The 70,343-nt window shown below is 37.3% G+C and overlaps 7 protein-coding genes and 2 long non-coding RNA genes across 14 annotated transcripts; 5 read left to right on the top strand and 4 right to left on the bottom strand.

Moving 5' to 3' along the window:
* Positions 1 to 3,573: 3,573 nt before the first annotated feature.
* LOC131022892 (uncharacterized) lies at positions 3,574 to 4,729 on the bottom strand. Its single transcript, XR_009101444.1, has 2 exons — positions 4,118 to 4,729; positions 3,574 to 3,766 (listed from the first exon to the last, which is right to left on the bottom strand). It is a non-coding gene; the product is annotated as an uncharacterized LOC131022892 (long non-coding RNA).
* Positions 4,730 to 16,610: 11,881 nt separating this feature from the next.
* Positions 16,611 to 19,825, top strand: LOC131022828 (4-hydroxy-tetrahydrodipicolinate synthase, chloroplastic-like). Its single transcript, XM_057952359.1, has 3 exons — positions 16,611 to 17,012; positions 17,565 to 17,649; positions 18,693 to 19,825. Exons 1-3 carry the CDS (start codon positions 16,967 to 16,969, stop codon positions 19,618 to 19,620), a joined length of 1,059 nt encoding a protein of 352 aa, XP_057808342.1. The 5' UTR covers positions 16,611 to 16,966; the 3' UTR covers positions 19,621 to 19,825.
* A 3,975-nt stretch (positions 19,826 to 23,800) lies between these two features.
* Positions 23,801 to 24,787, top strand: LOC131022836 (cysteine-rich repeat secretory protein 55-like). Its single transcript, XM_057952373.1, has one exon. It carries the CDS (start codon positions 23,878 to 23,880, stop codon positions 24,649 to 24,651), a length of 774 nt encoding a protein of 257 aa, XP_057808356.1. The 5' UTR covers positions 23,801 to 23,877; the 3' UTR covers positions 24,652 to 24,787.
* A 316-nt stretch (positions 24,788 to 25,103) lies between these two features.
* On the top strand, positions 25,104 to 26,176 carry LOC131022843 (cysteine-rich repeat secretory protein 55-like). The gene has a single exon (XM_057952386.1). It carries the CDS (start codon positions 25,296 to 25,298, stop codon positions 26,064 to 26,066), a length of 771 nt encoding a protein of 256 aa, XP_057808369.1. The 5' UTR covers positions 25,104 to 25,295; the 3' UTR covers positions 26,067 to 26,176.
* LOC131007164 (asparagine--tRNA ligase, cytoplasmic 2-like) lies at positions 26,177 to 38,249 on the bottom strand. Its single transcript, XM_057934330.1, has 7 exons — positions 38,106 to 38,249; positions 37,267 to 37,288; positions 28,379 to 28,728; positions 27,629 to 27,871; positions 27,038 to 27,559; positions 26,534 to 26,964; positions 26,177 to 26,451 (listed from the first exon to the last, which is right to left on the bottom strand). Exons 1-7 carry the CDS (start codon positions 38,247 to 38,249, stop codon positions 26,268 to 26,270), a joined length of 1,896 nt encoding a protein of 631 aa, XP_057790313.1. The 3' UTR covers positions 26,177 to 26,267.
* A 2,601-nt stretch (positions 38,250 to 40,850) lies between these two features.
* Positions 40,851 to 41,782, top strand: LOC131022875 (uncharacterized). Of its 2 annotated transcripts, none has more exons than XM_057952427.1 (3): positions 40,851 to 41,119; positions 41,261 to 41,337; positions 41,425 to 41,782. In XM_057952427.1, the coding sequence occupies exons 1-3, from the start codon at positions 40,972 to 40,974 to the stop codon at positions 41,596 to 41,598; spliced, it is 399 nt and encodes a 132-aa protein (XP_057808410.1). In that variant the 5' UTR covers positions 40,851 to 40,971; the 3' UTR covers positions 41,599 to 41,782. The 2 variants fall into 2 exon arrangements, with proteins under 2 accessions (XP_057808410.1, XP_057808406.1); XM_057952423.1 differs by having other exon boundaries at positions 40,882 to 41,119; positions 41,440 to 41,782.
* A 1,843-nt stretch (positions 41,783 to 43,625) lies between these two features.
* On the bottom strand, positions 43,626 to 46,018 carry LOC131022859 (uncharacterized). 2 transcript variants are annotated; one of them, XM_057952415.1, is made up of 6 exons: positions 45,906 to 46,018; positions 45,780 to 45,830; positions 45,624 to 45,675; positions 45,041 to 45,099; positions 44,360 to 44,405; positions 43,626 to 44,061 (listed from the first exon to the last, which is right to left on the bottom strand). In XM_057952415.1, the coding sequence occupies exons 1-6, from the start codon at positions 45,996 to 45,998 to the stop codon at positions 43,973 to 43,975; spliced, it is 390 nt and encodes a 129-aa protein (XP_057808398.1). In that variant the 5' UTR covers positions 45,999 to 46,018; the 3' UTR covers positions 43,626 to 43,972. The 2 variants fall into 2 exon arrangements, with proteins under 2 accessions (XP_057808398.1, XP_057808392.1); XM_057952409.1 differs by lacking the exon at positions 43,626 to 44,061 and having other exon boundaries at positions 44,130 to 44,405.
* Positions 46,019 to 46,330: 312 nt separating this feature from the next.
* Positions 46,331 to 50,559, top strand: LOC131022793 (endoplasmic reticulum oxidoreductin-1-like). 4 transcript variants are annotated; one of them, XM_057952331.1, is made up of 10 exons: positions 46,331 to 46,504; positions 47,125 to 47,256; positions 47,447 to 47,708; positions 47,978 to 48,088; positions 48,732 to 48,850; positions 49,056 to 49,160; positions 49,254 to 49,456; positions 49,732 to 49,855; positions 49,981 to 50,159; positions 50,283 to 50,559. In XM_057952331.1, exons 1-10 carry the CDS (start codon positions 46,331 to 46,333, stop codon positions 50,299 to 50,301), a joined length of 1,428 nt encoding a protein of 475 aa, XP_057808314.1. In that variant the 3' UTR covers positions 50,302 to 50,559. The 4 variants fall into 4 exon arrangements, with proteins under 4 accessions (XP_057808314.1, XP_057808309.1, XP_057808303.1 ...); XM_057952326.1 differs by having other exon boundaries at positions 49,975 to 50,159; XM_057952320.1 differs by having other exon boundaries at positions 49,969 to 50,159.
* A 4,245-nt stretch (positions 50,560 to 54,804) lies between these two features.
* LOC131022886 (uncharacterized) lies at positions 54,805 to 56,493 on the bottom strand. Its single transcript, XR_009101443.1, has 3 exons — positions 55,507 to 56,493; positions 55,081 to 55,209; positions 54,805 to 54,983 (listed from the first exon to the last, which is right to left on the bottom strand). It is a non-coding gene; the product is annotated as an uncharacterized LOC131022886 (long non-coding RNA).
* Positions 56,494 to 70,343: the final 13,850 nt, after the last annotated feature.

The raw sequence follows: 70,343 nt of genomic DNA, 5'->3' as shown, positions 1-70,343 counted from the left end.
GTAGTGTTGCATTGGGGTTACTTGATAGCCTCCTTGATTTTTTTAATTTTGGTTTTTATGCTTTTCATTTAAATTAATTTTACTCAAATTTAAATAACATATTTTTCTAATAATTAAAAACTCCATTAAATTAAAAATCCTAAAAATTACATAAAAATAAAAAACACCTAAAACATTTGAAAAAATACATAATTAAAATCCTAGTCTAGACCACGACGCTTGAGCATGTCGGCGACCATGGACGAGTGCCCTTTGTGCGTCCGACATGTGCGTCGTATCCGTGTTAAGGAGCTGCATATTGAGCTTCCTCTCCTTGATATCGTTCCTCCTGGTGTACTGGACGGTGAATGCCCTCATCTGTTGGTCGGACCTGTCCAACCTCTCCACTATTTCGGGTAGAGGACCCGAGCTCATCTGCGACGCCGACGCCTTTCCCTTCCCCTTCGCTGCTTTCGCCGCCGCCTTGTTGCCAATAGGCCGGGAAGAGGAGATCTCCTCGCCCGACGCCGAGGTGGTAAAGCCGCCCTCTTCTATAGTCTTTGTCCTCTTGGAGGAATGCACGTCTCCGGCGAGGTACATCGACTTAAACTTTGGATTGTTCTGGAGAACTTTCCACGTGTTCCAATAGTTGAATGCGGCCTTTTGTGGGCTTCGAGCCTTGAAGAGGATTTGGGCCTTGTCCCGGAGCATATCGTCAGAATGGTCGGAAGGCCAATTGTTGCGCGTCTCCACCCAAATAGATTCCCAGAGACGTACATCTACGCTCACACGGGCCCAGTGGCCTTGAATTTGCCGAATTTTAAGCTCGGCACCGATGATAGGGTTGACACGGTCGCGGATCCGTCCCCAATACGCCTCCCCCTTTTGATCCGTCCCACGGATGGCGTCGTTCGTCTCCTCCGCCCAAACTTGGACGATGAGATCAGTATGCTCGGGAAGATAAGTATGATAGAGCCTTCCTTCCGCCGCCGGCTTGTCGTGCTTGATTTTGTGGGCGATTTTCTTCCTCCGGCCGCCTTTCTTTGGTTTGGAGGCACTTTCCTCGGCACTTGCTGGGGTCTTCTCCAAGTTGATTCCCCCCATATCGGGGTGATAATCGGCGGAGAGATCCGGGCACCAATTAGGATCATAGTAGTAGGGGTTATGTGGATCCATGGAAATTTTAGACTAAGAAAGAAATTGAAAGAGGAAGAAAATTGTAGAGGCAGAAAGAAAATTGTAGATGAAGAAAATGTGGTAGGGAAAAAGGGAATAGAAGGATTTTTAAAGAGGAGAAGGGGAAAAAAAATTGAACGGTCAAGGGACCGAATTCCAAGAAAATGCAACAGCCCAAAAAAATTCAAAATTCGAAAATTCATTTAAAAAAAAATTAGGCGCGTGCAAAGCACGCGCCAATTCTCTCTCTGCTCGTGTATACTCGAAGGATCGAGCAGGCCTCGAGTAAGGCCCCCCCCCCGTAATGTCCTACTTGAGTGCAACGCTCTACTCGAGTAAGCGTTCGAGTAGGAGCGTTGCGGATGCTCTAATTGAATGTATTGTGAATGAAGTAAGGGTCTCACTTTATTGTGAGTGAAAAATTTACCAAAATAAACTGATACTACTTTTTATGTGGGCGGACAAAATGACAAATTAGATGCATTTTATGAGGACGGATGAAATATACTCCCTCCGTCCATATAAGAACTTCATATCTTTCTTTTTTGGGACGTCTACAAAAAAACTCCCTACTTATTTTTGGACTATACCACACCACTTATAATTACTCTTACTTTCACTTTTTCACAACTCTCAATATTAATTATAACACATTTTCACCACTCTCAATACACTCAACAACTTTTCCCCACTCTTAATACACCTAACAATCTTTTTCTTAAAACGCGTGTCACTCCCTCCTAGTAAATTTTTTCGTGGACGAAGGAAATATAAATATACAAAATTTTAATTATTTTAATTTTAAATATAAGTATCAATTGCCTCAAATTAATATTAAGATGTATTTCCAGCATGACCTAATAGTCCATTATTTGGCCCATTAACCTTTTCTTGCTCGATCGTTCCTTTTGTTTCTATTTTAGTGGGATTGAGCTACTGCCTGCTTTCTCTTCTCAATACCTTCAATCTATAACATTTGTTGGGAATTTGAATCTTATCACTGCAATTGATATAGTATGCAACATAGAAATCTTCGAATGAATATAAAATGGAGAAATGGTCTCACTAAATTGATTTGTTAGGTAATAAATAAATTATTTGTGAGGTGAAATTTTTGTAAATATTGTGTATGAATGAGGTAAAGTATAAGGGTATATGCTCTAAAATAGAAACACCATACTTATTGTGGACGAATGAAAATAACAAAAAGACCACACTTATCGTGGATTAATGGAGTATTTTTTTCCCCCTGTCTGTTGAGATTAAATCCTTTGTTAAGGAAGCTACAAAGGTCAAGAAGGGAAGGAGTTGTGAGCTGTTGTGTCGACTAGTTGACGTCATTCGCGGACAATTGGTGGTGTTGTGTTGTGCATTATCGAGAGAAGTTGCTTTGGGCCGAGATTTACATCTCTATATTGTAGTATTTTTTTTACTCAATTATCACATTCTAGCTCTTTATGTATCTCCCTGTGTTCAATTATTTTGTTGGAGATCCTACTCTTATGGAGAAAAAGATTGTTGTTGCATTTGCGTTGTTGTTGCGTTGCTCGAATTCTATCATAGATGAAAATGAATGACATGATGATCGATATCCAACTATGGTGTCAGAGCCACGATTGACCTTATTGTCGTGTTGGTAAGCCTGGGGCCTGATCTTAGGATCCCACTTTGGTAAAACGACTTAAACCTCTCCCATTTTAAAATTTAGGACATTGTCGATTGGCGCAATATAGGATTGAGTTTAGTTTCTATTTACCAACATGTGCTTCATTTGTTATCTTTGTGGCTAAACTTGAAAATCTGTTTACCTTAAGGATAGCTTCTTTGGTTTATTTCCACTATATTAGGACTTATAGTTGATCTTAAATTAGTGTGTCAATTATGTCGTAGTGATTCAATGTGACTTATCTTACTGGTTGTTTTTCTCTTGTCGTTATGTCTTTTTTAGCGTGTAACACCCTAATCTAATTAAGGAGTTAAATATAAAATTTAAATAAATATTTAATGCGGAAGTCTTTTAAAACTCACTTTTAAAATAAATATTTTCGAAAATAATTTTAAGAAAAAGAAATCTTTAAATAAAATTGGTTTTTAAAGCACTTTTAAAACGATTTATAAGATATCAAAATTTTCAATAATGTATTCAAATATAAAACTTGATTTTTAATTCATAAATTTAAACAACTTTATTTTCAAAGCACGACATGAAGATGTCAGAAAAATAATTAACTAATTAATAAAACTTTTACTAAGGAAAAACTCTATAAAATAATATCTTTTTAGCAGCGGAAAATATAACAAAATAAAATCTTTATATAATTAAAAATTATATATGTATCCATGTATATATTTTCGTAAAGATATAAATTCTTAAATAAATATTTGAAATGAATTTAAATATAAATTAAACAAGTCATGACATTAAAATAATATAATAACATTTATTTAGACAAATCACACACAAATCTCAAATAGTATAGAATTTCAGAGTTTACATAACCAAAAGATATCACATGAAATAACATAATATGTTTTAAGAAACATTTATTTTTAAATAGATGCGACGCGCCCATTCGACTCTCCACGCGCCTCCAATATCATTCACCTGAAACTGTTGAATATGGGATGAGCATACAGGGTACACTCAGTGTGGGAACATGCAATAATTGTCCATGTTAATAAAATGGTAACACATATTGTCATAACGTAACATAACTTCCATACGCACTGTGGCAATCCAAGGACTTTAATGTCCCGGACCCTATATGTGGGCCCCTGGCGACAATATAATGGTTGCAACCCTGTAACATGAAATCGCATTGTGGCATACCAAGGACGGTGAAGTCCTGGACCAATTATGCTGGCCCCTAGCGATAAATATTTTTACAACACATACGGTAAACACATAATATTAAAATGGACAAATATTAACCACGTGCATGTACTGAAATAAATCCCACACCTGGAAATTTAACTTGAACTTGAACTTCAACTTGAATGCTAACTTGAGTAATGCAATTAAAATTCATATCCTAGTCGCGCCGCACCTAGTCAGATAAATTCAAATAATAACATATAAGGGCCTATTTGAACTTTAAAATAATTTAGATTATTGGATCATATAAAAATAATTGATCTAATAAATTTAAGTAATAAAATATATTTTCTTATAAAAAGATTTGGGCTCAAAATTTAGTTAAAAACTAAATTTAAATTAATAATTCAAGTCTAAATATATTATTAAAACATCCTTTGAAAAATAATGCAAATGCAAGACCATGAAAATTAAACTATGAGCCCAATTACTAATTAAACTAAGCCCAACTATCTTAAATAAATTGAGCCCATTAGCCAGCCCAAGCCCATTTCCCTTCCATTCACCCTAATTTATATTCACACCACACACATACGCAGCAGCGCAGCTCCCATTTCCTCACTCTCTCTCTGCCGCTCTCTCCTCCCTCTCCTCTTCTCGGCCCTCCTCCTGCCGCCACCACCGGACGGCATCGCCGTCGCCGGAGCCGGCGGCCCTGCCTCATCTCTCTACTTTATTTCCTTCAACCTCTCTCCCTCTTCCCATATCTCTCTTTCCCTCGGTCTCCCCCTTCCGCCGCCACCAGGCGGCACGCCACCGCCTCGTCGGCCGGCGGTTCTGCCTCCTTTCCCTTCCCCCTTCTTCCTATCTCCTTCTCACCCCTCACTTCTCGCCCTCTTCCTCCTCCCCTGCCCTTGTCCTCACCGCACCAGCCGCACCTGCGCCCCTCTTCTCCGGCGACCCCTGCCGCCACCGTCTCCTGCCCGGCGTCGCCTTCACCGTCTATTTCTCTCCTGGCCAACAGCAGCACCACCATCGCCGCCCCTGCGTCGACAGCGGCGCCGCCCAGCCGCCTCCTTCCTCTGTCCGACCAGAACGCCGAGACCTAGCGCCGCTGCCCCTGTCTCCACCTCCGTCGGATCCGGCGGTATTGCTGCTCAGCCGTTTCCCCTCCCTTCTATCTCCTGTCTAAATTCTAAGCTACTATTTCTCTTTCAATCTATTGTATTTTCTTTTCAGCAAAACAATGAATATTGGGGATTTGATTTTTTTAAGAATTGAGGTGTCTATATGCACTTGTGTTTTTGCATATGAAAATGAAATTAAATCATGAAAACTTTGCGGAAAAATAAAGTTTACCAGTTGAAATTGTGCAGTTGAAGAAAACCGGATGGATTATAAAAGTTGAGTTTTTGTTGGATTTGTGAATTTGAGGATGAGTTGATTTGTGAATTTGAGGATGATAAATGAGGTTTAAATAGATTGAATTTACTTGTTTGAACATAAACGTGTGAAAGAAAGAAATCAAAGTTTGATCAAAGTTTTGCTGCTGCATGCTGCTTTTGAAATCAAAGTTTTGCTGTAGTTTTGATCAAATCTGACGGAAAGGTACTACAGTGATATATGGCTGAAGCTGAGTAAATGTGGATATGTAGCTGAAGTCATTTTCGTAAAAATTTATTTACACGTTAATAATATATATATGGGCTTGTAATGTATGATAAATAAATGGGCTTGTTGTTTCACAAAATAAATGAGAATGAAAGAAAAACGTAGTAATTTGCTGTGATGGATTAAAACATGAAATCTCACAGAAACAATAAAATTACCAGCTGAAGTTTTGTGAAGGAAATATCAGAAATGAGAAGTCTGTTAACTTGAATGAAATTTGTGCTCTGGAAAATTTTGATGAAATGAAACCTAGCAAGTTATTTGGGTGAATTTTAAATGTGATAGCAGTGAGTGATACGTGGCTGAATAAAATTAGGTGACTGAAGGTGATTAAATCCGAATATGTGGCTAAGGAAAAACTGAACCACGTAACATCTCATTTTAATTAAAGAAAGACATATGGACTTATAATAATAATTGGGCTTTAAAGATGATAAATGGGCTTTCAAATAATAAAATTTTAACCCAATTATCATAGAAAAAGAATAAAAACTATGGCCCAACATATTTATTAAAAATATTTGATAATATAAATTTGTATCTTTTTATAAATATAATCTATAGTTCAAAGTCATTTATCTAATTAGGGCGGTTAGATATCTGATAAGAATAAAAATAGGAATGGCTGGCTTGGAGACTTCTTTAAACAAATGTAAATAAATAGAGTAGAAATTGTTAATTTGCAGATACGAAAATAAGGTATTCAAATCCTTGAAATCATTAATTAACTATAAATATTGAAACTTGAATAATTGTTTTAAGATCATTGCAAAAGAATTTGGCACATTAATAACAATAAGCCCAACACTAAAAAAATTTATGAAAATATTTTATTCTTAATCCAAAATTAATATAATGTCCATGATAAATATATTTAAGTAAATAAATTTATTTAGGCCCAAATTTATATAAAAATATTTTTGGAATATAAAACTTTATTTCTATAGGTATAACCTAGAATTTAGAGTCATACATCTAGCTAGGGGCGCGACTAGATAATTCTCCACAAACTCGACTCATAAATTTATATTTTTAATATCTCGAAAATATAAAAATTTTCAAATAAAATTTGCAAAGGTAGTAAACGGTTTTGGGCTGTGACATAGCGAATTATGGTTTAGCTCATTTTGATGATAAGACGTGTGTGCTTAGAACATTAGGGGAATGATTTATGGTCCAAATTAAAGGAATTGAATGTTGAAATCTCTTCTCCTTCTAAGATGCTTTTAGTTGAAAGATTTTTCCATTTTAAACTTAACGTGCCTAAGGGAATTAATGAAAATGTGGATAGGTTCACTAAGTTAATACAAAATGTAAAACTGACTAATCATAAACATATTGATGAGTATGTTTCATTACAATAATATTAAATTTGTTATTAAGTATAATTGAGATAATGCGACGCCTGACACTATTGTAAGTGCTTTGAAGAATAAGGAATAGATTTAAAATCTAACAAAGGTGCTCAATAATTGAACAGGGTCATGCATGTTAGGGGCGAAATGAAGACTTGTGATCAGTCTTAATGTAGATACAACTTTAGGAAATGTTAAAATTGTAGTGAAACTGATTACTATATCAAGGATTGACCTTGCCCAAAGAAAAATCAACAAGTTGAGAATGATAATGTGGTTAACAGTTATGAGACCACTGATGATTTGTTTTAAACTAGATTTTTTGTGCTTGGGTTTTAAGATTAGGGTGCATGAGTCTATAAATCTATTTTCTATGTGTTGTTGCTCATTTTGAGGTGGAGCTTCTTCCCTTACTTAATATTGTTAGTGTTGGTTCTTTGAGTTTCACATTTGGCTTCAACTATTGAAGTTTCCGATAACATGTTTAGTAGCTTTGTGTGTCTTATTGACTTTCTTACTTTGTGACTTTTTTGTGATAAATTGTGTGCGCGCATGTTTTCTTTATGTTTTTATATGATTTATGGTTCGTGTTAGCTTTGTGTTAACCCTCTTTGTGATGGTTCTTTGTGTTCAACTAGCTTTGTCCTGATTATCTTCGTGCTTTGTGGGCGTTTTCTCTTGTGTTCGTTTTGCAGAAGATAATTTGGTTAATTTACTCATGGTTCTTTGTGGTCCAATGTTCCCTTGTGTTATCTTGTGATTTTACAAGGGGGCTTAGTGTTGATGATATGTAGGGATGTCAATCGGGCCAACCCACTCGGTTTCGGGTCAACCCATTCGATTTCGGGTTATTTTCAGTTCGGGCTAGTCGGTTTTTTTATTTTTCGGACTAAAATTTTTCGACCCTAACCCTAACCCACTCGGTTTCGGGCTAGCCGGTTCGGGCCGACAAATTTACGATTTTTTATATGTATAATTTTTTTTATATGGATAGTTATATTATTGTAATAAAAATATGTCGTGCTTTTTAAATCAAAATATTTCGCCTTATTTTAGATACAAAAATTAGTGTTATTTTAATGTAAATTTACAAAATATCTAATTTTAACTTTATTTCCGATAAAAATTGTATATAGATATAACATAAATTACTATCTTTCTTTCACTTTTATATCATAAATATTTATTATAAATCATTAGAAAAAATCAAAACATATTATACAAGCATCAAAATGTTATTATCAAATTAAAAAGTAAAGTATTAAAGTTTAGAAATCAATTATTAAGAAAGTGTTCGGTTAATCGGGCCAACCCACTCGATTTTTGGGCCAACCCTATCGGGCTCGGGCTATTTTCGGTTCAGGCCATTCGGGCTAAATTTTTTTCGGGCTAAAAATTTTCAGCCCTAACCCACTTTTTTTATCGGTCTATTCGGGTCGATCCGTCAGTTTCGGGCTTTTTTGACATCCCTAATGATATGTACAACTTTCATCTCTGATGCACAAATTGTTGGGAACTTAATGAAATGTCCTAGCCCTAGTTTTGATGATACCAAAACTCGTAGTTTTTCCTTGTAATAGACTAGAACTTTTCGAACTCAAGTGTTAGAGTTCATGTTTTCTAGTTAGACTGTTGTCCTGAAGACTGAAGACCAGAGGACTGAAAACTGAAGATCTCTCGACTGAAGATAGCATCTGAAATGACCAAGTCAAATACTGATGTATTAAATGGACGAAGATCTCACTGAAGAATCAGTTATGACTGATTAACTAATGTTGGCCACGTGGATTTAGCATACTGATACTCAAGTCAAGTATCAGTTGACATTCTCCCTCGGACTGAACATTCTAAGTTAAAAGGAAGCCACATACACTCCAAGTACAGCCGTATTAAATGCAGAGATATTGAAGATCGTCCTTTCCTGTAGAGCATTCTTTTTTGTGCAAACTTTTCAGAGGCACCATGCTCCTGCACCTAGAGACGCCGTTCCTCGCCAAATTAGAAACCTCGAAGATTGAAGCCTCAGCCAAATTCAAATATTTCTCACAACGGACGAATTCTTGAAGACTATCTTGCCAACGGATCTATTCAAGACTTCGCCTATAAATAGAGCTCGAGGAACATATGCAATCTTTACCGATTCACACACTCAAGCTGAACCTCTGCCAAAATTGCAACTTAGCCATTTCACTGCCTTCAAAGTTTGAATCGAAGAAGAGAATACTCAAAGCCAAAATCAGTTCATTAATTACTTACATTCTCTTATTTCCTTAGGCAAATCCTTGTATTATTCAAAGCTAAGTTCCTGATTACACAGAGCCTGTTCTCTGTAATCTAGTTGATATTTCAAACCCTTTTCAACTGAGCGAAAAAAGAGTTTGAGAGAGAGAGTTCGAGACAGTGGTCTGAACTCAAAAGTTCTTAGCCTCCGCAAGCAAGACAAGTGTACTCTTTGCAACTGCGAGTTAAGAAGGAGACGAGAAGTCCAATCCAGTGTATTGGCACTAAAACTTTGTTTCAGTTGAAGGTTTGTTGTGCACCTGCAAGCACAAGCCCAGAGTGATTGTCAGTGTGTTTAACTGACTGTGGACGTAGGAACTTGTTCCGAACCACGTAAAATTCCTTTGTTGTTTATTGCTTTCAGTTTTATCTTCCTTATCTGTGCATAAACCTTTTATAGAACTGAAACTGATAAATCGCAAAGTAAAACTTTAATTTGACTATGTGTTAATCGCAAAGGCAATTTCTTAAGTTTATTTTCTGCTGCTGGTCTTATTAGTCTAACTGATAAATCTTTAGATAATCAGTAAGATTCATAACACTTCTCTGTTTTTAAAATCTAGACTGAAGCCTTACGTGGATCATCAGTTAAAGCCTTGAGCCTAACTGAAATCAAAATACTGATGCTAGTTTAGTATCAGTCTACAACAGCATTTCAACTGAAAACTTCTTTGACTGTTGACTTCAATCCAACTTCTTCAGTATCAGTAGATATTTCTTCAGTCATAACAAAAGAATTGTGAAAAATAGCCTACTGGTGTATTGCCCCCCCATACACCAGTTCAGTGACCCTCCGGGACCTAACATAAACACCACGGTTGGACCAATGGTGAAGAATGTTGAAAATTTCCCCAATAGCCTCTTGCCCCGTCTATTCACCTTTCTTAGGCAGCCCCTCTCATTTGCTTGGTGGTTCTCTCTATTTGTGCCCTAATAGTGTTGTACTACACTACTGTCTTTTTTCTTTTCTCAATACCTTCCATCTATAACTTCGGTTGGGGTTATAATTTCGCTATTACAATTGGTATTGTGTGCAACATAAAATATTATTGAGAGCGTAAGGACAATTTCGCTAAAGGAGAACAATAGTACAGGCATAAATCTGCCCAAGGAATTCTCATAACAAACATAAGATTACTCTAAGAATAATCTAAATAAGACTACCCACACTTGTGTTGTTCGAATCACACAGATTACACAATCTGTTTGAACTAATAACACATTTGCAAGAAGACAAAGTTGCTAACACAGGCTGACAAAATGAGGAACTTGGAGGAGCTCTTGAATTTGCAGCAAGGGTTCTGGATCTCTAAATGCATAACCACGTAAATGAGGTCTTCTCGGGTATATATAGGCGTTCCACTGATCGTGGACTTCATGGAGCATCAGTTGCAAGAGTTGAGATAACTTCTTTTGGTAGTTATCTCCATGATCTCCATAACCGCCGCTGCCCACTCCTTTGAAAACTGCTTCCCCTCTTTATTGTATAACCTGAAGAACAATATAAAAAGATACACAAATAATAGGAAGATAAAACTGATTAAATAAATCGCAAGGATAAAAAATTCGTATGGTTAAAAAGAATAACGGTTTTCATGTTTGTTAGTTAACCATGAACTAACAAACAACATCATCTGTTGGTAACACTCCTACAGACATGTGTTCACAACATGTTGGTAACACACCAACTAACACGTCTAAAATTGAAAACCTTAACACTACTCTCTTTGGGAGATCCTGCTTTTTGGAGATCTTTTTGTGCAGGAAATTCGTGGAGATCATGCTTTTTGGGATTGTTGTTGTTGCATTGCTTGAGCTCTTTTAGAGAGGGAAATGGCGACGACAATAAGGATCGATACTAACAGATTTCTCATAGATGGAAATGGTGACGACAATGAGGATCAATATCAACAAACTTAAATGGTTGATCTACTAAACAATGTAGTTGGATGTCTGAGCCAATTCAACTAGTGACCTTAACTTTAATTTCCACTTCAATTAGCCACGATGATAACAATTTGCCTGAAACTGACAAATGCCTGAAAAATCAAATGAGTTGAAAGTTTGTATATTTAGAAGTGGAATTTTGCGAAACAAAAAATTAATGAAAGTTCTTCTATTTAGATACCGTTAACCTAACTTTTTACAAGTTTTGTCTATTTATTATAAATTATACTCCCACAGTCCCACTAAAAGTGACATGTATTCAATTTTGGGTCGTTCCACTATAAGTGACATGTTTTCATAAATGAAATAATTTAACCCTTAAAAAGTGTAGGCTCTACCACTTTTAACCAATTTACACCTTCACCTTAATTCTCGTACCAAAAAGTTTTGAGTCGCTTATAGTATGATGGAGGGAGTAGTTTAATTCAAAAGTAAATCAGAAGTAGTTTAATTGTGATTTTTTAATTATAAATTAGAAGTTTTGCCCATATATAAAGATAATGACTTGTATTAAGTTACAACGAACATACTTAAATGAATAAATCCAATCAATTTTAAATTGATTGTCTTTTTCTTTCAAGTCTTATATCCACGCATAAAGGTAATAATAATAATAGTTAATATACTTATCTGGCCCATTTCATATACCAAAAGGAAATTTTATTCATGAAGATAAAACACTAAAAATACTAACTTGTCTTAGTGCTAAAATAACTAAAATGAAAAAAACAAACACAAAAATTCATTCTCCATTTCTCTATCATCAACGCCCATTTTCCTCTCCTCATTTATCTCACCATCACCTCCTCTCCCTTCCCTCACTCTGCACCGGCGGTCCTTCTCCCATTTGCGCCACACACGGCCACCACTACCACTGTGTCGCCCCATTTCCCCATTTCTTTCCCCGCAGCCGCATAGCCGCCCCATCCCCCTAAATCCTAATCTCTCCACCGCACTTCCTCATTCCCCCATTCTGCAAGCGTCGTTGCCAGCGTCAGAGCCACTACAATTCTACGTTGGAGTCATCGCCTTGCCATGCGCGTGGTGGCGGCGAACACCAACAACGTCATTGCCTACCCGATCTCTCTCTCCTCTCCAATTGATCTTTTTCTCTCTCCTTATATGGAATTCTCACTCTCTTTCCGGTTCTTGACTTTTCGATGAGAATCACCGCTGCCGCCAAGTCTTCATTTCCGCTGCCTCCAACTGACTATTACACATTTTTGCAAAAAGTGTGCAATAATTAAAACATATTGTTACATAATTTTGCAAAAATCGTGTAACAATGTATTGTTACACATTTTTTTCGCAAAAAGGTGTAACAGTTTGAAATACATTCTTATACACTTTTCGCGACTATGCAAAATCGTGTAAGTTGAAAAAAGTGTGTGACAATATATTTTACACTGTTATATATTACAAGAGTATTTGGTTAGAAATGTTACTATTTCCATAATTTTATCTGTATGACTAAATTTTACTTTTACTATATTATTTTGGCTAAAATAAAGTGTTGTCTCTAATACTAATGAATATTGTGTGCATAGATAGGCATGTAAAAGAATCGAAGCGAATATAATTGGATTCCATTCATTTTTGTAAAAATAATTGCATAAATTTAATTATATTTGAGGAGGACTAAATTATGCACCAACGCTGTGCTTAACTGTGCTGGAATATTTATCTAAATTATTATTATTATTATTATTATTATTATTATTATTATTATTATTATTATTATTATTATTATTATTATTATTATTATTATTATTAATGCTAATATTACTGTTATCTTGAATATTTGGTGCAGCGGTGACTTTGAGATAGGGCTGACTTTATCAATCGAGAATCATCTTAACAGCTTAACCATGTTCTCGCCTTGGCAACTCAGCTTTAGCTCCCAGCCTCGACAATTCGACTCTACTTTGACTTGGATGGCCTAACATTAATTCTCAACGCTGACAATTCAGCCCAAAGACAAAGATTAATGTAATATGGGCTTAAGCCCAACCACTTGAATTAATGGGTCTAATGGCCTTAGATTTACTTTGATGCTTATAAACAGAAGTTTGATTATAAGATTAAGGGCAGGGCCGACCCTTCTATATGTCAAATGGGGCAAAGGCCTAGGGCCCCCAAAATTGAGGAGCCCCAAATTTTAAAATAAATTCATTAATTATAATACATTTTGTATTAATCATAAAAAAATTACTATATACTCCCTCCGTCCCAAACGAAATGTCTTCTTTTTCTTTTTGGGTTGTCCCAAACGAAATGTCATATTTCCTTTTTTGGCAATACACTCTCTCTCTATACTTAATATTTAAATAATTTTCACTAACCCATTTTATCTACTTTATACACATTTCTTAATCTCCGTGCCGAAAAGAAATAAGACATTTCGATTGGGACGGAGGGAGTAGTAATCTTGAATTGAGTACAATAAAAGAATCTAACTGCATTGTGCTCGTCTCCTATATTTTGCTACCTCATCTCACACTTTACTCTTTTTCATGTTTTGTTCTTTTCTTGTTTCTAAGTGACTATAACTTAAGAAATGTTAAATAAGTTTTTATGCAGTGAAAATAAGGTATTAGAGAAATTTATTCTTGAAGCAACATAATTTTTCAAGTTTCATTTTCTATAGGCCCCTATTTTTCTTTTCGCCTAGGGCCCTCGAAATCTCAGGGCCGGCCCTGATTAAGGGACTCATCTTTTTTTCACTCCTCAATGTAAAATGTAAACTCTTTAATCATAGTGAAAACCCCGAAAAATTCACCTATGGACATAGATCTCACGATCGAACCACGTAAATCTTTGTGTCTTTTATCATTTCGTTTAGGTGTTAATTCTTGATTCACCATCATTAATTATACACAAAATTTGTATAAATCATATAAATGTGTAAGGGCATCATTATTGAAAATAACTATTATATCCATATTTTTATTTAGGGGTTATTGTCGGAAAATACCTATAGTTTGTCAATTTTCTGGTTTATAACATGACTTTATAATTTGACCAGAAAATACATCAATTTTAAATTTAATCGCAATTATAACATGACCTTATTTAGATTATTGTTTATCACATGTATTAATATTTATTGTAATTTCATATTAAATTGTTATATATAAAATATTGTTAATTGATTGATTTATTTTTATAAAACACACACACACACACACACACACACATATATATATATATATATATATATATATATATTTCTACATTTTCAACACACAAATGCATATATATAAATTTGATTTTAATATTCTATTAATATATACATATATAATAAGTATTTATCTATTTAAATTATGAAATTATAAAATATTAGAACCAATAAATAATTTAGGTACATATATAATAGGAACTATGTCAAAAAGTAAATAATATTATATATTATTTATAAATAGATGTATATTCATATATATATATATATATATATATATTGTGAGAATAAAAGAAAATTAAAAATATTTAATGTTAAATTTTGATATTATTATACTAAATTAATTATAAGGTCATGTTATAATTACAAATAAACTGAAAATTGGTGTGTTTTCTGGTCAAACTATAAGATCATGTTATAATTGCGATTAAATTGAAAATTGATGTACTTTCTGGTCAAATTATAAGGTCATGTTATAAATAAAAAAATTGGCAAAATATGAATATGTTTCGGCAATAACCCCTTTTATTTATATATTATAATTTTTTATTATTATATACTTTTAGTTGGATTATAATGTTCCGCGGTTAAGGGCGATTTTCCTAACCGATAACTGAACCGGTTATTGGATCGGTGACCGGTTAACCGGTCAAACCGATTAATCCACGATTTCTCAATTTGTCCGAATTTAACCGATTAATTCGATTAACCGGATTAACTGAATTAACCGGTTTGTATTTTAAAAAATTCAAATGTGTAGACAGTGTTCAATAGGATTTGAACTCTTGACATTTGAAAGAAAAAATAAGGTCTTATCCACTGCACCAATTCATAATTTGTGATAATTTATAACAAAATTATTTTTATAGATACTTGAAATATTAATGCATTATTTAAATTAAAATATTAAAATATAAATTAATTAATTTAATATAAAATAAACCGGTTAATCGGTTAAACCAATTAACCGGTTATTGATGAACACACTAACCGATAACCGAACCGATAAAAACCGATTTTTACTGATTCGGTTACGGTTAAAACCGTTTAACCGGAACCGTTTTACCGCCCCTAGTTCCGTCTAATTACTTTATAATTATACAAGTACTACAAGTTTGTGATAACCTAACTCCAAAAGATTGTCAAACGAAAGGAAACAAATATATTTATGGCTTACAATTACTTAATGAAACTAGATATTTTGATCAATCAACACATAAACAACCGTTCTTTTGTATTGACCAAGCAAAAATCGTCGGATCATGTGATGTTAAGAAAAGTCAAAGTTGTGACTCAAAAAAAAAAGAAAAAGAAAAGTCAAAGTTCACGGGGCAAAATAATTTCTGTATTTAATATTTGAGTAATTGCATCTAATGACACATATTGAAATTGAAAAAAAGACTGGTATAACTTTCAGTACTATAACTTTTATAATTTAGAGGATTAATTATAGTTTATATCATGAACTTTTAATTTGATTTATTTTTTAAGTAATTTAAATTTTGAGAAATAATTTTAATTAATAATCATAATTACACTAAAATTATATTAATAATCTATTTTTTTATTGTAATTACAATTAAAATTAGGGAAAATTGCACATAAATACATAAATTTTGCCAAAAATTCATATTTGACGCGAAGTTAGGAGTTTACATTTTAATTCACCAACTTTTGTTGTTGTCCAAATTTGACACGACTTAATTCTTAAAAATTCAAAAAACAATCACTTTTTGTAAATAATTATACAAAGACCCACTTATGTTATAATTTAGGACATTTAAACCAAAACAAGATATTTCCTTATGATGTTTTCTTTTGAACCATTTTAGGCGCGGATCAAAGATTAAAAGAAAACATCATAACGAAATATATGTTTTGGTTTAAATGTCCCAAATAATAACATAAGTGGGTCTTTGTATAATTATTTACAAAAAGAGGTTGTTTTTTGAATTTTTAAGAATTAAGTCGTGTCAAATTTGGACAACAACGAAAGTTGGTGTATTAAAATGTAAAATCCTAATTTCGCGTCAAATATAGATTTTTGGCAAAGTTTGTGTATTTTCACGCAATTATCCCTTAAAATTATGATTAATTGTCACGAAATTAGAGTCTGATGTGGTAGCATATCGTCACCGAATGTGTAATCGAAATTACGCTAAAATGTTAATACAACAACAATGTTAACTTTCACACGCAATTCCGATTTCACCTATGGTTCCGGTAATAATGGGTTGAATGAGTACTCAATTGATGGAACGAACGAGTACTACGATTTGAGCTGGACGTGTTTTGACACCTGTCATTAGACAAAAAACCTAATTGATAGCACGTCCGCCGCCATGGCCAATTTATTCAGGTTTTTTTAACTCTACCTCTTCCCCGTATCGTCGCCGCCGCCCCACTCTAGCCGCCGGTGTCGACCTCCGTCCCCAGGAGCTGTCATATTCTAATGCGTCTGAGCTCCCGTCGTCGGAGCGTTAATCGTTGCCGGAGAATTACGTAGTTTTGCTTAGCCATACTCTCTTCTCTGTCTTCTCTGTTGGTTCGTCGAATTTTCGTGAAATGGCGTTGGTGATCGGATGTTGCTCTCTCAAGTCTACTCATCGAGGTAAATTGCGATTGATTTTTGTAGATCTGAGACTGGAATTTTGGCGGTTTTAGAGTTTTCTTCCTGGAAGTAGTCGGAATCCGCTCTACACGGAAGGACCGTAAATTTAGCGCTACTTTGATTATTCTCTTATATTTTTCTGAAGAAAAAATTGTGCAAGTATCATGCAAGTTCTGCGTGATTTCACAATGAAAAAAGTATACTGAACCTAATTAAGGTAGCAGTTTCTCGATTTTTTGGTTCTTATTTCGAGAAATTGAGTCTGTATTGCTGCTTTGTGCATATATCCCTTGGAAATGGTTACTTTCATGGTTAAAAGTAGGTGATCTGCTTTGAGTGCTTCATGCGCGTTCACACACACAACTAGCTGTATTTTTCCTGGTGGTAGTTGATGTAGTTTATAGATTTAGGCACAATTTGTATGCATCGGTTTGAAGAAAGATTAATAATGTTTCTCGTTCACCTCCAAACTCCTCTCTCTCTCTCTCTCTCTCTTAGATTTTTTATTTTTATTTTTTTTAACTACTGATGCCAATTTCTACTGCTATGCAGGTGTGCTTCCAAAATGGAGATCACCTAGAGCAGCTGTGATTCCCAACTTTCACCTCCCAATGCGTAGTAACGAAGTTAAAAATAGGTAATTGTGCGGTCAATTTGATCACATCAAGTGAGTTTCCACTATTCGTTTCCTGCTCTCCAGTTCTTTCAGTAAAAGAGTATCGTGTTAATTTAATCAAATGTTTGATAGATGATTATATTTTAGTGGTAGTAAGTGTAAGCTTTGCATTTTAAGTTGAGCTAGAAATCATTTAAATTGCTGTGGTGATGATGACAGTATAATAGTGTTTATGTGTCCATGTGCATGTGAGGGAAAGTCTAGCTGATTTCGACTTGTCTCCAACCATTTGTTGTCTGCGTTTCCTAGCCTGTTTTGCCTAATATATTTTCTGTCAATTTGTCATCAATGTTTTCTAGAAATATCTATCAAAAAGAGTTTGGGTTTATTATGGCTAATAGTTGAGTGTTGAATCATTAGTATGTACAAAAGCTTATGTCGGTTGGGTTTTTCATACCTTTGTTTTGTCCCTGTGCTTTTTGATAGTAGGAAGTTCCGATTAATTATGGCTAGTAGTTAGTTGAGTGTTAAAATCATTAGTATGTACACAAGCTTATGTCGGTTGGGTTTTCCATACCCTTGCTATGTCCATGTGCTTTCTGATGGTAGGAAGTTTGATTAATTATAGCTAATTGTTGAGTGTTGAATCGTTAGTACGTACAAAAGCTTATGCCGGTTGGGTTTTTCATACCCTTGTTACGTCCTTGGGCTTTTTGATAGTAGGAAGTTCGATTTACTACGATGAGATTAAACACACCAAATATCAGTAAAATTAATTGGGAAGTAGTATATAGGTGCAATGTATTATGTGTTCTCATCGGCGAAGCAATTTGTCTTGTATTTAATACAAGAAAGTGGTATTAGATAAGAAGTCATAGTAATTAAACTGATCTTTTATGTGGAACATGACGTGCATTTGAAATGATAGTCAGAATTTCATCATAGATATATCTCTAGAAAGCTCAAATTTGCAATAGAGTGATGGAAGGAATATATGTAAAGGAAAAATATTTATTTCATATCCAAAGGAACCAGCATGTGTAATGTGAAACTCCTGTTTGCAGGACTAATGTTGATGACATAAAATCGCTGAGACTGATTACAGCCATCAAGACACCGTATCTCCCGGATGGTAGATTCGACTTGGAGGCCTATGATGCCTTAGTGAACATGCAAATCGAAGATGGTGTCGAGGGAGTGATTGTTGGTGGCACCACTGGTGAAGGCCAGTTGATGAGCTGGGACGAGCATATTATGCTCATTGGCCACACGGTGAACTGTTTTGGTAGTTCTGTTAAAGTCATTGGCAACACGGGGAGTAACTCAACCCGAGAAGCTATCCATGCCACTGAACAAGGCTTTGCTGTTGGTATGCATGCAGCGCTCCACATTAATCCTTACTATGGTAAAACCTCCTTGGAGGGTTTGGTCTCTCACTTTGACAGCGTGCTTCCCATGGGCCCTACGATCATCTACAACGTTCCATCACGGACTGGCCAAGATATCCCACCACGCGTGATTCACACCGTAGCTCAGAGCACCAACTTGGCAGGCATCAAGGAGTGCGTTGGAAATGACAGGGTGGAGCAGTATACAAGCAATGGTATAGTCGTGTGGAGTGGGAACGACGATGAATGCCACGACTCAAGGTGGGAATACAATGCTACTGGAGTAATTTCAGTTACAAGTAATTTGATCCCAAGTCTAATGAGAGAGCTCATGTTTGGAGGAAAGAATCCAGCTCTGAACGCAAAACTTATGCCTCTAATCCAGTGGCTTTTCCGCGAGCCCAACCCGATTGGTGTGAACACAGCCCTAGCTCAGCTCGGGGTCGTGAGACCAGTTTTCCGGTTGCCATACGTGCCCCTTCCTCTGGCCAAGAGGGTCGAGTTTGTGAACATAGTCAAGGAACTCGGAAGGGAGAATTTTATAGGAGAGAAAGATGTCCGGGTCTTGGATGACGACGACTTTGTTTTGATCGGTCGGTATTAGGTGAACCAGGGTTTCGTTTCGACTCGTTTCTTTTGATATGCCTTGCTTTAACTAAACAATAATTGAAAATTTTGAGTTCTGCTCTCCTTGTGGTGTGGCAAGGTAAACTCCCGAAGCTGCTGGTAAGTGGAGATGCTTGGTGCTTGTAAAGTAAGCAGTTTTGTTGAATCTCGTATCAGATTTTCTGTTACACTTTCCTGTTTAACTATGATCGTAAACATTTCTGTTTTCATAAAAGTAATTATACTGTAAATGCACTTAATTTAAAAATTAACTGTGATTCCTTAGAATTCCAATCTAGGACAACAAATAATGAGATATGGAAGAAAACTTTACCGTGAAGCTTGGCTGGAAATCAGCATGAGAGATGGGTGATTTTATACAAGAAAAATGGATGACAACTTAAGATGTAATTAATCAATGGATAGCATTAGCTTTGCTAAGTCAAAGAATTAGCCTCTCTCGTGGGCTTCGCTTAAATAATCAATCAAGAAAATTACATTTTACATTGCAGTGTTTATTTCTAGAAAATGTATATTAATGGACTCGGAGCATATTCTGAGCTCATCATTCACTTATATAACAATAAATTAGTTGTAATAGTTTTATGTTTTACTAAATGGATGCAGAACCTGAATTATCATAATTAAGCCTTAAATATGTAATTAAAAGTTGGGTCATGACAAAATACTTTTTGAACTTCATCTGCCAAGCAAACGATTAATGCCAGCGACTGCGGGCAAGATGGAGCTTCAAAAATTCCATCGTAAGATCGATATTCTTAGCCATTTCAACTTATTTTATTCCAACATATGCTTATAAACATGAAGTTATAATTTAAGTCATATTTCATGCTAAATATTTATTACTCATAGTACGAAAATCCTAATGTGACCATAAGAATGTGACATTGAAACCTAAAATCATGTGCGACCTATTTTACACAAAATAAATAATATTCATGATCAACAGATATGTTTACATGAAATCAAAACCGTTAAACAACAAAACAATCATGAAAGCCGACAATAAAATGGCCATCGTGAGGTTAAGGACACCATCATGTCCACCATCGTGACCTTAGATCACGTTTTTCATATTTCATTTTTCGACTACTAAACGCATTATGCATACCTTTATATGAAGTGAGAAACAAGAAGGCGCCTCCATTGAAGTTTTCTTATTCCCTTTTGGTCGATGGTTTGAATAATTTTATGAGGATTTTGATTTTCTTTTTCGTATTTGTTTTTGTTTCTTTTGTAGAAAATATAAAGGTGATAATATGTTATGTTAAAGGCCACCACAACTCTTGCACAATTACTACCATCAACAAAACTTTTTACACACGTGTGCGTGTGTTGGTCAAGCGGTAAGGGGTTAATGCCTAAGGCCAAAGGTGGGTTCGAGTCCCCTGTGGCGCGGCTTTTAAATTTTTTATTTAATACAGTTAATTAATAATAAAAAAAAACTTTTTACACACAAACTTTATTAAAGTGCCTTCTTTAAATACCTATTCCCATCAGAAAATCTTCACACGAAATTTGTAAATTCAATTAATAGTGTTTCAGAGACACCACCCACCCTTCACGCGCCCACGATCTTAGCCTGCCGTCGTTCTCACTTCTCACGATGGTACCCACGATCGTGGGTAAGGTAGTGTTGTAAAATTTAACTTGCACTATCAAATAAATCATATGATCTGCCTTATATACCTTGTTGATGGTGCATGAGATTTTCAAGGTTGGTATGAAACTCCATCTGTGCCTGAACAGATTTCGAGGAAAAAATCTGATAGACACTTGTATACATCCTTCATGATATTAATGACATACTCCCTCCGTCCACCAAAGATATGTCACTTTTCTTTTGGCACGAGTTTTAATAAAATGTGAGTGAAATTGATAGTGGAGTAAGGGTCCCACTTTAAATGTGAGTGGAATGGTGTGAACCCTACTACTAAAAATGGATGTGACATATTTTTTGTGGACGGACGAAAAAGAAAATTGTGGCATATCTTTGGTGGACGGAGGGAGTACAATTTTTTTTAACCAAAAATGGCTCTTGCTCGAACACAATTTGATTCCTAGCAAACCAATGGTGATTTGTAGTGGTGGCTAAGGCAAGAATTTTTGCCTTTTATTTCACTCGGTAGGGTAGTCATTTCATGCCTAAGCTTTAGTCATTCTCTAATGAAGCTTCAAACTTTTTTTGTACATGCACATTTGAAGAAGAGATGTTCATGAGTTTCATTTTCTCGATTGCATATAGTTTTAAGATATTGAAGTGATCAATTCAGTCCAGCGTTTTTAATCGCCTCTGTAATGCCATCCATAAGGTGATAGAGAATTTTGGGGAAATGAAGCTTCTCTAGATTGCCTTATGTCAAAACAATGCTCTCCCTTTGCACGTAGAAATTCATACGCTTCTGCTTAGGTTCTTGTAAGCTCATTCGTTAAGCCTTGCCTTTGTTTTTTCCACAGTTCCTTCACTCTTTGTTATGATAGTATCTTGGATATCCAAAATAATTTTGATGAGTTGTGAGTCGCCTTTATGTTTAACAATACTCTAAATATCACGCAGTTTTAAATATTCCTCGTGAATCCAAAGGATCCATAAAAAACATGTTTTGGAGTGGATATTTCAAAGAGTTTTAGCTAAGAAGGCCTTATTCCATGTTAGCCTTGTTTCAAATACTTTAGTTTGGCAATGGATGGTGATGGAGTTAATTTATTTAACTCTATTTTCGATTTGTTTGAATGTTTTGTCTTCTTTATTAATTACTCTCTCCATCCCATTAGTAATGTCGCAGTTACTATTCCCCTTGTCCCATTATAAGTGGCTCAAAATTTAAGGAGAAGGTGTAAATTTATTAAAAGTGATAGGGCCCACACTTTTTTAAGGGTTAAACTTTTCTATTTATGGAAACAGGTCACTTATAGTAGAACAACTCAAAATGGAATAAATGCCACTTTTAGTGGGACGGAGGGAGTATATTAGAACGTCCCACTAGTAATGTCTCATATTTTTTTTAGTAAAAAATTAACTATTTAAAATATTATTAATGGTGGATCCAACCCACTTTAGACACCAGCTCACTTAAAATAATTCTTAAATATTTTTCACCAACTCACTTTATACACTAATTACATTTTTTTCTTAATTTTCATGCTCAAAAGTAATGGGAATTACTAATGGAACGGATGGAGTATTATTTGTTGGAGAATAAATTGTTAATCTTGCATATTATGGACTGAAGTAGGTAGAGAAGAATGAACAATTGAGACTTAGTCAAATGGTACATTTTAGGAGAAGTGATGTAAGAGCTTGACCACCAAATTTACGTTGACACCAAACACTAATCATAATTCACGTTCTCAGCAACGTAACGTTACTATCCAAACTTCAAGACCTCTATACATAGATGATGAAGTCACTGCATTCGGTACCAATCACCTAGAGCAAAATACAAGTGCTGAAAAGTAGATTTGTTAAGATGTGCTTGTTCCAACATCCAAACGCATATTTAGTCTATCTTACCTTAAGTTGGAGACTCATGAGTCTTATATATAAATCAGTAGTTTGTGTTGTTGAGAGGACTTGTATCTGTCTTTTATAGCTTTAGTAAGTCTAGCTTGTTGCTAGCACCTTTGATAGGATTAGAAGAGAATTCTATGTCTATCACATCTACTTAGTAAGGGGGATTTTTGTTAAGTAGATAGTGTTTTATTGTAAGAGAGATTCTTACAGTGAATTGACAACTGCAATTAATTAATTTGCACTATAAATTTATCTATTGTATTCACTTTATTTTTTCCATTGTTTTATTGCTTATCATTAGTAATTGTTAAATTCTTTATTTCTATAATTAATTTAATATCCTTTATTTTGAGGTAGCAGGAACTTTCAAATGGGTTATGATGACATAAACCAATCAAAACAGTCATGTCCATGTTAACACTCAAGAATCCATTGATACAAAAATCCCACTAAAAAAACTAATGAATTAGGCCACATTTCGTGGCCCATGCACCAATCTTCCAATTGGGCAGATATGAAGTGGAAGCTTTCAACAATTGAGATCTGTTTTATAATATTTTGGATGGCATTGACTTATTCATTCTTTCTAGAATAGTACTTGACTTTTCCACTCTAGAAGAGGGGGGAGAAATGTCAAAAAAATCTCCTCACATATCCATGTATACACATCTACACTACTATAAAAAGGCCAAGCCATGATGAGATTCTTCGACTGCAGCCATGAATCTCGCATCCATTCTGCTCCTCATCACCCTCTCTCTCTACATTCTCACAGCAGAATCTGCAGATCCTGCTGCAAATCTCTGCAACAATGACAGCAAAGCCAATGGCACCATATCAAGAAACATAGACACCTTACTGCCTAAACTAGTCTCCGGCACCATCCAGAATGGCTTCATCGCCACCTCCTACGGCGGAGTCTACGGGCTCGCCCAATGCAGAGGCGACGTCAGCAGCAGCGACTGCTCCTCGTGCATCCAAGATGCTGCAAAGGAGATCAGAACTCTGTGTCCCAACCAAGCAGATGCAAGAATCTGGTATGACTACTGCTTTCTGAGGTACAGCACCCAGAAATTCTTCGGAGGAGTTGATACCTGGGGAGTTTACTTGTACAACACGCAGAATGTGAGTGATCCCGAGGTTTTCAACAAGAAGTTGGCCTCGTTGATGGATGTGATCAGCAAAGAGGCGGTTAGGACATCGAGCAGGGGGCTGGGGCGAGGGAAGACCGATGTTTCTGAGTTCGTTAGGCTTTACGCGTTGGTGCAGTGTACCAGAGACCTCTCTCAGATCAACTGTGCTCAGTGTTTGGCCATTGCTGTCAGCAATTTCGCCACATTTTGTGATAATAAGAGAGGCTGTCGCGTGCTTTACAGCAGCTGCTACGTTAGATACGAGCTCTATCCCTTCTTCTTCCCTCTTGATTCTCATGAATCCTTGAATTCGAGTTCTCATCAGGACAAGTATGAGAGGGTCATGGCTGTCAAGAATTGATGTTGTAATGTGTCTTTGTTGGGGCAGTTTGCACTTCATCTTCTTGAAATTTAGTGATCATATTTTGAGTAATGTTGTATGTAAAATAATCTAGAAATGTACTAGTAATAAATAATTTGAGTGATGTTGTATTTCAGTTTCTGGAAATCTGATTTATGTACATTGTAGACATGTTTGATCCTGTTTGGAGGTTTGACTTTTGATTTATTTACGAGATCAAAATTGAATGAAAATTGGTGTATTTAAACGCTTAATTTTTTTAGATGTGCATGATTTGATTCTGTTTATGGTTTGGTATTGGATGGGGTATGAGGGCATATAAACCAATCAAAACAGTCATATCCATGTCAACAATCAAGGCATGAGGTGAAAACAAAAATTCATTGGTACAAAAATATCCCACTCAAGAAACTAATAAATTGGACCACTTTCGTGGCTCATTCACCAATATTCTTCCAATTAGGCAGAGATAAGTGGGAAACTTCCAATAATTGAAATCTGTTTCTCACATTTTGGATTGCATTGACTTTTGTCATTCTTTCTAGAGCACTTGTTCATTTTCAACAAAATCTCCTCACATGGCCATGCATATCTACACTAGTATAAAAAATCCCAAGCCATGATGAGATTCTTTCATCACAGCCATGGATCTCCTATCCATTCCCCTCCTCATCACCCTCTCTCTCCACATTCTCGCAGCAGAATCTTCCGATCCCGCCGCGAATCTCTGCAACGGCAACAGCAGAGCCAACGCCACAACATCAAGAAGCATAGACACCTTACTGCCCAAGCTAGTCTCCGGCACCATCGAAAGCGGCTTCATCGCCACCTCCTACGGCGGGGTCTACGGCCTAGCCCAATGCAGAGGCGACGTCAGCAGCAGCGACTGCGCCTCCTGCATCCAAGATGCAGCAAAGGAGGTCCGAACACTCTGCCCCAGCCAATCAGATGCAAGAATTTGGTATGACTTCTGCTTTCTGAGGTACACCACCTATAAATTCTTCGGAGAAGTGGATACCTCGGGAATTTTCTTGATCAACACGCAGAATGTGAGTGATCCCAAGGCTTTCAACAAGAAGCTGTCCTCGTTGATGGATGAGATCAGCTCTGAGGCGGTCAGGAGCTCGAGCATGGGGCTGGGGCGGGGGAAGAGAGAGGTGTCCGAATTCATTAAGCTTTACGCGTTGGTGCAGTGCACCAGAGATCTGTCTGAGCTCAACTGTGCTCAGTGTGTGTCCGTTGCTGTCAGCAATTTCCCCACAGTTTGTGGGGATAGGAGAGGCTGCCGCGTGCTCTATGGAAGCTGCTACGTTAGATACGAGCTCTATCCCTTCTTCTTCCCTCTTGATTCACTCGAGTCTTTGGGTTCGAGTTCTGAGGAGAAGTATGAGAGAGTCATGGCTGTCAAGAATTGATGTTGTAATGTTTTTTTTTTTTTTTTTTTCTTTTTGTTTTTTGCTGTTATGAATATCTGGTGTAGTGGAGCTCACCATGGCCTAATAAAACTTGTGACATGTTCTTGAAATTTAGTGACAAATATTTGTATTTCAGTATTGCAATGTTATTTATGTACATTGTATACATGTTTGATCAAATCTAGTCCTAATTTTGAGTGTCTAGTTGTGGAGTTGGCCGAAGCTCCGGGGGAAGGGGGTGGCGTCGTGGACATCATTGAGGCCGGTGGCGTAGAGCACGAAGGGGTCGAACATGAAGCTGAAGCCGGAGCACTTCACTGCACCGTGCCTACGCAGATCAACATACCACTCATACTGCTTCTTCTCTAACCCCAACTCCTTCATCCTGCAACACCAAACACAACCATATTCAATAACTCGACTGAATTCATCAATTTCAATTTTCAAGATTTGCAAATACCCCTCACCTTGCGCTCAACATGTTGAACCTCTCCTCACTCTGGCTTCCCCTGATGAGAGCTCCCACCTTGGGCACGATCACATCAAACGCTGCACACGTCTCTCCATCATCGTTGCAACGGGCATTGAACGGCTTCAGCTCCTTAGGGTGGTTGTACACGATCACGGGCTTCTTGTATACCTCCTCTGCTAAGTGGAACTCGTGCTCCTCGGAGAGAGGCGCGCCCCACTCAATGCTCCCCTCGAATTTCCCCTGCTTCAAAACCTTCACTGCTTCTGTGTATGAGATCTTCTCGAATGGGCCTTCTGCGATGAGCTGGAGGCGGTCCACCACGTGCTTGTCCACGCGCTTCGCCATGAACTTCAGATCCTCCGCGGAGCTCTCCAAGATCCGCCTGCACACGAACTTCAAGAAGTCGACTGCACACTGCATAGAGTCCTGAAATTTGCACAAAACAAAATAGATTCAGGAAATGAAGAAACAGTCAGTATGAATGGGAAAATGCAGAAACCTGTAGCTCGGAGAAGGCCACTTCGATCTCGACCATCCACATCTCGGCCAGCAGCTTCTTCGACTCGGAGGCGCTGGCGTGGAATCTAGGCCCGAAGGAGCAGACGTTCCCCAGAGCGGAGGCGTAGCTCTCGAGATGGAGGCGGCCGGAGGCGGACAGGTAGGTCTTGCAAGGGAAGAAATTCAGTGATTTGTTTCCTCTTTGCTTTGCCTCAACTTGAGAAGCTAGCTCGGCTGTTTTCTTGAGGTCCTGCACGGCTGCGGCTAACGCTTCTTTGTCGCTCTCGTTCCTCTTAAGTTGGTCGATCTTTTTGATCTTCTCCTTGAGGGAGGCGCGTATCGTGTCGAGCTTGATGGCGTCGCGGCTCCTCTCTTGCTCCTCCGCGACCACCAGGCTCTGGCCGAGGCCGTCGCAGTCGGTGGCCGTGATCACGGGCACTTGCACGAGTAGGAATCCATTCTCTTGGAAGAATGTGTGGGCCGCTTGCGTGAGGCCGTTTCTTATCCTCATCACGGATGCAACCTGCAGCCGACGAAAGAGTGATTTGAAGAGAGAGAATGGAAGGAGAGATTTTAGAGAGAGGCGGCGAACCGTGGTTGTTCGTGGACGGAAATGGGCGGAGTCGCGGAGCAACTCCAGAGGCAAACGCTTCTTCGAGAGAGGGTATCTGTCTTGATCCACGCTTCCAATGTGGAGGATATTCTCTGCTTTCACCTCTATTCTATACTTCTCCTTCTCCAGCAGCGACGGCTTCTGAAACAAGCCCTCCACTAAAATGCACGTCCCCGTTGCCATAATATGCGCCGGTTGAGCTAAGCCGGAATCCACAACCACCTAAAATATTCATTCAACTAACTTACTAACACCAATTATGGCCCATCTTTTATTTCCAACTTCAAAATTCAAAATTGATACACTTTCCGTTCCATTACAAATGTCTCATTTTCTATAATAGGATGTCCCACTGCAAATATCTCATTCTTTTTTTAGCAAAATATTCTCTCTCTGTATCTAATATTTAAATAATTTCTATCAACTCATTTTATCTACTAATTACACATTTCACAATTGAGATTTTGACATCTAAGTTGGCTTTTGCATGCAATTTGGTGGCATAAAGTCGTTTCTATTTTGGAAGTGTCACAATTTATGTGTTTGTGGTGCCACATTGGCTTTAATTTGGACGAAAATTATTTCAGTAACGATAAAATTACAACAGTTGTTAAAATAGTTTGTTTTTGTACCAATTTTAAAATTAAAACCAAAGTTTGCGTAATTTTTAACCTCAAATAACTCTTTTATTAATTTATTTTTAAAGAATGATTGAAGTTTTGCAGTAACCTGGAGACTTGAAACGCAGGATCCATCGCTGATCTGCAAGATTGAGATGGAGGGCTGCGGCGGCTTGGGGAGAACCGACTCGATTTTGTCCCGTATCCGCTGCTCGCCGCCGAAAGCCTTTATGATCGACCGGAAAAAGGGGAGCTTTGTTTGGAGGACTTCGACGCAGCTGATGTCTTTGGGGGCTCCGGCGGCGGGAGGCGGCGCCGCCGCCTTGAATTCCCGGGAGGACTTGACCCAGCCCCCGACGACCACCCTCTGTCCGATCAGCCCCACGCCGCCGTCTGGGCGGCTGGAGATTGAGTCCAAGGTGACCCTTTTGGAGTATTTGGAGAGGGGTAGTGGGGATTCTGTTGGAAATATGGTTTTATGCCAAATCTGAAAATTATTATTTAATTAAATATTTATTATTTAATTAAAATAATAATTGGATGTTAATCTACATCTCGAGTAGATCAACGTGATATACTTGAAGTCTCAAAACCGATTTCCGGTGAGTGAGATATTGTATGTCAAAGTTTGGATGTTGAAGAGGGAAAATCAGTTTCAACTTCTGCGTTCAACGATTGCGGCCACCTACCGCAGCCGCCGGAATTGACTGTTTCAACTTCTGCGTTCAACGATTGCGGCCACCTACCGCAGCCGCCAGAGTTGACTGCCGATCCGTTCACACTCGGTTTAACACCTATAAATATGGGTGTGTGGTGAGCTTTAGAATTCACTCTGAAAACTCACAACTCACAACTCACAAAATAGTCTGCATTCTGCATTCCACCTCTAGCTCAGTTTTCGATCCTTATTCAGTTCGCCGGAGCTCGCCGGATTGTGGTGCTACATCCGCCGAGACGAAGTCGTTTTACCTTTGGGGAAGATACGCCAAACCGAAGAGCACTACCGGGGCGATAATCTTCTTGCGGGAAGAGATTCATCTCGACTCGACTTAGTTTATACGTATAATTTATTTATACAGTATATTTCAGTTGTATACAATTATTTGAGTTGTAATTTCTCAAATTATTTTCTTTGTAATATTTTCAATTATTTTGAGTTGTAATATCTCAAAATATTTATTTTGTAATATCTCGATCGTGTACCCGGTTCTAACAATCGCAAGAAGATTATTTCTCTGCCGTTGATACACGTTCGAGAAATGGCTCACACCGACGTCAATATGGACGGCTCCACCACCTCTGCAACCATTGCTTCAACCACGTCGTCAATGTTTTCCTCGATGGGGGCTTCATCGTCAACCATGGCCCCATTGCAAACATCAAGAACTATTGGTCTTGCCGAGAAACCATCAACGTTCTCGGGCAAGAATTTCAAATACTGGCAAGAGAAGATGCTATTCTACCTCACAACCGTGGGGTTTGCCGGATTCTTAATGGAGGATAAACCTCCAACCCCGAGTGAAGGGGAAGGGGAGACAAGCCAAGAAATTCGTGCCGAATATTTGAACTGGTGTCGCGGCGACTACTTGTGCCGTAACACCGTTCTCATGTCTCTGGACGAACGGCTCTACCGTGTTTTCAAGGTTCATGAAACCGCGAAACAATTGTGGGAGGCCCTTGATTTGAAATATCAAGTGGACAAGGTAAATACTACCAAGTATATTGTCGCCAAATGGTTACAAAATGGTCGACTCCCGGCCATTGATGGACCAAGTGGAAGAATTCCAAAATCTTTCACATGAGGTTCAAGCCGAAGGGATGCCCTTGGCGGATGCATTGCTCGTTGCAATCATCATAGAGAAATTACCTCCTAGTTGGAGGAAATTTCAAAACCTTTTGAAGCATGAGCGCTCGGAGATGTCCGTGCCGATATTAATATCCAAGCTTCAAATGGAGGATCACGTGAGAAGTCGTGATCAAAAGGGAAAAGCTCCGATGGAGGCAAAGGCCAATCTCGCCGAGAAAGGCGGTCCCTTCAACAAACGTGGTCGCCCTAACCCTAATAATAAGGGTAAAGGGAAACAAGGCGGTAGTCAACCATCAAAGTTTGATGGTGTATGTTTTAATTGTGACAAACAAGGTCACATGGCTAAAGATTGCCGCAAGCCAAAGCGGAAGAAGGCAAAGAGCAACGTGAACAACGTCGAGAAGGACTTCGACGATTGGAACCACGATGACTTTGCTGCCATGATCTCCGAGGTGAATCATGTGGACAACCCGAACGCTTGGTTCGTGGATACCGGCGCTACCGTCCATATATGCATAAATCGTGAGTTGTTCCACAACTACAAGGAAGTGGAAAACAAAACGATAATGGAGGCTAGCGAGCGGACATCCTAAGTCCTTGGCATGGGAGATGTGATTCTTCAACTCACGTCGGGCGTGGAGATCACATTGAAAGACGTATTACACGTTCCAACTGTCCGAAAGAATTTAATTTCGGGCTTTAGGCTTACGAATAAGGATTTTGAATTGTTTTTCAAATCTGACTATGTTGTAATACGCAAGTGGGGAAAGTTCCTAGGGAAAGGCTATGCCTCCGAAGGACTTTTCAAACTTGGTGTAAGAGCTTGTAAGCCTGCCAAGGCTAAGATCAATAAAGATGCATCAACCTCTTCTGCTTACTTGATTGAGTGTTCTGATTTATGGCATTGTAGACTTGGACATGTTAATCTAAATGCTATAAAGAGATTAGTAAAAATGAATTTACTAAAAGTTGATGAATACAACTCACAAGAAAAATGTGAAGTTTGTGTTGAAGCCAAAATGGCTAAGTTACCGTTTAAATCGGTAAAAAGGAGCACTCAACCTTTGGAACTTATTCACACCGATGTTTGTGATTTAAAGTTCGTGCAAACTAGAGGTGGCAAGAAGTACTTTATCACCTTTATAGACGATTGCACAAAGTATTGTTACCTTTACTTATTGAAAAGTAAAGATGAGGCTATTGAAGCTTTTATAAACTTCAAAAATGAAGCCGAGAATCAACTTGGATGTCGAATTAAGATGGTTCGAAGTGATAGAGGTGGAGAATATGTAGCTCCGTTTGCTGAATTATGCAACGAAAGTGGTATAATCCATCAAACGACGGCTCCTTATTCACCACAATCTAACGGCGTTGCTGAACGCAAGAATCGAACTCTTAAGGAGATGATGAATGCCTTGTTGATTAGTTCAGGATTACCCCAGAACATGTGGGGGGAAGCTGTCTTAACGGCCAACTATATCTTGAACAAGATTCCACTCAAAGGGAAAGAAGTAACTCCCTATGAGCTATGGAAAGGAAGGAAACCTTCGTATAAATACCTCAAAGTGTGGGGGTGTTTAGCCAAGGTAGAAGTGCCTTTACCAAAGCAAGTTACAATAGGACCTAAAACGGTGGATTGTATCTTCATTGGTCATGCACTTAATAGCAGTGCCTATCGTTTTATAGTGCACAGATCGAAGATACCTGATATACATGTTGGGACAACGATAGAATCAAGGAATGCTATATTCTTTGAAAATATCTATCCTAACAAGGATAAAGGTACATCGAACTCTAATGATGGAGTTGATGGTGATGCTACAGGTTCTAAACCTATGGAAGTAGCTAGTAATTCTACTCAAGTAGATGATGCCACGGGTTCTAATCATGTACCACCTAATAGGAAAAGACCAAGGTCTAAACCTATGGATGTAGAACCGAGACGTGGGGAACGAGTTAGAAAAGCTAATGTCTATGGACCGGATTATGTTGTCTTGATGCTAGATGGCGAACCGGTGACGATTAAAGAAGCTATGTCTGGCTCAGATGCAGCTCTCTGGAAAGAAGCCATCGATATTGAGATTGATTCCATTATGCAGAATCATACTTGGGTGTTAGTGGATCTACCACTTGGAAGTAAAGCTTTAGGATGCAAATGGATCCTAAAGAAGAAGTACAAATCTGATGGTACTATAGATAAGTACAAAGCCCGACTTGTCGTTCAAGGTTTCAGGCAGAAAGAAGGGTACGATTTCTTCGATACCTATTCACCTGTGACCAGACTAACATCTATTCGGATGCTTCTCGCTATTGCTGCCTTGCACAATCTCGAGATTCACCAAATGGATGTGAAAACTGCGTTCTTGTATGGCGAGTTGGAAGATGAAATATATATGAAGCAACCTGAAGGGTTTGTAGTACCTGGGCAAGAGCACAAAGTATGCAAACTTCAAAGGTCTTTATATGGGTTGAAGCAAGCACCGCTTCAATGGCATTTAAAATTTGACAGTGTAATGTTGTCAAATGGATTCAGAATCAATGAGTGCGATAAATGTATCTACATTAAGAATTCTAATAACGGATATGTTATTGTTTGTCTTTATGTAGATGACATGCTCATCATGGGAAGTAATTCCCGAGTGATTCAAGAAACCAAAGGCATGCTAAGTAAAAATTTTAGTATGAAAGATATGGGCTTAGCTGATGTTATCCTTGGAATTAAAATTCTAAGAAGACCTGATGGTATTGCTATAACACAATCTCACTACGTTGAGAAAGTGTTAAAGAAATTCAACGCTTTTGACAAGCCAATAGCTAAGACACCATGGGAACCTAATGTGCATTTGAGTGTACACAAGGGAGAACCTGTTGACGCGATAGAATATGCGAAGATTATTGGGAGCTTGTTGTATCTAACAAATTGCACTCGTCCCGATATAGCATGCTCGGTCAACAAGTTGGGCAGCTTTACAGCTAACCCTAGTAATGAACATTGGAAAGCTCTTGAAAGGGTTTTGAGATATTTGAAATATACTCAAAACTATGCGATTCATTATACTAGGGAACCCTCTGTACTTGAAGGGTACTGTGATGCAAATTGGATATCTGATGCCAAAGACTCGTTTTCAACGAGCGGTTATGTATTCACTGTGGGGGGTGGTGCTGTGTCTTGGAAATCCAAGAAGCAAACATGTATTGCAAGATCGACCATGGAATCAGAATTCATAGCTTTGGATAAAGCTGGTGAAGAAGCCGAGTGGCTTAGAAATTTCCTCGAGGATATTCCATGTTGGTCGAAACCTGTGTCGTCCGTGATAATTCATTGTGATAGTCAAGCTGCTATCGGACGAGCACAAAACCATTTGTATAACGGTAAGTCGAGACATATTCGTCGACGTCATAATACCGTGAGACATATGATCACTAGTGGAGTTATCACAATTGATTATATAAGATCAATTGATAACATAGCGGATCCTTTGACAAAAAGTATCCATCGAGATCAAATGTATAAACTGTTAGGGGGAATGGGTTTGAAGTCCACAAATTAAGGATAATCATAGTGGCAACCCAACCATGATGACTGGAGGATCCCAAGAACTTGGTTCAATGGGACAACTAAGCTATGAAAATCCGTGTGTTGAACACTCGAATTGCCTATTCCTTGTAGAACAGTGAGTGTTCGGAAACCTGCACGTGGTGAGGTTAAGTCTTTGACTTTTAATGACTCTAGAACTCCTCGAAGAGGACAAGTATAGCAGGATACTTGAGTTAAGAGTCACCTATGTAAGTGTGAAGTGGGGCCGCTTCGATTGAAACACTTATGAATCCAAAGAGGTGTTCCAAGGCCTGTAATGGACACAAACGTGAGAACGAATAAGGATTGAAGCAATATTGTGTCAATATTGTTGACTAAGTATACACCGAGGAGGACTAGTTCAAGGAACACAATCCACTAGGCCGCCGGTATACTCGATAATATTGACTATGGCAGGTTCAAAGCCACAAGCTACCTTTCCAAAAGCAATGTTGTTTCTTAAGAAGACTGAGCTAAATGTCTGCATACATACGCATACTGATTTCTCACTCATGTGGGGGATTGTTGGAAATATGGTTTTATGCCAAATCTGAAAATTATTATTTAATTAAATATTTATTATTTAATTAAAATAATAATTGGATGTTAATCTACATCTCGAGTAGATCAACGTGATATACTTGAAGTCTCAAAACCGATTTCCGGTGAGTGAGATATTGTATGTCAAAGTTTGGATGTTGAAGAGGGAAAATCAGTTTCAACTTCTGCGTTCAACGATTGCGGCCACCTACCGCAGCCGCCGGAATTGACTGTTTCAACTTCTGCGTTCAACGATTGCGGCCACCTACCGCAGCCGCCAGAGTTGACTGCCGATCCGTTCACACTCGGTTTAACACCTATAAATATGGGTGTGTGGTGAGCTTTAGAATTCACTCTGAAAACTCACAACTCACAACTCACAAAATAGTCTGCATTCTGCATTCCACCTCTAGCTCAGTTTTCGATCCTTATTCAGTTCGCCGGAGCTCGCCGGATTGTGGTGCTACATCCGCCGAGACGAAGTCGTTTTACCTTTGGGGAAGATACGCCAAACCGAAGAGCACTACCGGGGCGATAATCTTCTTGCGGGAAGAGATTCATCTCGACTCGACTTAGTTTATACGTATAATTTATTTATACAGTATATTTCAGTTGTATACAATTATTTGAGTTGTAATTTCTCAAATTATTTTCTTTGTAATATTTTCAATTATTTTGAGTTGTAATATCTCAAAATATTTATTTTGTAATATCTCGATCGTGTACCCGGTTCTAACAGATTCTACCGGAGCTTGCTCGGAGGCCATTTCGGAGGAGAGGGATTTCGCCGGAAAAAGTTTTGAGATGAACAAGTGTGTGTGTTGTTTGATTTTGGTGGGAATTGTTGGAGAAGAGAGTATATATACATATATGTTGATGGGGATGGAGGAGAAATGATGCGTTGCTTGAGGAAGTGTTGAGAGAGAAGGAGAGTTAGAGAGAGAAAGGAAAGGGATTGTTTGAGAGAGAGGAGGAAGAAGAAGGAAGGAGGGGAGGATTGGTATTCTTCAGACCTTGGATTTCGCGGGAGTTTTAAATTACTGTTTTTTCAGTTTAACGTATTTTCTAAAATATTTTAACTAGCATGCATTCAACACCGAATTAGCCATGACTTGCATATTTTTTTTCAACCTACATTTTGTTCGAAACAAAGTACTATAATTTCTTCTTTTTTTGTTATATCGTTCTTGAAATTTCATTTTTTTTTTCATTGAAGGTGTTTGAAATGGTAAAATTAAAATTGAACGGATTTAATTCAATTAAGCAGGAATATAGTATGAGTATTTTTTTTTAAAAGAGGGAAGACGAGCTTTTATTACTTGATTAAACCATTGTCTATAGTATTCCTAAACCATCTAATTCATTATATTAATACAGAATTAGGTTAAAATAAAAACACTTCTTACACAATAAAATAGGATTCAATATGAGTCATTGGATCTAAAAAATTGAATGGTCAGATTTATTCCCATTTCGAAGTCCTCTAATTCACACCAGAATATTTCAGGGATGGGTGATAATTTCACTCTTCAATATTTAGTTACTCCAAGATTTTGAGGATTACATCATTTAATTTTGTATTACTTTTGAAATCTAAACAAATTTATAAGATTTAATGTTATACCAAAACGTAAAAGAACAAAATATCAAAATTTTTAGAACTTTCACACGCCGTATATGGAGAATTCAGGTATGCGCTGCTATTCATCGTAATTTTTATTCATCATCGTCTATGTTTATGGTAACGTATGATTATAAATTCATATACAATTTTCTGTTACTTTTGTAATGAAGTTGTGCTATATATAATTCACACAAAATTGCTTTCGAGTTCATGTAGAAATTAATTGTTTCACATATGTTAAATTTATATATACTATCCAAAGAATCATGTACTCTTTCCGTCCCATTAAATATGTCTCTATATTTTTGGGCACATGCAATTATTAAAAAGAAGAGTAATTAAAAGATAAAAGTGAAAGAAAGTGGTGGAGCCCAAAACTTTTTATGAGAGATTTTTTTTTTTAGAATGAGTCATTATTAATGGGACTTACAAAAGAGAAAACTGAGCCATTATTAATGAAACGGAAAAAGTATAAAATTATATTGTGACAAATCATATGTACATGTGTTTATATTACATAGAATGTAAGAGCATCCGCATTGGTGTCTACTTGATAGCCTACTTGATAGTTTACTTGATAGGAGGGGATCAGATCGAGTAAGGAGGCCGCATTGGGATTACTTGATAGCCTACTTGAGTTTTTTAGTTTTGATTTTTATGCTTTTCATTTAATTTTAATTGCTCAAATTTAAATAACACAATTTACTTGAAATTAAAATTGTAATAATTTTAAACTAGGAATATATCAAAAAATTTAATAATCATAGTAATTAGTAGTATTAATCAAAATTTGCCACGATGTCACAAATTTAGTATTAATCAAAATTTTAACAGTTACATGCATGCAATAAGACACATGTCACAAAAATGAAAATTATTCACCTAATGAATATGAAACATGTCACAAAAATGAAAATTATGGATGAATCAAATAATTTAAAACCAAAAATTATGGATAAATCAGCGTGGGAGCACGCGCCAAGCAAAACCAAAAATCGTGGCTTACTTGATAGATCGAGTAACACTCGAGTAAGGGAGAGCTGCATATTGAATAACTCAGTATCTACTATTAATGGACTAGAAAGAGTATCAATACCGAGTACTGACATCCTCAACAACATTGGGCTTACTCGAGTAAGCTCATCGAGTAGTCCAATGCGGGTGCTCTAATTTTTGTATATTTTTTGTTTTGTGAAAGGGTCATAAAAACTAATAAGTTTCCCGTAGTTTTTTGTATGTTTCGAGAGCATTGTTTATGTTGTGCAAAAGCTTCTAAACTCTGTTGAAGTATCGTACGAATTCATGTATTTAGGACATACATGTGGATTTCCTGAATAATTTTTATTAATCATCATATTTTGTAGTTGCGCAGTATGGTAGGAATATCAATTCATATTCAACATTGTTGTGGCTTACATAATTAAAACCTATAGTCTCGAATTCACGTACTTTTGATTACGAATTCATATAACTGTTTCCACAAAAACATATTAGGTTCACTACGAAAAAATTAATTTTTATATGTGAATAATGTTATATTGTTGGTTCTGTAATTAGGACATAGGGTGTAATACATTTCCCATATTGTTTTGTATGTTTTTTGGAGCATCATTTATGTGTTAAGAATATGTCAAACTTTATTTATTGATCTTACGACATGTTGTTAAGTCATTGAACTTCATCTTAAATAAAAATCAATGAATTGCATAAGTATTACCCTATTTTATTGTCAGGCGGTCAAGTCCATGATGTCGAAATTGCTGGTGGTCAGTAATACATACCAATGTGTGATTACAATAGGAAGATGTATTTAGGTGAAGCTTTCAACTCTATAGAAGATGTAGGAAATTGGTTTTAAGTTGATCAATATTTGATCAATTTTTGAATACCGGAAATATTTAATTTAACAGAATTAAATGACACATGATCGATCTATGTTTCGAGTAGATGATCGTAGTATATTTATTTACTCAAAAGCGATTTTCAATTATGAAAAATAATTAATTAAAGTTGGGTACTTGAAATGTGTAGTTGTGAGAAATGATAAGCATTAAAGAGAGATTAATGCTTATCCCACATTGATTTGTGGACAATAATTATTAAAGTTTATAAGTTATTACATCAATACATGTAATAAGACTGTGTGCACAAGTGATGGGTTGCAAAGCCCACACGCGCCCGCCGCCACCGCCCGCCCAGCTCCGGCTCCCGGCACCCGACCGTGGACTTGGATCTTGGCAATTGGTCTTTGGGTTGGTCCTTGGGCCTACCCTTAGCTCCCAACAGACCTTATCTTTTTGGACTAATGATTTCTTGGCCCAAATAACGAGGCCCAATCCGGTTGGGCCTACACCTGCACATGGGGCTTGATCCGACGGGAGGACCCATTGGTCTCCCAATAGCAGAAGCTTCCACAACGTAACTGCCGTCATTATTGGACGGGAGTAACTCCCGTGCAGCACTTAAATTCCATAAATAGGAATTAATGCTGCAGGCTCCCCCATAAAGTGGACTGTGCCTATAATTAGGACAGTCATTCCATGCATCCAGCACTTAGAAAAATCCTACATTCACGCTTTCACTCTGCACTCATATAGTCCAGAGCTCAATCATCGCCTCGTTCCAGTTCGCCGGAGCTCGTTGGTCTGCAGTGCTGCTACCCACAAGACGAAGCCGTTTCATCTTTGGAGACGACACGCCAAACCGTGAGCACTACCGGACCGTATCTCGTCTTGCGGATAAAGGATCCTCCTCGACTCGGTTGTTTTCTGGTTCTTTATTTCCTTGTAATTTCAATACAGTTTTTCCTTGTAATTTAATCTTCTACATTGTAAACGCCCGCAAGCTTTTATGTCAGGGAATGGATCAATCCAGGTACACAAGATAAGCCATCAGAAATAATGTTGAATACTGTAAAAAGGCATCGAAAGGCATCAACTAGGAACAATTGTAGAGCATGTGTTATTGTGAACATACAAAATGAGAGTGAATATGTAGTAAGCAGTTTCTCTGAAGGTCATAATCATGAATTAGTATCTCTAGGTAAATTATTGAGAGTTTTGTAGTGTTTGTATGATTAATGTTCTTAAATTCACGAGCAACAATGATTTTTTAAAGTGTGCGTGTGTTAGCCAAGCGGTAAGGGGTTAATGTCTAAAGCCAAAGGTCTTGGGTTTGAGTCCCCAGTGGCGCGGCCTTTTAATTTCTTTATTTTAAAAAAAATGTTCTTAAATTCACAACCAATTTGATGAATTCACAACTAAACCATTAGTGTTGGTTGTGAATTCGAGTTTTAATTAAAGCTCGAATTCATAACTAGTTGTCTTGGTTGTGAATTCAAGTTTTAAAACTAGAATTTATAACTAGCTGACTTGGTTGTGAACTCAAACTTTAAAAGGTAGAATTTGCGACTTGAGGATATATTAGTTGTGATCTTTGCTAAAATCATCAGTGTGTTGGTAATTTCAGCAAAGAAAAGGTAAATTGTTAAATTATTTTTGTTTGAATTGAGAGTTTTGTGATGTTTTTATTGTTAATGACTCAAATTTACAACTAGTTTTAAAATAGCGACGAATCCACAACTCGGTTAGTTGTAAATTTAAATTTTAAAACTAGAATTCACAACTCGAATAAGTTGGTTGTGGATTCAAGTTTTAAAACTATAATTCATAACTAGGAATAGTTTTGGTTATGAATTCGAGTTTTTAAAACTAAAATTCACAACTCCAAATAGCCTTTGTTGTGAATTTGAGTTTTTCAAGCTATATTTCACAACTAGGAATAATCTTAATTGTGAATTCGAGTTTGCTAAAATTTGCAACTAGGAATAGTCAAGGTTGTTGTGAATTCGAGTTTTTGAACTCGAATTCACAACTAAAAAAGTTGTGGATACTTTTTAATTTTTTTATCTTAAGGGTAAAATGGTAAATGCAATTAATTTTTCAATTTTTAATTTTTGAAACAACTCTTAGAGTATAAAATAGAAATAGATCTACACCATTAATCTACCCGTAATCTAACGGTTGAGATTTAATCTTAGAGAATCATATGTAAATGTATAAATTTTATGTAGAACATGTATGAATTCGTTGTGTAAATATCTTAATAGCGAAAATTAATTTTTTTGCTGCCTATGAGATTCGAACTCAGTAGCATGAATTAATCAAATAAAATGATGCAACCGTAAATCTTAATGATCTCATGACTGAAAATGATTTATATTCTATATTTTGAAATGTATTTTTATTTTAGTGATTATTTTTAAAATTCACTCATTATTTTATATCGTTTAATAGGATTTACTGGAGTGGGGGATATTTTAGGGGTATGACTGAAAAATCTTATTCGATCCATTTGTTTCTGAAAGGATCTAGAAATAAGCTTCAACTAATTCGTTAGGTGTATCTTTGGAAACTCAATTATTTTATTGAAGAAAAAAAAAATAGTGAAATGACTCGCTTTACGAGTCAATTGAGAATCCTTTTTCATTCATATAAAATTGGGTTCACCTTTATGGGTAGGCCCATCTATAATCTACAAGGAATCACATAATAAATTAGTTAAATTACTTGAGAAACTGATAAATATTTATCATCACACCTAGTAAGTTGCACCTTTTGGGGGGGTATTTCTATTTTCAGACAAAAAAACATGGACCTCTATTCAATTTTTTAAAATAATTTTCTAGGTATATCATATTTACATTATTCAAGATATTTATGGATTAGATGTTTTAAAAGGTTCATAGTCCATGGACCTCGTGGTTTTTTTTTGCCATACTGATAAAATTAAACAAACAAGCTTACAACTTTACGTATTGGAATTCTTGCAATTTTCATGATAGGATCCTGCAATAAAATAAAATCTTATACCACATGTAAAAGAAAATGAATTTTTTTTAGTGTATAAATTTGAAAATTTGAAACATCACTTGATTATTTTGTACCATTTATTCCACAGACAAAACGGCTGCATGAAAGATAGCAAAGCCAACAAAACAAATAAAATAAAATAGAATGATTTATAAAGTTGGAAAGATACTGTATAAGATTTTGTAGGTCTCTGGAAATGGAATGATCCAGCAATTTGTTATTTGAAAATGTAGTTTTGTCTGTTTTTGTCTTTGCAGTAGTACTACTACATATATATATATATATGTGTGTGTGTGTATATGGTCAGTATTCATTCATATTTACATTCTTCACATCCTTTCTCTTCTCCAAACACTTTACCACTACGATTATGGAGAAGCGTTTGCTCCTCCTTGGCTTGCTCTGTGCAGCACTTCTACTCCTAGTTCAAGGTCACAACTATCCCTTCAATTCTTGCCATATATATTTGAATTGTTTCTTCATTCATTCTTTTAATGGTTTCTTGGGACATTTAGTTTCATCATGAAAGAAAATATATATATGTATTTTTAATGTTTTTGGGAATGCTGCAGATGCCACAGGGTCCAGAGTTCAAATGGCACATCTCAGAAACTGGAAAGATGACCATATTCCATCAGCAGACAGAGAAGTAAGTAAACTATGAGATTATAATTTTTTCTCCAAATTTTCAATGACATCAAGACATCAATGTCTGAAATATTGATTGAATTACTAGTTGTGGGAAATGCAGCAAAGTTCTAGAAGATTCTTGATCGGCTCAGTAGCTCCGACGTGTACCTACAACGAATGCAGAGGTTGCCGATTTAAGTGCAGAGCAGAGCAAGTTCCTGTTGAAGGCAATGATCCTATAAATAGTGCTTATCACTACAAATGTGTCTGTCATAGATAATTATTTGGCATTTTTCTTGAATTTTTTTGTCAAAATGTAGAGTTAAGAGTCTTTTCCTTATGTTTCTTATACTATTATAAATTAGTGTTATTATTAATAAGAGAACTTATGGGTCGGTTTTGTTAAAAGTTGTTGTGTTTGTGCCATTTTTGTGCTTTAAGGTTTTGGAATGTTGTTATGAGCAGATTCTTGAGTTTGTTTTAAGGTTTTGGAATGTTGTTTACCCTATTGTGTGTGAGAGAGGGAGAGAGGGTGAGAGAGTATACATGATATCGCTCCATGTTAGACAAATGACTAAGATTATCAAAATCTTTATAGATTAGAATTTTGAAGAATTCATTTTTTGTGCTGCTACTTAGAAAAATTAAACAGGATGTTTGTGAGAATTAATCTATTTCAATTGAGGTAAATGAGAGGAAGGAAATAAAAGGTAAAAATGCCCAAAACACCCTTGTTTCCAACACGAGACAAACATTTTGACAGCAACACATGAAAATGATTTAAAAAGCACAAAACATAGTATCTTGACATGATTTAAACTGTTCCTTCACACCCCTAGTATTTTGACAATGATAGCAACAAAAAATTGACCCCTGAAAATTACTAAACCCGTTCCTCGTGATGCTATTAGGGTGACTTTTATGTGATTGTAAATGTATAGTAAGAAAATGAAGGATACCAATACCCCCATGAAATATATTATCATGAATTAGAATGTAAGTTAGGAAAAAGAGGCTGGCCACATTTTTTTTCTGTTATGCCCGAGGAAAATTATCCCCCTACAAAACATGTGAAAAGAGTAGGAAAAGGATGAAAATATATATTTTCCACCATTTTCCATCAAAGAGAACACACCCTTCAAGATAAATTCACACACAATACACGTACGCTAGGTGTAACATGGCATTGACATAGAACCCTTAAAGGGCGACGTCTCACAGACACCGTGAGACTGGTCAAGATCCGAATCCACACACATTCGAGTGGCATCTACGTTTTACTTTGTTGGTATTTGTTGTAATTACCAATATACCGTTGCACACGAGTTTGGATTTGGACCTCAACCCGTTTCACGGTGAGAGAGTCTGGCTGAACCTTAAATATCTGAACTGGCATGCACCTGCATGTTCATCAGATACAAATCCATCAGGTGCAGCAGCATCACTTTCGACCCACGAACACTAGAATCTCTAAATTCACAGTGACAATGATGGGTGGGTTGCAAGAATGTCTCTAATGGTGAAAAAAAGGAATCACAAAGCACTGCAAGTGGCACATGTAAGTGGTCCCAAAATTGGTGACATGATGCTAGAGCACATGGGCAACCCTATTTGAATGCAGTTTATCATTCACTAAATGGCAGAAAACAAATTGATTAGAAGAGAAGATGTGAGTAAGCAAGAAGGTCCCATTTTTGCAGTGTATAAGCATAGATCCCTATATAACTGAATTTGTACTTTGAAAAAGTTGCAGCCTTCCACTTAATATCGAGAAGCTTCTGGCATCAACTTTATGGCAACTTCTACTATTATGCATAAAGCCATTTTACCTTTTCACAGGCTGGTCGGTACCCCTCTTTCGGTAATGCAATCTCTTACATTCCCATGCAGCACTTTGCTGCAGTAGAAATGACTGAACCTGCAGTAACAACCAATGATTGAAGGATTACATATAATAATGCTTTTAAAATGAAAATTACCTTGCGGCAGAAGGGAATTTGAGTTTACTGAGACTGCTCCATAAACCATCATTCGTAAAAATGGATGATTTTTTGCAGATAAAAAGGTGATAAAACTGAATGCATCGGTTGCATTAATGCGCACGACGTGCTCCTCGAGAACATCATGATCTCAAAATTTACTTTCAGCAGTAAAATGCAAAACCAGACACAAAAGTGTAAAGAAGAGCTAGCTAATACAGAGGAGCCAGTTCATGAAAGGCATGTTTTTTGTGCAAATTCTGTTTTTTATTATTCAAAGGCCAGTTGCTTCTTGATGAGTTAAAAGTTGCTCAAAGGTACGCCAACATGGAAAAAGAAGGAACTAGTATTTGAGCAATTTTAGCTGACATCTTGAATGTATAAGATATCAGCTTTTTACTATTTTTTACATGTATAAAATACATCTTGAGTGTTATTTCACCATCCTCATTCATAGAAATCTAATTTGCAGGAATTACAAATGACACTACGCCCACTAGTTGCTTGCTGATGTGATGAGACGTACATGCTCCCCAAAACTACCCAAGCTAAACAAAGACATGTGGCAAGATTTCATGATAGCAATCCTCGTCCCTAGCAAAACTAATAATGTTCCCCCACCAACAAGAACCAGCAATAAACAGGAAAGAGTCCACAACCAGTAGTATCCAGGTTCTACGAGGATGAAGGTGGAGATGGTGGTGAGGACAGAAAGGCATGATAAGATGAAGATGCGAGTTGAGCCAAAGCTGGAACTGAACCACCTGCACAAAAATCAAGTCCATATGGCATGAGATGACGCACTGGGTCATATCACACCAGCTAAAACATGTAGACAAAAGCCAGCTCAAAATCTCTTATTTATCTTACAGCCGCTTGACAAAGTATTTGCAATACATGAAAAAAAAAAAATGTTTCAGCATACATGGCCAATAAAGTTGCATATCAAAATTATGCAGATGCCAATAGCAATCGTGTATGAGAATAATAAGATTAACAAGTTACGATCCGGAATGTGTTTAGCTAATAGACATGAACAGTTCACTGGAGCAGCCATCTCACCTGCAAGCCCAGCACATCCTGATGAGAAAACAATGATAGGTGGTCCCTGCATTGAGAAATATGATTTTAGATAAATCCACAATGGAAAAGCAGAAAGAAAGGATATTAAAAGATAACCATCTTTATAAGTAACACAAAACTAAAGGAACAAAAAGATCTGGTGACTTTGTAACAGCATAAATATGAAAGAATTCATAACCAAAACCCATTGTGTGCCCCAGTCACATATAGAACAGTAATCATCTTTTTAACTTATAAAGTTAGTGTACTTTTGCCCATATTCGTCTCCTTTTTGGTCCTCACTCTTCAATTATTTCCTCCTTCCTGGTCCCATTTCAAAGTAAAATCAAAGAGAAGACAAACTACTAGTATTCAAGCTGAATGTTCTGGGCCTTCATCTATTGTAGCAACCTTGAAAAAGTTGCCGAATATATAATGGGCAATGAGATGAATCTTCTGTGTGACTACCATCTATGTGCTTTATTAATAGCCTCAGAGTTCAACCTCCAAAAGTGCCCATTGTGAAGCTAACTTGTTACCCATTTATGGATGCACATTATTAAATTTAAAATGTAAACCGGACCTGAAAGTCCACTCAACACAAACATATAGCAACTGGAAATAAAGGAGAAACAAGGCTAAAAAAAAAGAGGTAACACAAAAACAGCACCGGAGACTTACACCAATGAAGAAATGCAACCACATAGGCCCTTTAATCCACCTCCTAACGATGGGCATAGCTGCAGCAGTACAAAGGAAAGCGTAAGCGACAGTAAAAAAAATTCAACCACATAACTCCCTTCTCAGCAGATTAAAACTTTGCAGCAAATTGCTAAATACTTAGGTTCCAATAGTGCATTAAAACCAAGGAACGATGTTTCAAACAAATCAAGGAATGGATGGCAAGGAACTGCATAATGATATTTTGATTGAAATTACTAGTTTCAGTTGACATTCATTCAAGCATATCAAGATAGGGCAAAGGATTTTGCATACACTCAAGATGAGAATAAGTTGTGATTTCATTTCAAGGATTTTGCAATGAACCTAAGAGCTGCAGAACCTGACATTTCTGTGTTACCGACTAACAAGAGAAATCTCAACCATGTTGCATGTAGCACGACATAAACCAACACGGGTATCTCTTAGAGAATTCAAAAATAAAACACTGCCTATGCTAAAGAAAACATGAAGGGGAATTTCATCAAACGGAATGTGTGCACCATTCAGCTACACAAAAATAAACAAAAGAGGATAAACTTACTACGGTTGTAGCCGTAGAAAGCGCCGGCTATCCCCCCAACCGCCGATCCTATCTAATTCACGGGCAAAAACACAAAAACTAAATCGTGAAGGAAAAATGAAGAAAAACAAAAATTTACTTAAAAAACAAAGAGAAGAAGATCGTCGTAATTCGCACCATAGAGAAGCTGTCTCTAACGAGTGGCGTAACGGTCCACTTGCTCGTCTCCTGCAATCGTACCAAAAAATCTGAATAAAATCGAACTAAGACTGTAAGAAATGAAGCAAATTTGTGGCGGCGTACCATCTCCATAGTGAGGGGGCCGGCGCAGTGCGGGCACCGCGTGGATCGATTATCAGCTCTTCCGCCTCCATGATTGGGATTTTGCTCCGCCATCACTGCAGCCCACTTTAGTGATTACTCTGCAAAATGCAAAAGGTTACGAAATATACATACACATTTTGCATATACGTACACCACATTAGTAATGACCGGAATCAGGTGAACCGGCTCAGAACCGGTCCGTGGTCAACGGTCCAGATCTAAAACTGTTGATCACGGGTCGGAATTGGAAAGAGAAACTTCTTTCTTCAAGCTCAAAAAGAGAAGATTCTTTTTTTTGAGTTGTTAATATGAACAGTGGTTAATATAAGTTGACACTCTATTGACGAAAAATGGCCAAAACATTGCTGCACTTGGCTTTTATATATGTGTAGATTGGAACTTCGATGGCCGAAGCTAAAGCTGTTGATGGTGGTAAGAAAAAACAGTTGAAGAAATTCAAAGAGGGAAAAGGTGGAATGAGGAAATTGGCAGCAATTGGGGCAGCTTTGGTGGTGGTGGTAGCCATCGCTATAACGTACAATCATGCTCAAATTCACAAGTCTTGCCATTGTTCTCAGGTTCTATTTGTTTTCTTCCTTTGTGTCCGTGATGATATATATTTGTGTATGCTGTATATGTATATTTTGTAGTTTCTTTCTGTGTGATTGAGCTCTTTCTTATTTATGCCTTTCCTGTCAGAAATGGTGAAATTGTGTGTGATGGAGTTTTCGAGGTGGAAATTTGTGAAACATGAAAATTGTTTTCGGTAATCCACTGCCAAATTGCTGTGTAATTCTAATTTCAAGTGTTGAGCAGGCGTGAGTTGTTTGCACTATGTGTGCTATCAATGATTATTTTCTTTTCATTTCATGTCTGGCTGTTTGATCATCAACGATGGCATGTGCCAAGCTTTTGTAATGCTGCAGTTTCGCCGTCGGGAATTTTGCTATGCATTAACTTATTGAAAAAGCCTCAAATCCTTATTCATACGTTGTGCTAAAAATGTGGATCCATAAAGATAAATTGGTTTATTCAAACAGTGTGGACCTCATTGTGATACTACATGCTTCTCGATCGCACTAGTTGCCTGCATTACCTATTCACACTTATCTGTAATCATGTAGTCCGAGGACATTTGGGTACACAATCGATGGATCAAGCGGAACTAAGCCACTTCTTTTACTTGCTTCTTATGCAGGATGCTCGTAAGTATACTGGCATTGTTGAGGACTGCTGCTGTGATTATGAGACGGTGGATGGTGTTAATGGGGCTGTACTGTACCCTTTACTTCAAGATCTTGTTCGAACTCCATTTTTTCGATACTTTAAGGTCAGATACCAATCTAAATGTTCAGTCTTGTTTGGGTCAGATTTAATGAGCCTGGAAAGCTACAGAGATGCCTGTTCCAACACTGGAATGTAAAAATAATAGATCACTTTTATGTGGGTTGTGGTCTGTGATTACGGATCCATTTAATACTGAAGTTTTCAAATATTATTTACTTATTTAAATATGGCAGGTTAAGTTGCGGTGTGACTGTCCCTTTTGGCCTGATGATGGCATGTGCAAGTTGCGTGATTGCAGTGTATGTGAATGTCCAGAAAATGAATTTCCCGAACCTTTCAAGCGGCCAATTCAGTATGGTTTGCCATCTGATGACTTAAAATGCCAAGAGGGAAAACCACAGGCTGCCGTTAATCGTACTCTGGATTCAAAGGCCTTTAGGGGCGGCTGGATAGAAGTGGATAATCCTTGGACCCTTGATGACATGACTGATAACAGTAATTAGTTGCATATTTTCTTCCTAGCTGCATATTGCACTTAATTCACTACACTTGTCTTAGCATTTTCTTATGTCTTGATGATATTTTTTCCCCAGGGAAACATGTGGTTGTATTAGTTCTTTTTCTTGACTTGAAATTATCACTATGTTTGCATTGATTATACTTGTATTATTTCGGAAGGATGTGTCTTATACTCACACAATATGATTGTTTAGATATGTGAATAAGAATGATACATGCCTTGATGGACGTCCTCTAACTTGCAGGTGAGATGACATATGTTAATCTGCAACTGAATCCCGAACGGTATACTGGCTATACCGGGCCATCAGCTACAAGGATATGGGATGCTATATATTCAGAAAATTGTCCAAAATGTCAGTATCTTGTCTTTAAGATTTACTGCAATGGTTCTTTGATACTTACTTTAGGATATTGATGTTGCAATATTTAGATCTCATAAAGTTGCTATAGAGGCCCTTATGTGCCTTGTATGTTTTGCATCATAGATGTTCGTACCTACTATCGTGGGTTCTTTGAGTCTGTTCAAATTAACTCTTAGCAGTCTATCTGTGTTGCAAATGTCTCCAGGAGAAAGTTACAATTTTCTGAGTTGGGTTGTCTGTTATGGCATGGATCAGCATGTTATGTTTTTTTTTTTTTTTTTTCCTTATTCTTACTTACAAATTTTAGTTATTGAAAATTTAAAGAATGAGACTTTGGATAGTATTAGTACATACATACCTGCAACATAATTGCTTTATTTCTTAGACATTTATTTTCCCTTTTTGAGCTGATGAAATACTATGAGCTGCTTGATGTGAGCTTCAATAATTATGTTACACTTTTCTTGTTTCATAAAATTATTGATCTAAAGTTTTCGATAAATAAATGAATTAAATAATTGGTTTAACCATTAATTTTTTAAATTTGAGAAGCACTCTTCACTTTTTATGGTGCTGAATAGTATTTGGCAATTTGAAGGTGATCTAAGCCACTTCTTTCTTGAATGTTTTCTAGATCCATCAGGAGAGATTTGTCAGGAGAAAAAAGTTCTGTACAAGTTAATTTCAGGTCTTCACTCCTCAATTTCAATTCACATTGCTGCTGATTACCTGGTTGATAAAGCTAGAAATCTGGTTTGGCTTTTGTCTTCTCCTTTTTTCTTGTATTCTTATTGTGAATCATCTTTTTCTTGGTTTTCTTCAAATTCAAACTCTTCTGATATTGCATAATTAGAAGAACAATGTTTTTCATGAAAACTAGCACCAGTTGATCTGAGATTGGACCATCTAGCTTGAAACATATTTACTGAAAACCTGATAAATTTCATTGCAATTCCAGTGGGGTAGAAATTTGGATCTGATGTACGACCGTGTTTTGAAGTATCCCGATCGTGTGAGAAACTTATACTTCACGTTCATGTTTGTTCTCCGAGCTGTGACAAAAGTAAGCCTTTGCATCATTTCGTCTTGATCAATATGGTTAAGATGTATCAGTTTGAATTGACACCTTCTTTTGCCTGGCTTCCACGTGATGCAGGCTACAAATTACTTGGAACATGCTGAATATGATACCGGTAACCTTGAGGAGGACCTGAAAGCACAGTCTTTAATGCGTCAGCTACTTTACAACCCAAAACTGCAGGCTGCATGTCCACTTCCGTTTGATGAAGCTAAATTGTGGCAAGGACAAAGTGGGCCGGAGTTGAAGCTCGAGATTCAAAAGAACTTCAGGAACATCAGGTTTGTATCAACATTGCTTGTTGAATAGCCACTGCATAATTTCCTCGTGCGCATCAAAATCTATTGCATATCTTGTTTGTGCAACATCAAGCAATTTGTACTTTAATGATGGATGAGATGTTGAACCTGAAGTGACTATTGTCTTGGAAATTTGAATTATCTTTAGAAATTGGCAACACATTTTCCATCATATCTACTTTTTGTTTTGTTTGTGTGTTTGCTCGATTTTATAAGCTTTTAAGGCTAACTTGCTGCAATTATTGTGTAAATTTTAGCGGTCTGATGAATTGTGTTGGATGCGAGAAATGTCGTCTTTGGGGTAAACTTCAGGTCCTTGGTCTTGGAAGTGCCCTGAAGATTCTGTTCTCCGTTGATAGTAAAAACCATCCACATAAACCAGTAAGTTGTATACACTTAAATCCTAAATATAGTATTATTCAAGATGAGCTTGTGTATCCTGTTAGGTGAAACACACTTTTCAACGATTAACACTGACAGGATCTCTTTTGCAGCTGCAGCTGCAGCTGCAAAGAAATGAAGAGATTGCTTTAGTGAACCTTCTTCATCGACTCTCAGAATCTGTTAAACTTGTCAATGAAATTGGTCCTTCAGTTGAGAAGACTATGGAGGAGTTCACATCTGAGCCTTCAACACAAGAAATTAGTTTACTAGAAAGAGCGCGGTTGGCAGTAGGAAGGATTTGGTAATTACTTAATCTCTATATAAATGTCTCTATATCCTAGGATGATGAGATCAATTTGGCAACACCACAACTATTTCTTTCTGAGTATTATGATGATGGCTGAACTAGATTTCTTCTTCCCAGGTTGATCCTTCCACTGTAGCTGGCCATTGCTTTATGAATTTTGGAAGTCCTTGTAGAGCATTTATACATAACACCGAGGAATACTATACTATTAAAAATGACTAGACATCAGAGTAACTTTCTTATTGCCCCATGTAACATTACTTAGGATCATATTTCTTGTTTTTCCATAGTGTTTTGTTGCCCTAAATTGGGGAGTACTAGTATGTTTTGTAATGAACAGAGTAAACAACGATTTAAATCGTTCACAAAAACAAATTGTGTCTTTGCCATTTAACTGTTGAATTCATTTATCGGATTTGCAAGCCCAAATGTTTATTATTTGCTGATGAAGTGGTAGTTTAAGTGAAACTAGTGTATAACCCGTCGAAATTTCGACGGGACTTTAAATTATGTATATTATTTTTACATAATATAATTATTTTTAATTAATTTAATTTGATGTAATAAATTTACATTATATTAATCTCAATTATATTCGTCAATTAAATCTTAGTTTTTTTGCTAAAATAATAAAAATACTTGTTTATATAATTTTTTTTATACTTTTTCTATTTTGACGCATAAAAATTAATTTAAGATCTCATATGTCATATAAGCATCATCTCATCTCAACTCTGTAAGATTAGAAGATCATCAAGAACTCGAAAGACAATATTTGACTTTTGAACGCTAAACTTTTAAGCATTATTTCGTCTGGATCCTGAAACACTATATCTGACTTTTATGCGTCAATCGTTTGAACATCATCACTATCTGATGCTTTAAATATCATAACTCACTTCATAAACATTATTTAATTGGGAGCTTGAAAGACCAGGACTGACTTGTGAGATTATACAATTTGAAGCTTATAAGATCATAACTAACTTTTAAACATCATCTTGTATGGAGCTTGAAAAACATAACAGACTTATGTGCATCATCTCATTTGATGCTTAAAATACCATAACAACATTTCAAGTATCATTTCGTTTGAAGTTTGAAATAATAAAACTGGCCAGTAAACATCATCTTGTTTGAAGTTTGAAAGACCATAACTAAGTTTTAAGAATCATCTCGTCGAAGGCTTAAAAAATTGATATGAGATTCAAACTAATTCATGTCAATTTATATGCGAATATTTATTTATCATAACTATTTTATATCCTACGTGGCACTCTCACAATTTATTATTTGCTTCACCCTCAATTCTATACTATATGACATTTTTACATTTGTTTTCATCAATCCAACATTGAGTTTATACAAAACTTCATCAATTCATAACCTAAATAAAAGGCTCAATTTCCATGAATACATTAGCTCATCTATCTTTCCCACATTGATATTCTTTTAAATTTAATCAAGGAAAAATCTAGATAAAAAAATACTTGTAATATGTATTTCAAATAAATAGTTTTTCATATTTTTTTTTATCATTGCAATAGCTTTTTACAGTAAATTTATACTCCCTCCGTCCGCAATATCGTTTCCACATTTGCCATTTCGGTCCGTCCGCGATATCGTTTCCACTTCCATTTATAGAAGTAGGGTCCACAATCTTCCACTCACAACAATTGTGGGACCCAAATTCCACTCACTACATTTCCACTACTATCCACCACTTTTCTTAAAACCCGTGCCGTCCACAATGTGGAAATGATATTGCGGACGGAGGGAGTATTAAACTTCATAATTAAAAGTCTAAAAAAATGTAATTAGATTTAAATATTTGCAAACTTCAATAAAAATATGTTTTTAAAATAAATAGGTTCGTCAATTGAATGTTCAATTTTTTGATAAAATAATAAAAATACCCTTTTATATAAATTTTGTACGATTTTTCTGTATTGACGGATAAAAGTTAATTTAAGATTCATATGTCATATAAACATCATCTCATCTCAACTCTATAAAACCAGAGGATCATCAAGAACTCAAAAAATAATATTTGACTTTTGAACGCCAAACTTTTAAGCATTATCTTGTCTGGATCCTGAAACACTAAATTTGACTTTTATGCATCAAATAGTTTGAACATCACTATCTGATACTTTAAATATCATAACTCACTTCTAAATATTATTTTCATTAGGAGCTTGAAAGACCATGATTGACTCGTGAGGTTATACAACCTGAAGCTTATAAGATTATAACTAACTTCTAAACATCATCTTGTTTGGAGCTTGAAAAAACATAATAGACTTATGTGCATCATCTAAAATACCATAATTGAGTTTCAAGCATCATTTCCGTTTGGAGTTTAAAAGAATATAACTGGCTAGTAAGTATCATCTTGTTTGAAGTTTGAAAGACCATAACTAAGTTTCGATAATCATCCCGTCTAAGGCTTAAAAAGATTAATACGAGATTCAAATTATATCATATAAATATATTTAGTATCTCAATTGGTAAATTTTCATAAAAAATCAATGTGTAATCCAACTTTTACAAATAAAAAAATTGTGCAAAATATCTTATTTTATGACAAAATTTAAATGAAGAATTATTTATTTAATCACAAGTATTTGTTTTTAAAAATAAAATTAAATAATTTTTTATTTAACCAAATAAAATTGATCAATCATTCCACCAATTAAATGTGAAAATTTGGTTTGAAGAGTAAGAACATCCTTTTATATAGGTTTAATTTTGGTGAAATCACATAAAAAAATCAATATGGGATGAAAAGATTTAGATAAATAAGAATGAATAAATATTCAAATGCAAAAATATGATGATGCAAAATATAAATTAATAATTGGTTGATAATTAGGATAAACCAAATATTAAAATCTTTGGAAAATTAGGATAAATAAAAATGTAAAAATATGATGATGCAACATAGGAGTATTCCACTTTTTTTATTATATATGTGATGATATTAAAGATAATTTATTTGAAATTATTTTTTATGATCAAATTAAATTGAAGAATCTATTTATTTTAAATGCATCTCATCAAAAATAGTATCATTTTATTTATGTTTTTTTCATGATGAAGTTCAATTTAAGATCAATGCAAGAATGATAAAATATCAACATGGGAACGATGATAAGCTAATATATGCATGGAGATTAAGCCTTTTTTTAGTGCAAAAATATATATGAAATAATTTAATTTGAAATAAATGCCATATATGAGAATGTGTTAGATCAACACATTCTTACAAAACTTCATCAATTCTGCACTTATTATGACCATAATGATATATCTTAGTATCATTTTCTTTATTTTATATGACGAAATTAAATTGAATAACTTATTTATTTAAAATACATTTAAGTATTATTTTATTTTATATGACCAAATTCAATGAAGAACCTATTTATTTTTAAAACATCTAGTATTATTTATTTAGGTTTGTAAATATTGAAATCTAATTACAATTTTTTTTAGAGTTTGAATTATGATGTTTAATATAAATTTAATGTGAAAAACTATTGCAACTATAAGAAATGTGAAAAATTATTTATTTGAAATACATATTATAAGTATTTCTTTATCTAGATTTTCCCATGATTAAATTTAATAGAATATCAATGTGGGAAAGCTAGATGAGCAAATGTACTCATGGAGATTGAGCCTTTTATTTAGGTAATGAATTGATGAAGTTTGGTATAAATTCAATGTGGGATGAATGAAAATAAATGTAAAAATGCCATATTGTGTAGAATGAGAATGAAGTAAATACTACATTGTGAGAGTGCCACATAGGAGAGAGAGTGATGAAAAATGCTCCAATATGTATCATATTAAATAATAGATAGATGTGAAGCAAGGCAAGGGCTTATTCAAATATGAATCTTCTAGGCAGAGTGAAAAGGCCAAAAATTGCTCAACTTGGCCCACATAGGCATAGGTGTTGTCATATTAAAAGGAAGATAACATATTTATGCAAGGAATTTGTAACAAGATTTGGAGATGTAGAGCGGAGGGCAGCTTGGTTCTGGATTTCAGGCAAGAAAGAGTATTTGTTTGGAAGGATTGATATGCACATATTCTAACTAGGGCTGGTAAACCGATCGGTTCGGTTAAAATCGAACCAGTTTACCGGTTAATCGGAACCAGTTAAGAGACATTTCTCTAACCGATAACCGAATCGGTTTTTTGACCGGTTAACCGATTAACCGGTCTGGTTTAACCGGTCAAAACCGATTAATCCACTGTTTCTCAATTTGGCAGAATTAATCGGTTAATTTGGTTAACCGGTTAACCGAATTAACCGGTTTTTATTTTAAAAAATTCAAATTTGTGGAATGTGTGCAATATGATTTGAACTCTCTTGACCTTTGAAAGAAAGAATGAGATCTTATCCACTGCACCAATTCATAACTTGTGATAATTTATAACAAAAGAAATATTTATAGACACATGTAATTTATATTAAAAAAATAATGATAATAAATTAATTCCCAACCTAGACAACAATTAACGACACTTAAAGTAAACTACTAACTCACATTATAGCCAAAAACAACAATAATAAGTCAATTACTTTCAATCCATAAAAAAGTCTAATAAAATTAGTCTAAACTCCACCAACAAAGCAACAAACATAACATAATATAAAGTAACACAAGTCTAAAGTTCAACAGTCAACACCAACAACAAAGAAATGGATTCACGGTAAGACACTTCGGCTTGTCTGATTAGAAACATCTCCACTACTTTCTCCACGAACTCCATGTCCTCCACTCATCCCAAGTTGTGTCAAAACTTTTAATTTTTTAAAATTAAACAAAAAGAATAATTAGCATATTTGTAAATTGTGATGATTTGAATTTTATAGTTTATAAGACATTAAAGTACTCACCCGATTCAAACTCCTTCTTTATAATAAAATTCCAACACAAATTCTTTATAATTCATCACAAATTCATCAACAAATTGTCTGAATTTGTGCTCAGTGCTGCTGACGTGTGCTGCAACTTCTACCAATTGTCTGTTTCATTAGAGATTAACTATAGGATACTACTTTTGTGCTCAAATATTTGGAAGATGATACAAAAATATGCCCATTGCTGGTTTCTCATTTTTGTAGTCAATAAAACCAAAGTGGATTGACATAAATTAAAGTAAGTAAACTAGTAAAGTACAGCAAATTAAAGTGCACTGCCACAATGTTTTTCTTCTAGCGAATCATAACAGAAAATAGCTTGCATCTCTTTTGTTATAACTCAAATGGAATAGAATGGTAAAGTGGCATTAATTCAGTGAAGTAAAAAAAAAAAAAACTTACCTTTCAAGAGCCTGCGAAGTCGAGGCCGCCGGAGACGACTGGGAGCCTGGGAGGAGCTGCGAAAATGCGGCTTGGGCTGAACGGAGACGGCTGCGACTTGCGAGCTTGCGGCCTGGGCTCTGGGAGGCTGCGGCTGCGGCGGCGCGGCGCGGCGCCGGTGGGGGCCGGAGAGGCTGAGATTTGAGACGGCAGAGAAACGGCCAGACGGGTGGGAACGGGGTTGAGATTTCAGAAATCAGAATTTTGAGCGTACTCTCCCCCCCCCCAGCCCTAGTTCTATTATATTCTCTAATATTATAATTAATTAATTAATTTAATAAAAAAAATCGGTTAATCGGTTTAACCGGTTAACCGACCGGTTAAACCGATTAACCGGTTAACGATGGAGACACTAATCGGTAACCGAACCGAACCGATAAAAAATTGGTTATCGGTTAACCGATAACCGGTTTTTTCGGTTCGGTTACGGTTTTAACCGGATAACCGGAACCGTTTAACCAGCCCTAATTCTAACATCCAAACATATCAACTTCCACATCAATGGTAAAGGGTTAAATGCCTAATTCAAACTCATAAATATTGATCAAATCTTCCCATTTCAGATTCCTTGGCAGAACCAATAGCTCCAGATGGCTTTGATGGGTTCACAAGAATTTCAAATAATTTGAATTTTATTATTCAGAAATCATCTCAATTTTGTAAGTGTATAGTCTATTTCCCGACTCAACTTGTTCTCTAGGATGGCAGTCTCCTCCTTTTGAGTGTAAAGGAATTTATCGCCTACAGATTTCCCTCTCATGGATGATGGAACAAACACTAACTTCAGATCAATCAACATTTCTAAGTAGATGATGCTGACTCACAATCCACATAACATCACAAATCTAATTATAACCACGATTCAGCCTAACCTTTTCATTGTGCTCTTGATTGATGAACAAATTCCAGAATCGATTCAGCCGAGGGTGAGGGCTTATCTTCAACAGTCTTTGAAGTTAATTCTATCCATGGGAGATAGAGGATTGTATCCACTTAAAGATTTCTTCCTTGTTAGGTGACACATGATGAGCATTATCGTTTCGCCTCTATTTTAGAGAGGAATGTCAATCGGGTCAATCCATCGAATTTTGGACTAATCCTACAAGGTTATCGAATTATTCGAGTACGGACTAATCGGGTTTAAAAAAATTATGGGTTAAAACTTTTCAACTTAACGCTAAACATCTAGGTTTGGGACTAGCCCCTCGGACTCAAAAATTTATTTTAAAAAAAATTAACTTATATATTTGTGTTGACAATATTATATTTGTAATAAACAAATACACGCATAAATAAATGATATTTCAACATCGGCTTACATAATAACTAATATGCAACTCTTAGAAATATAAGATGCAACATTTTTGTTAAATAATTATCATTTTTAAATTTTTACATATAAATATTTTATGTTAAGTATTGAATTAAAAATACAGATAAGTGAAATGATGAATATAACTTTCTAATATTGAATTAAAATACATTTCATAAACTTTTGAAAAAAAAATCTTACTAATTTTCAGAAGCAAAGTGATGAAGTTGAAATTAAATAACGAGAAAATTTTCATATTGATGAGGAGTAATATATGCAGAGCAGAGGAATGACCTTTATCGGGGAAACGGATCTCGCCAGAGGAACGGATGTCGTCAGAGAAACGGTCTTCATCAGAGAAATGGCTTTTGCCAGAGAAGTCACTCTCGCCAGAGGAATGGCCCTTGTAAGAGAAATGGCCTTCGCCAGAGAAGTCACTCTCGCCAGAGGAATGGCCCTTGCCAGAGAAATGGCCTTCGCCAGAGAAATCACCAAAAAAGTAGTAGAATCCCCCGCTTAGGGGGCAAATTTACTATTATACCCTCGACCACGCGGAAGGCATGCTTCGAAGGCGAAATTACTCTTTTACCCCTAGCATGTAATTTATAAATACCCATGCACACGCACTCTATAATTTACGTTATTTCTACTTTTCAATACTGCTGCAATCTTACTTTCGTGCTCTCAACAATTTAGCAATTCTCTCTCACTTTTCCGATCAATTACTAGGTATAATTCACAATTAAACAATAATTCACCAATAAAATGACTATCCGTTCATTCATGCTTTACCACATATAATCAGGAGAAAACATTATTTTCAAGTCAGTCCTATAGGGTTTCAGGTTATTTTCGAGCCGACTATCGGACTATTCGATACAGGCTATTCGGATTATAATTTTATTGTGTTGAAAATTTGCAGCCCTTACTCTCTCAAAGTGGCAGGCTAATCAGGTCAGCTCACAGATTTCGAGATGAATTGACATCCCTAATTTTGAGTGTCCTTCCCGAATAAGAGCTCCTTTTATGCCTTCCATTCTTCCATCGTCACCTCTTATGCTCAATCCAAAAATCCATAACATATTTCTCCCACGTAACTTTAAAAATTGAGATGGTCCTAAAAACAAACTACGAATAAATAAAAAATAAAAAGGTTTAAGGTGCAAATGCACCCTATACTGCATTCGCCAATTCTGTACCACAAGTGTTCTGAACCGAGCCAAGTGGGAATCGGTGGTGGCCGAAAATCGAAGAGATACTGGGCTGCGAGTTGGTGCCTGGATTTTGGGAAGAAAGGGATTCAGGAAGCAGCGACTAGGGCTGGAAAAATATACCGAAAACTCGGTATACCGGTCATACCGTACCGTAAAATATCGAATTTAAGGTATACCGATTTTTTTGGTTAGGTATGATACCGTACCGAAGATTTACGATAAGGTAAAGGTATGGATTTTCCAGATACCGGGATATACCGGTGTATATCGATACCGCGGTATATATCGGAAAAATCAATAAATGCCGTATTAAAGGTATATACCGGAACACGGTATGATACCGTATTACTGGTATACTGAATATTACTATATATACCGGTGATGCAATATCATACCTTATTCTGGTATACCTTAATATTCGGTATATACCGGTAGTAAGGTACAATACCTTATTCTGATATACTGTAGTTGTCCGTATATATTGGTATACCGAAAATCGCGGTATATATCGTATCAAAAAAATCTACTTATAATTTTAAACTATATAATATATATTTTTATGTTTATATTTTTAAAAATATTTATAAATTTTATAAAATGATGTATATAATCTATATTATGTGAATATATATACAATTGTACATGAATTTATAAATATCATCAAATGATACAAAAATAAATAAAATATAGTAGTATATAGTATAAGTCATACAATAAAATAAAATTGTTTATTTTGATATTATAGTATAGTTATAATATATAACTAAAATTATTGTTTTACAATAGATTATACATCTAGCTTATAATAGTTACATATATAATAGCATAGTTATAATATTAGTATTATATTATAAATAATATTACGTCTAACATATAAATTTGGTGAAACGAGAAACCAACACCTAAACTAGAAAGCAGTAAACGACACAGGATTTACGTGGTTCGGTCATTAAGACCTACGTCCACGGGGGTTTTGGGGGTTTTCCACTATAATCGAGAGAGTATTTTACAGTTTACAAGTTGAGCTAGAAAAATGACTATCCTCCTTAATCTATGCATCAAGGCCCTATTTATAAGCATGAACATAAACTTAAGGCCCTTGGGCCCATTAGACCCCTAAAGCTCATTAGTCCAATGAATCAAGCCCAAGCCCCATTATTCTAATCTACATCTTGAAATTGAGCCATCAGAGCTGGAAAGCGGAGCTAAGCTGAGCCAAGCCGAGAATCAGGGCAATCCTATATCAAATATCAGAAATAACCACAATAACAATAATAATAATAATCATCATAACTAGAAATATTCCCGTTATGTTTAGCACAACGCTGGTACATATTTCAGTCCTCATCAAAATTATATGTAACTTATAACATCTATATAATTTACTATATATATTGCATAAATGCATACAAGTATGCGAATATAAATATCATCAAATGATATAAAAGTGAATAAAATATAATATACTCCTATGTAAGTTATATCAATATACTGTGTCATGATATCAATATAAATAATTTATACTATATTAAATTATATAACTTACATACAAGTATGCGAATATAAATATCATCAAATGATATAAAAGTGAATAAAATATAATATACTCCTATGTAAGTTATATCAATATACTGTGTCATGATATCAATATAAATAATTTATACTATATTAAATTATATAACTTACATACTATATTATATTTTATTCACTCTTATATCATTTGATGATATTTATATTCTCATACTTGTATGCATTCATGTAATATATAGTAAATTATATAGATGTTATAAGTTACACCTGATGGGTGTTAATTTACATTGATATCATTAATAATAAATGTATTACTTTTTGTTTATTTGTGATATATATTAATTATTATGTCATTATTACATTTGTTAAATATTATTCATTATCTAAACATATTTTAAATAAATAAGTTATCAATTTTGTACCGTATTGAATTTTTTCGATTTCGGTAATACCGATTATTTTGGTATACTGTTAAAGTGCGGTATACCGTGAAAGTACGGTATACCGAAATTCGGTAAGGTATACCGAAATAAAGGTACGGTAAAGGTTTTGTATATTCTCCATACCGTACTTAAGGTATACCGAACTAAGGTATACCGTAGGTAAAGGTAAGGTAAAGGTATGAATTTTCTCCATACCGGAGGTAAAGGTAAGGTATAAGGTATGATCGATTTAATAAGGTATACCGTACTGTCCCACCCCTAGCAGCGACCTCATCGTCGTTGGCCTGAGTTGGATAATAAGAGAGTTTAAAGAGAAATGATGGCGATGCGATTTGAGAAATTAGGGTTGCGCAGTCGCTCGCTCGAGTTCTGCGGCAACCGAAATTGAACGGAGATAAGGGAGATGGGGGTCTGGGACCAGGGCTAGAGAGGGAGGTGGTAGCACCCTTGCCGTAGCCAAGGGAGTGGGATACCGGAGATGGCGGCGGACGAATTGGCGCCGAAGATGGCTATCTGCTTTGAAATAAAAAAAAATTAAAGAACTAACGGACGGAAGATGCCGTTAATTCTGTGGGTTTAATTGCACCGATTTTTGGACGTCGTGAGCTTATTTGATTCAATGTCGAGTATGAAGGGGGGTATACACTCTACCTTAGGGATGCATTTGCACCATAACCCAAATCGAAATTAAATTTTGGCTATAAGATATTTAATTTGAGGGCTATAGGGATGCTGATGAGGAGTGATATGTGCATAGTAGGGAAATGGTGTAAACCAGAGAAGTCATCCTCGCCAGAGGAGACGTATCTGCCAGAGAGGTCATCCTCGCCAGAGGAGTCGTGTTTACCAGAGGAGTCACCTCCGCCAGAGACGTCAACATCGCCAGAGAAGACGCCCTCGCCAGAGAAGACATTTTCACCAGAGGAGTCGTGCTTACCAGAGGAGTCACCTCCGCCAGAGACGTCAACATCGCCAGAGAAGACGCCCTCGCCAGAGAAGACATTTTCACCAGAGGAGTCACTAAAAGCGCGGGGAGGTCTCCCGCGTAAAACCGAAATTACTATCTTACCCTTCAATGTATTAAAGGGGCTTAAGCCCAATTATCTTAGGGAATGGGCTTGACGCCCTAAGGATTATTTACATGCTTATAAATAGAGACTTAGGAGTAGGTTAGAAGGGGATCATCTCATTATTATTCATTCATCTCTTGTAAAATGTAATTCTCTCGGAGTATAGTGAAAAAACCCCAAAAAACACCCCGTGGACGTAGGTCTTCTCGACCGAACCACGTAAATCCGGTGTCGTTTACTGCTTTCTAGTTTAGGTGTTGGTAGTTGATTCACCAACTGGCGCCGTCTGTGGGAAAATTGAGCTAAGGCGTGAGATTAATGGTTTTCCGGTTACTGTTCATCAACAAACATTGGGGGGGATGATTTTTGGTTTTCCAGATTCTGGCGAATTTCTATGCTTTTGTTCCGATTAATAATCATCATTGCCATTTTCGTGCTAGGATTCATGTTGGCTTCAATTAGTCTATCCCTATCTCAAAAATCTTACAAGAAATTGGGAGATACTTTTCTAAAACCGATTTGTGGGAATCAACATCTTTCTCTGATCCAAGCTATTTCCTTCCTTTGATTTAACCTCCGCTATCCTGCAATCTCCGGCGATGCCATCGCCTCAAGGCCGGCGCTACTCCGCCCGGAAACGCCGCCGCCGTGGTGCACATAGCAGTTGCTTCAATTTGTCAGATCTGGGAGAGGCCGCTTAAATCTGAGCCCTACTCCATGTTCCTTTGGTTCCGAAAGCACCATTGCCTCCACCGCCACGTCGAAGTTATAGCGATCCCGGCGAGTCCGCCGGCACACCACCTCGCGATACACGGATCCACCGCCGGTCAAAGGCGCGACTCACTGGATATCCCAAATCCATGGCTAAGCTTTCAATTCCTTCTCTCTCTCATTAATATTATCTGAATTTCTTATTTCCTTACAATTGGAGACATTGTAACTACCCGATAGCTCTCCTTCTCGGCGATGATCGAGGTTTGCAGAGCTCGCGCTATTGGGAATTTGGATCTTCCACGAACAGGATTAGGAGTCACAGATGGGGAGCCGCCCTTTGCCTCACCGCGCAGGAACCCAGCGCAGCTCGCTAATCTCGATCTCTCGCTTATCTTCAGGGATTCCGGTAAAAAGACGGCTGCGGCCGTCCCTAAGCTCCAGATTCTGTCACCGTTCCCAAAGGATCGCCAGCCTCACTCAACCTCTAGTCCGGCGAGGCCGACGACCCGCTTTTTCCAGCGTTGCTTTTCTCTTTGAGATGTAGCTCAGTCAAACCAGCCGCTTCGCTGGCGCGGCCACTGATTTCTCGATTCAATGAGGGCATTTCATTACTCCAATATCAACCTCTAGTCCGGCAAGGAGCATTCGCCCACGAACTCCAAGGCAGCCGCCCACCTTTCGCCAGCGATCACCACGCCAGCGCAGGAACAAGGCAATCGGCTCTCTCAGCTCGGCTGAATAGGACAAGAACAATTTTCTTCCACCAAAAGCTAAGTTCTCTACCTGCTATTGTAAAAGTGTTCGATGTTTCTATGCTCTAATGTGGGATCTATGATATACTTACCTTGATTTTTGATTCGCTTGATGTGGGTTGCTGTTATTGTTAAACATGAATCTCGATCACTTTGCTTTCTTGATTTAGTGAGTTCAGGGATTTAGATGTTCTTAATTTGGGATTCAAATAAAATCGTTGGAGGGATGCCCGGTTCTTGGTTAATTGTTTTCTCCGCCTAGGGATTTCTGTGCATTGTTTATAATGTCGCAAATATGTGTTAATTTGTGTGGACGAAATTCTGTTAAATTGAGATTAAATTGCTCTGTTCAAATACTAATTTGATACCAAATCAGTTAAATCGGTTTGAATTTTGTTAAGTTATTTTGGGAAATTAGTGGTGTGATTGTGCGTTGTCTAAGGAAAGTTTTTGGGAAAAGTTTGGGAATTATTTGTCCGTTGTTTCACAATTTCCAATTATTTTTGTCTGTGTGTTTGGGTTGCTTTTTAGCTTGTTTGGATTCGCGAATAAAAAAGCTATGTCTATCACTACATTTATGGCTATAGGGGCTGTGAATAGGCTTTTAACTATTGATATTTATGTATTGATTAGGGACAAGCATATCACATATGTACATGTATATGAATATTGGGGTGCTGAATCTTGTGGATGTGACAGAACGTGTTACACTTTGATCATGTAGCGATTGACTTTTTTAAGTTTATCATTTGCCCTGTGCTGATTCTTGGGATTTTTGAGCTTGTTATTGTTGTAATTTTACTTTATTGGTAAGCTATGATGTTATTATGGTTTTTGGGACTTGATATTGTTGAGATATAACTCTGAACTTGGGAGTGATTTAGCTATGATTTTTGCTCTGATTGTGGGGATTAATTTTGTCATTTTGTTGGACTAACTTAGCCCTGATTTCACATTGTGAGTTCAGGACCACCAAGACGGGTATTTCAACATTTGCTCGCTATTGAGAACACTACGATTGCCTAGCTGAGCCAAATATGGTTTATTCGTGGGAGCTCTTGACAAAAGGGGACAAATGACAGCTCCGCTAGTTACTTGCTCGGGTCCTAAGCTCAACTTTTGGGGAATGTTACAGCATTAAAAGAGGGTTGCTGAACACATTCACAAAAAAGAGACTAATCGTGACATGGGTTTTGGGTTAACGACATTATTGAATTCGTGGTTTCATATCTTCTGCACTGATGAATAATTAATGTTTATTCATTATACTTTCTCTTTGAGAATCGTGATTTCAGGATTGTGAACTTCAGCCATTGGGACACAAATACCCTAATTTATGTGTCATTTTTGGGGATTCTCACAACTTTTATTCGATGGAATAAATGTTTAGGGCGGCACTGTTGCTTGGGAAAAGCAAAGCGTACACTTCTTTACTTGTTAATTGATTTACAGCCCTATCTCCAAGGGGCTCTCATATTTTACTAATATATATATGTGCTTAAGAATTTTTGTAGCACAGGATAAACAAATTTGGGGAATGATTTGAACAATTATGGTAAATACCATAATGTAAAACAGGGTAACCCACTAGTAAGTGGTAATTCAGGTATTTCGCTGAACTCTATCAATGGGAGGAGCATGATTGGGATATGTGATATTTTGTCACTTGGGCAAAATCATGATTTATATGATCTTTGATGGGATTTTAAAATTTGAATGAATTCATCGGGATATGAATATGGGAATCAAGTCGTGGCGATGGATTATATAATCTAGTGTTCGAATTCTCTTTGCAGCCCTGTCTTAAAGGGGCTTTCATATTTATATTAATATCTGTGCCTAAGAGATCTTGTAGCACATGGCAATTAAATTTGGGAAAGCTTCGAACAAAACATGGGAACCGCCATAACATGAAAACGGTAAACCACTTGTAAGTGGTAATTCAGGTACTTCGCTGAACTTTATCTCGTGGAAGCATATGAGCATGTTGGGGGAGTATTATGCTTTATCACTAGGTAAAATCATGATCCTAGGGTATTTTATGGGAACATGCAAGCATGATAGGGATTTGGGAAATATTCTACTTCTTTACTTGGGCAAAACCATGACTTATATGATCTATGCTGGGATTTATGCAATAATAATTATGTCTTGGAAGCTGCACACCTTATGCATATGTGCCTAGGGCTGGTTTATGAATTGACTAAATACACGAAGCTGCACACCTTCTGCATATGTGCTAGGGCTTGAACTGCAACTTGAATTATGTTACTTGGGAACTGTAGTTGTGCTAACTCTCTCACAATCATCACAAGCATGAGCACCAAACACACACACTTAACATGTTCATAACAGAGTATTGCACATGTCACCAGAGGGGGGAGTAGGGTGTATACCCGTAGTCCCCAATTTTCAAATTCAAAAATTGCTTCTCAGCAAGTCAAGGGAAAAACAGAGGGATCATGCTTCACCAGAGCAGAGGGGTCACACCCAACCAGAACAGAGAGGTCCCTGACAATCGTAAGCCGCGAAAGTTGGTCGTGCCATCCGGGCCTTCCATGCTCCGCGCAGAGGTTCCTGACAATCGTAAGCCGCGAAAGTTGGTCGTGCCATCCGGGCCTTCCATGCTCCGCGCAGAGGTGGCACATAATCATAAGCCGCGAAAGTTGGTTACACCCCCCGGGTCCTCCATGCTCCGCGCAGAGGTTGTCCTTAACCGTAAGCCGCGAAAGTTGGTTACACCCCCCGGGTCCTCCACGCTCCGTGCAGGGTGTTCCTGACAATCGTAAGCCGCGAAAGTTGGTCGTGCCACCCGGGCCTTCCATGCTCCGCACAGAGGTTCCTGTCAATCGTAAGCCGCGAAAGTTGGTTGCGCCACCCGGGCCCTCCATGCTCCGCGCAGAGATAGCACTTAATCATAAGCCGCGAAAGTTGGTTGCACCCCCCGGGTTTTCCATGCTCCGCGCAGAGGTTGCTTTAACCGTAAGCCACGAAAGTTGGTGGCACCCCCCGGGTCCTCCATGCTCCGTGCAGGGTGTTCCTGTCAATCGTAAGCCGCGAAAGTTGGTTGCACCCCCTGGGTTTTCCATGCTCCGCGCAGAGGTTGCTTTAACCGTAAGCTACGAAAGTTGGTGGCACCCCCCGGGTCCTCCATGCTCCGTGCAGGGTGTTCCTGTCAATCGTAAGCCGCGAAAGTTGGTTGCGCCACCCGGGCCCTCCATGCTCCGCGCAGAGATAGCACTTAATCGTAAGCCGCGAAAGTTGGTTGCACCCCCCGGGTTTTCCATGCTCCGCGCAGAGGTTGCTTTAACCGTAAGCCACGAAAGTTGGTCACACCCCCCGGGTTTTCCATGCTCCGTGCAGGGTGTTCTTTCAATCATAAGCCGCGAAAGTTGGTTGTGCCACCCGGGCCCTCCATGCTCCGCGCAGAGATAGTACTTAATCATAAGCCGCGAAAGTTGGTTGCACCCCCCGGGTTTTCCATGCTCCGCGCAGAGGTTGCTTTAACCGTAAGCCACGAAAGTTGGTTACACCCCCCGGGTTTTCCATGCTCCGTGCAGGGTGTTCTTTCAATCGTAAGCCGCGAAAGTTGGTTGCACCCCTCCGGGTCTTCCATGCTCCGCGCAGAGTGTTCAAGCTTGGATGGGAAGCAGCAAAGGAGGGAAGCAGCAAAGGAATGCATACAAAGGAGGGAAGCAGCTGAGGAATACTCCACCGTGATTTCACTGCTCTGCCGTGATTTCACTGCTCTACTGTGATTTCGCCGCTCTGCCGTGATTTCACTGCTCTACCATGATTTCACTGCTTTGCCGTGATTTCACTGCCCTACTGTGATTTCACTGCTCTGCAGTGATCCCAATGCTCAGCCACCGTCAGTGATCCCAATGCTCAGCCACCGTCCGTGATCTCAATGCTCAGCCACCGTCCGTGATCCCAATGCTCAGCCACCGTCCGTGATCCCAATGCTCAGCCACCGTCCGTGATCTCAATGCTCAGCCACCGTCCGTGATTTCAATGCTCTACCGGGATCTCAATCCTTTGTCGGGATTTCAATGCTCTTCCGGGATTTCAATCCTCTGTCGGGATTTCAATGCTCTTCCGGGATTTCAATCCTCTGTCGGGATTTCAATGCTCTACCGGGATCTCAATCCTTTATCAGGATTTCAATCCTCTGTCAGGATTTCAATGCTCTACCGGGATCTCAATCCTCTGTCGGGATTTCAATGCTCTTCCGGGATCTCAATCCTCTGTCGGGATTTCAATGCTCTTCCGGGATCTCAATCCTCTGTCGGGATTTCAATGCTCTACCGGGATTTCAATCCTCTGTCGGGATTTCAATGCTTCGCCATGACTTTAATGTTCTGCTCTGAAAGGGCATGTCTATGCTCTGACCGGGCTGCTCTGAAAGGGTATTTCTCTGCTCTAATCGGGCTGGGGTACTTCTCTGCTCTGACTGGGCTGGTGTATTTCTCTGTTCTGACGGGCAGTTCTCTGAGCTGATAAACATTTCTCTGCTCTGATCGTGCTGGGTATTTCTCTGTTCTACTCTACGGGCTACACTATTTTGCGTCTCTGCTCTATGGGCTGTTTTGATCTATTCTAATCGCTGCTCAGCGAGGAATAAGCCGCCTCTTGGGCGTGCCACTGTTATCTATTGGTCTTCTCACGCGCTGGATTTCTTACGCGCTCAACAACAGGGTATATTGTTCAGACTCGATAAATATTTATGACGGGTTTTCTCACATGATCAGAGTATCATATTTCTCACTTCAACAGGGGTTTTCCTATGTTATTCGGGTATTCTTGCAACGGTCTTCTGATTTATCTAACACAAAGCATTCATGTTGCTTATCTATGCAAAGTATTCAATATGGGGTATTCTCAGCGCTGGTTTTCTTATGCGCCCAAGGAAATGGAAATTATTTATCTTTGTCAACATTCAACAAACAAGAAGGAAATCTAACTTGGAACTACAATTCCAAAGTCAAGGGAAAAATGCTTATCTTTGCTTTCTTATAATATTAAAACTCTTATGTCTTCATGATTTGCAGGGATTAAGGAAAACAGCGCAGCGTTGGCTTTAACGATACTTCGCTGGTTGAACACGAAGAATACCCGGTTCAACCAGACTAGGGGGGAGTGGTTGATGAGGAGTGATATGTGCATAGTAGGGAAATGGTGTAAACCAGAGAAGTCATCCTCGCCAGAGGAGGCGTATCTGCCAGAGAGGTCATCCTCGCCAGAGGAGTCGTGTTTACCAGAGGAGTCACCTCCGCCAGAGACGTCAACATCGCCAGAGAAGACGCCCTCGCCAGAGAAGACATTTTCACCAGAGGAGTCGTGCTTACCAGAGGAGTCACCTCCGCCAGAGACGTCAACATCGCCAGAGAAGACGCCCTCGCCAGAGAAGACATTTTCACCAGAGGAGTCACTAAAAGCGCGGGGAGGTCTCCCGCGTAAAACCGAAATTACTATCTTACCCTTCAATGTATTAAAGGGGCTTAAGCCCAATTATCTTAGGGAATGGGCTTGAGGCCCTAAGGATTATTTACATGCTTATAAATAGAGACTTAGGAGTAGGTTAGAAGGGGATCATCTCATTATTATTCATTCATCTCTTGTAAAATGTAATTCTCTCGGAGTATAGTGAAAAAACCCCAAAAAACACCCCGTGGACGTAGGTCTTCTCGACCGAACCACGTAAATCCGGTGTCGTTTACTACTTTCTAGTTTAGGTGTTGGTAGTTGATTCACCAGATGCATATACACTCCACCAGCCCCACCACCCCTCAGCCCTCTCCCCGACACCACCATTTCGAGCCTCCCCGATGACCTTATCCTATAATGCCTCTATAGAGTCCCTCACTCCACCTCCCTTCTCTCTCTTCCATCTGTTGTCGCTGGGCCTACCTTCTCAACTTCCCCTCCTTCCACCTCCACCACCACACCCTCTTCCACAGAGTCCCTGCTTTCTTTCTCTTCTCGCATTTTTGATTGGTCTCAATTGGCCATAAAATATACATCATCGATCGGATGGTGATGCTGCGGTGCGACACATGGATAGGGACGCTGGTGCCCAAGGTCCGGATGACCTTTCTGAGGAAGAAGTTTGCCGCCACCGCGGTCGACGGGAAGATACTCGTATCACGTATAGTACCCTATACTCAACTTGGGTTCAACTAAACCTCCGAAGTTCTTAATTTGGTTCAATTAAATCCTCTGCCCTAACAGTGTTAAACGGCCGTTAAGTTGGAGGGCTAATTGCACGAAATTAAGGACTTTAGGGATTTAGTTGAACCGACCTCGATCATAGGGTGCTAGACCTGATAAGGACCCCTATGTTAAGGGCGTATTTGATACTTAACCCATAAATAAATTGTATTGTAAGTTAGATTAAACATTCATTGTATTCATGCTAAATTAATATTTAATTTTTCTCAACAAATTGAAACATAAGAAATGTTAATTTTTTATTAATCAATTTAACTTTAATTTCTAGTTAAATAAGATAATCCAAAAAAAAAAACTAAACGGAAAAGCTACAAAGAAGGTGGCTAAGCATTGTAGAGGCTAAAATCTACAATTGAGGATGACGTCTGCACGTCCGGATAGATTGGGCACTAGCAACCTGTCAACACAAGAACACGTAAGAGCCCTAAGTTGAGCACCGGGAGGGGGTGTCGACCGTAGAGCCTTCGACGCTCAAGTCAGTAACGGAACAGCAAAGCGGAATGACAAATGAAATGAAATGAAATGAAATGAGAGAGAAAGACGGGTTGGAATGCCTGGTTATTCCAAGGTGTCAGCGACGTCGGAGGGTGGAAACGGTGATGGCGGGTTGTGATAATGGAGGTTGGAGGCGGAGATAGACCAGGTTGGCTATGTCCAACTCGTAAGAGTAATGAGCATGTTGATAGAAGTAAGGAGAATTCAAGATATAGAGAGCCAGTCAGATTTTCGTGTGTCTTTCTATGACCTAGTCTGGATGTTTATATAGAGGACATCCAGCCGCTAGGTCTTCTACAGTCTGGCATAGCCTCATCAAAACCTTTATCTTCCAGGTTGTTGCGATATTGACGGGATCATAAAAATTTATCATTTGACTGCGTCAGCTTGGTGAGAGACGTGTTTTAGGGTTTGACGACTGGGATACGTGTTTTAGGGTTTGACGGCTAGGTCTTGTAACTTCGTCATTCTAGGTTGACAACAACTCTTGGGCCGGATGTGATATATTCATCTTAGTTGTCACTTCAAGCTAATCTATAGCTTTCTGGGCTGGATGGGCTAGTTTGTTCGACTATTTTGACTTTTCAGGGTCGCGCCAGATTGGCGAACTAACTTGTTGGACTAGTTTGATGGGCTCAGCCTGAATGCGAGTTATTCAGCCTGACTGTTTAGACAAGTTGAACTTGAAGTGAGATAGTCAACCTGGGTCGGTCCAGGTTGATCTTGCAATAAGTCTAACTTGACTTATCGGGCTGGGCGAACAATTTTTTTTAAGTAATTGGGCCAGCCTCGTTATCGATTCAAGTTGGTTCGAATTTTGTCGGGCGGGACTGACCGGGTTGTTTGGCTCATTGATCCAACTTGGAATGTTAATTAGGCTTGAGCCAAATTGACGGATTTTGCCCACTACAAGCATGAAAACTGAAATGATTCAAATTGATCACAAATGGATTGAATTCACCAAAATTTACACACTTCAACAATTTGAAATCAAACTTTCAAATTTGAGCAAATTAAAATCTCCACCAAAACTATAT

Source organism: Salvia miltiorrhiza, chromosome 1 (assembly GCF_028751815.1).
Source record: "Salvia miltiorrhiza cultivar Shanhuang (shh) chromosome 1, IMPLAD_Smil_shh, whole genome shotgun sequence".
Classification (NCBI taxonomy): domain Eukaryota; kingdom Viridiplantae; phylum Streptophyta; class Magnoliopsida; order Lamiales; family Lamiaceae; genus Salvia; species Salvia miltiorrhiza.
Note: the sequence above shows the minus strand (reverse complement) of the source record. Positions and strands in the feature narration are given on the sequence as shown.

Excerpts from the sequence above, each read along its gene's own strand:
- LOC131022859 (XM_057952409.1), bottom strand. The coding sequence starts at position 45,998 with ATGGCGGAGCAAAATCCCAATCATGGAGGCGGAAGAGCTGATAATCGA. Across the intron at positions 45,676-45,779 it reads TTAGAGACAGCTTCTCTATG|ATAGGATCGGCGGTTGGGGG; the intron begins GTGCGAATTACG and ends CCCGTGAATTAG. Across the intron at positions 45,100-45,623 it reads TTTCTACGGCTACAACCGTA|CTATGCCCATCGTTAGGAGG; the intron begins GTAAGTTTATCC and ends GTACTGCTGCAG.
- LOC131007164 (XM_057934330.1), bottom strand. The coding sequence starts at position 38,249 with ATGACGGCAGTTACGTTGTGGAAGCTTCTGCTATTGGGAGACCAATGG. Across the intron at positions 37,289-38,105 it reads CATTAGTCCAAAAAGATAAG|TTATATGAATTCGTAATCAA; the intron begins GTCTGTTGGGAG and ends TTGTGGAAACAG. Across the intron at positions 26,965-27,037 it reads TGGCCTTCTCCGAGCTACAG|GACTCTATGCAGTGTGCAGT; the intron begins GTTTCTGCATTT and ends TGCAAATTTCAG.
- LOC131022843 (XM_057952386.1), top strand. The coding sequence starts at position 25,296 with ATGGATCTCCTATCCATTCCCCTCCTCATCACCCTCTCTCTCCACATT.
- LOC131022875 (XM_057952427.1), top strand. The coding sequence starts at position 40,972 with ATGTGTGTGTGTGTATATGGTCAGTATTCATTCATATTTACATTCTTC. Across the intron at positions 41,120-41,260 it reads ACTTCTACTCCTAGTTCAAG|ATGCCACAGGGTCCAGAGTT; the intron begins GTCACAACTATC and ends GGAATGCTGCAG. Across the intron at positions 41,338-41,424 it reads TTCCATCAGCAGACAGAGAA|TTGTGGGAAATGCAGCAAAG; the intron begins GTAAGTAAACTA and ends TTGAATTACTAG.
- LOC131022828 (XM_057952359.1), top strand. The coding sequence starts at position 16,967 with ATGGCGTTGGTGATCGGATGTTGCTCTCTCAAGTCTACTCATCGAG. Across the intron at positions 17,013-17,564 it reads TCTCAAGTCTACTCATCGAG|GTGTGCTTCCAAAATGGAGA; the intron begins GTAAATTGCGAT and ends ACTGCTATGCAG. Across the intron at positions 17,650-18,692 it reads AGTAACGAAGTTAAAAATAG|GACTAATGTTGATGACATAA; the intron begins GTAATTGTGCGG and ends TCCTGTTTGCAG.
- LOC131022793 (XM_057952320.1), top strand. The coding sequence starts at position 46,331 with ATGGCCGAAGCTAAAGCTGTTGATGGTGGTAAGAAAAAACAGTTGAAG. Across the intron at positions 46,505-47,124 it reads AGTCTTGCCATTGTTCTCAG|GATGCTCGTAAGTATACTGG; the intron begins GTTCTATTTGTT and ends CTTCTTATGCAG. Across the intron at positions 47,709-47,977 it reads TGATGACATGACTGATAACA|GTGAGATGACATATGTTAAT; the intron begins GTAATTAGTTGC and ends TCTAACTTGCAG.
- LOC131022836 (XM_057952373.1), top strand. The coding sequence starts at position 23,878 with ATGAATCTCGCATCCATTCTGCTCCTCATCACCCTCTCTCTCTACATT.